Source organism: Carassius carassius, chromosome 20, assembly GCF_963082965.1.
Source record: "Carassius carassius chromosome 20, fCarCar2.1, whole genome shotgun sequence".
In the NCBI taxonomy this organism is placed as follows: domain Eukaryota; kingdom Metazoa; phylum Chordata; class Actinopteri; order Cypriniformes; family Cyprinidae; genus Carassius; species Carassius carassius.
Window position 1 is genome coordinate 4,243,214 of NC_081774.1, and position 72,089 is coordinate 4,315,302.

Here is a 72,089-nt window from a genome sequence, read left to right on the forward strand (position 1 = left end):
GCCTACTGAAGCTCGCAGTGTTTTCAACCTCTGCCGCCTCAATATAGGAGTACACGAGCACATAAACATAATTTCTAGAACTGCTCTGTGTCACTTCATGTGCATTTTACTTATTTTGAGAAAACTATCATCATATACAGAGACAGCAGTTTCAAAAAAACACCAATGTTTCAGGAGTTTATTACACAGAATACGTCACATGCTTATTAGATAACTGTATTTAAGTTGATGTATATGCTTTTATTTATTATTCTTTAATTTTCACAAATTTATAAAAGTAATCAAAAAGTACTCAAAAGTAATTAGTTACTTTACTTTAATAAAGTAATTGAAAAAGTTACACTACTATTACATTTTAAACAGGGTAACTTGTAATCTGTAACCTATTACATTTCCAAAGTAACCTTCCCAACACTGCATACTGACAACACAAATTTCAGTTTGAACAACTTGTAAAAGTGCATATCACAGCCGATGACCCCTTTAAATTTTATTATTGTGGTGCTTAATTGGCAAAGAAGTGCTGAGAACAGATGCATCTCTCAACAGGAAATTCTGGATACATCATAGTAGAGATCAATAAAAGTTGGAGGGATGCTTAGAGCTACTGCAGACAGCATTATACAGACCTGGCCACTATCCAACTCTGAGGAAAATAACCAGATAAATCAAATTCTTTTACCTGGATATTATTACTGGATCGGTCTGTTCCTTGACTCTTGGGAATGGTCCGATAAATGGAGTCTAAAACGGATGCCATTTGGGATGGTTTGCTCCCGAATAGGATCTTCTACGAAAGAGAACAGTTGTTGTCATGGTAGAATCTCTCGCTGTGAATCCACTTGCGGACTACTTTTTCCCAGACCTGAGTGCTTTTGCTGATGGAATCAACAACAAATCCCACTTAAATGGGTCGAGTCAGCAATGGAGGAAGTGAGGGAGAAGAGGTGGGGCACGTGAAAGATCGAGAAAGAGACCTATGTCTTGCATATCGCTTCCATTTATTAGCAAACACTCAGTCCCATGTAATAAGATGTAGGAACTTCAAGCACATGTTCGTTTTCAAACACGCTTGAACTTGGATGAGAATGTGAACAGATACTCCTATTTTTATTCTGGGTAATTTTAATAATTGTGTATTAGAAACATCTGTAAAGAACATGTTTGGGTATGACACATGTCCAACTAGGTATAAAAGGACTTTGGACCAATGCTATGGCTCTATTAAGGGAGCATACAAAGCTTCTCTCCTTCCTCCTTTGAGTTCGTCAGATCATAACTGTATTCATTTACTTCCATGTTATATTACTGAGCTGAAGAGAGGAAATGTCGAAACAAAAACTGTGAAATCTTGGACTGATGATGCTATTAAGAGTATACGAGGATGTTTTGATTGTACTGTGTGAGTTGTTTTTTTTGGATTCATCTGCTGATATTGATGGGCTTAATGATGTGGTCAGTTCCTGGGTAACGCATTGTGTTGCTGACACTAGGGGTGTGACGAAACTTATCCCACGAGACAAGACAAGACACGAGACTTGGTTCACGAGAACGAGACGAGACAAGATTTCTAAACTTTGGGGAATTTTAAACTGAAAAACACACAATGCAAAAACATTAGGTGGATTTTGAAGTCAAATTGTACATATATTTTAATAAATCGTATGTAGCTATAAACAACATGTAAACACTGCAAAAGGTTTTGCCACAAACTCAACTGACAGGCAAGTAATTGCACACAATTATAAATAGTATAAATAAAGTAACACAAATGTCCTACAGAGGAAGTGAAGCAGTCAGTCTAGTTTAATTATTTAGCAAACTTATTTCCAATTTAATAAAATATTAAATATTTATATATATATATATATATATATATATATATATATATATATATATATATATATATATATATATATATATATATATATATATAAACACAATGAATGTATTTATTTAAAAGAATAAAGAAGTGGTTACCAAACTGGAAGATGCGACAAGGCTGAAGGGTAATTAGGGCCCTTTTAAATCCAATCCTTATTAAATCCATTTTATTTTTTCCTAAATTTAGTCTAATTTTTTTTTCCAAATTCAATTTTTTTCCATTTAAATTTTTCCAGATTCCAGGGGCAGACACTGAAATCATCGTGAGCGTCACGTGTTTAGTACAGTGTGTGTACTAAATGAAACCACGTGTCTGTGCCCTTCATTAACAGAGATTTAAGTGTAATGGCCTACTTTGAATTAATTAATTCCAAATGTGTCAAATTCCGTGACATTCCGCCAGTGAATTCTGTGAATTCTGTTTTTATGACTGGATAAAGGCTTCACTGCATAATTTTCCCACTTATCATGCGGCCACTTTCCTGATGTGAATATAATATCTTACATACCACCACTGGTCAAAGGGCCAGCGTCATGCAAATATATCTGAAAGATCTGCATCCTTTGACCACTAGAAAGATATTTTTCTAAAAGTTCAATATAAATTACTATAGTAATTAATCCAGCATATCTTAACTATAAAAAGTAAATAAAATTCATAATACACAACATAACTAAATAATGTAATGTATACCTAATATACACAATATATTTTCTTGTAGGTTAAGTAGGCTACTATTAACAGTGTTACTTTAGGGTTACTTTGGAAATGTAATAGGTTACAGATTCTAAGTAACTCTATTTAAAATGTAAATGTGACTATTTTCATGACTTTATTAAAGTAATGAAACTCATTACATTTTATTACTTTTCTAAATTTCTAATGAATTTTTTCAACTGTTAATCATTTTGAAACATTTAAAGCAGGTAGGGTTAACCTTATAGCAGTACTCAACACTGACTTTCAAAATACTTCACTTGAATTAAGATTATAATAATTACATTTGAAAGCACAGCCACCACAAAATCAGACTTTATCACATCTTTTTACTTTAAGATTGTTCTGAGGTTATATACAGATTTAAAATCATAAGATATAGTTAAATAGTTATGATGTTATTTTTTTAAATCAGATCCTTGTTACAAGAAACTACTTGCTACAAGAAACTACTTGCTACAAAAAAAATCATATGCATAAACCCAAATAGGAAATAAAACAATAACTGAATAAGCATGTCTCATGAAACATTGGTGTTTCATATTTTAAAGCAGTCAATACAGTTTGGGAAAGAAACCATTCATATCTATGTGTGAAAATATTCGCATGTATTCCCTTTTGTAATCGTTTTATATAAAACAAACATACATACATACAAATTTGCCTTATTCTGCTGTGTATGTTATGTGACTCATGGAGTGTTTTGATTCAAGGTCATTTCACACCGAGTCCTACATTTTTGCACGTTAAAAAATAAATACAACCTCACGTTGTGTCAATCACGTTTACACACAGCCTCCAAAACCTTCGTCCATCATTAAAAAATTCTGATCAGGTTCCATTTTTGCATTCATTTTGATAGGTAGGGATGATGAATACGAAAATAAATAAATAAATAAATAAACAAATAAAAACGAATACAAAAATGTCAGACTCAATGTTGTATCTTCCACATGATCCCTTTAGGATAAGATCTTCTGACCAGTGACAACATGCTAAAATGAAATCAAATGAAAATGAGCCCTTTGAATATCAAAGTTGTCTTGTCATCAAAAAAATTTAATAAAATTTTACTTGAAGCATTTCAAATTTTTTCTTTGAGAGAATAGAATATGCTGTGGTGAGTATCCTCATCTCATTCTGAAACTAAACTTTTAAATGTAAGACGTATAATTTGGTGTGCACTGTAAAACCGAACATTGAAAGTTAATTAAAAAATGAAAGTTAATTTCACTCAAATAATAATGAAAGTTCATTGGACTTAATTGAAATAAGTTCTGTAAACTCAAAATGCTGTTGTAGTAAGGTGAACTTAAAATTATTGCGTTTTCTTGTTCCCAGCATGCTTTGCATCAGCCAACAAGGAAAATAAATGTAGAAATTAAGTGTTATTTTGTGTGTGTTTTTTTACACAAGAATAACATGGAGAGACATACAGTAGGTTAGTACGTAAATGTTGTGTTATGTTAGGATTTACATATGTTTCTGTTATATTGGTTTTGTGTTACCGTTGGGGTGGGATCATGGAAGCGAGACTTGGCTTGGCTCCCATGGCCCTCAGCCCCGCCCCTCTTGTAGGCTTTATTAACGTAAAAAAAATACGTCAAATATTTTAAGACAATAAGTTTCCACAAATGTTTTGAGTATTCTTAACTTACCAGGTTTTACAATCTATAGAAATCTGTGAATTTTTATGTAGTGAAATGTGTTAAATGGTAGCTGGAAGCATTAACACATTTGACAAAACGTCTAATATTCAAATCTGCTAGGGGCAGGGGATTTGTTAGACTAAATGGCTAAAGGTCTGGTCCAAGAACTGCCCATTTAGACTGTTTAGAGGCGTGTTTATGTGAAATTACCTGGAGACAGCAGGGAGTGTTAAAATATGGGGTGAGTTATAACATCATCAGTTTAACCAATAAGAAATGAGCTACAGGGGTGAAATCACTCTTAAATGTGTCGACCAACCTCCTCAGGTGTCAGTTGAAGCTGAAAGTCTCAGTGTAAAAATATAAAGGATTTACAGAAAAAAAAAAAAAAAGTTTTTCAGGTAAGAAATTAAAAGATCACTTCTAGGCATAATTTGATTTGTGTTTATGTTAGTGGACCATAAATTACAGATCTAGAAGAATCTGAATCAGCAGGTTTTCTTGCTCTGTGCAAAAGGAAAAAAAATCTATTTCAAATGAAAATAGTGGTTGCTCCTAGGGGTGCCCAATAAATATCAATAATTTGTGTGTGTGTGTGTGTGTGTGTGTGTGTGTGTGTGTGTGTGTGTGTGTTTGTAAATGAAGAAAAAATATATTATAAATCTTTTCCATTTAAAAAAAAACATTAAGTTGCATGGTTGCATGGGTGTACAGTAGTTAGAAATTGGCCTAATATTATATTGAACAATAAATTTGTGCATATCCATATTTTATATTAGTGAAGTCATAGCAACAGTGTTAATTTAGTCAACTAAGAAGAGGACGTTGACAAGCTAAAACTAATATCTGATGATAAAAACTATGATGAAATTTATGCTACGTCTTTGTTAACTTGACAAGACGAGACTATAATGTAATTTGAGGACTAATAACATTATACACAAAGCAGTCCAGATGTCTGTCGTGTGTAGACTATCTCACGTAAATACAGTCGGTCATGGATTAAATGAACGTTCACAGGTGGGTGAACACTGAAAGTGTATCAGTATTACATGCATGCCTTCCGTCTTAAAAGGACAGCATTCCTAATTAAGTACATATCCTTGTCATTAATGTTAACAAAAGATATTAAATAAATGTACAAATGTTAAGTAAACACTGTAATTATTATCTCTTTCGTATTTGTCTTATTGCACTTTTTCAAAATTTATAAATTATTTATAATATCTATATTGTATATGAACAACTATATTTTTTATAAGTTGCTCCCTTTTCACTACTGTTAAAGGGATAGTTTACCCAAAGATGAAAATTGTCATCATTTATTCCAGTTAAATCCTTGATTCAAGTTTCTCTTAAGCTTAACTGATTTGGTCTAAAGAGAGAAGAATTAATGACTACCTTTATTTGAAAACTAGAATAAAATAGCTACCAAAATAAATGTTGCTAATTGCAGTTTGACTAAAAGTAATTACTAAATGTTAACAAAAATACAATGACTTTTCGTGAACTAAAACTATGAAAGACTCAAATAACTAAAATGTGACTAAGACTATTAAGCATTTTCGTCTCAAGATAAAGACTAAGACTAAAGAATAAATCAAAAATGCCTGTCAAAATTAAGACTGCATAGTAACTGCATCCATTACTTGATAATAATTCACGGTGTATTAATATAAAAGTGTTTTTGATTGTGCCCAGCAACTGACTAATGTGAAACATGAAATATTTTGCAACCCTTAAAATGATTTGGTCTTTTAAGTATAAACGTTTCTGTATTTTTTACTAAAATCTCATTCAAATTATCTTCCAGATGAGTCATTTTGTTACTGGTATTGATGTGATGCAATATGTAAAAACATCTTGAGAATAAGCTATTTGAATATCAAAGCTCCTCATGTCTTTCATGTAAATCAACACAAAATCATCTTGTGCAGCATTTACTGCTGCAATGTTACACTTTAGCTTTTAGTGAGTTTAACATTAACATGAAACAGGCAAAAAAATGTAGATAAGGAGAACTTGAATGTTCAGAAATCATTATTTCAATAAATATAAATATTCTTACTGTTGTGTATTTAGCTCCATTTTGCTGAATGTCTGAATGTGTTTATTCATCTCTTTGCCCACATTGTTTTGACATATATAGCTATTTTTTTATTGTAATACAAAATTATATTGATACAAAAAACATTGCATGCATATTTTAATTAGATTAGATAAGATGATACAACAGGGTGAAGATTTCACTTAAAGTTTTTTTTTGGGGGGGGCAAATAAAAAATAAAAACACTGTATTAATGAAACAAGACCACATAGTTGTATCAGACGTGTGAAATTAATGTGAAACAGATAAATACTCTGAACCCCAAGCCAAGTTACACATAACAAAAAACTTTAGGTTGTGCTCCACTTTCCCCTGCAGTACCTGTTCTGTACAGCAGGTAGAAGTATTGTTAGGAGGAAAATTTTAACCATCATCTGTTTAAGTAACAAGAGAACTCTTGCAGAGCTTATGTCTCACTTTTATTTTTAATAGTTAATCACAGCTCTATTATGTACAATATACCTTTGTAAGTTTATAGTATTTTGGAAAGTTAAATCACTCACTTGAGAGCTTTTTGATATCACATTTATTCATATTTTCCGAAGCAACTTACTCTGCGCATTACACTGCGTATTTTATCAGTTAATACATTTCCTGGCTATCAAACCCATGTGTTCCTAGTGCTATGCTATTGTTATCAAGTACCTACTGTCTAAGATGCAGGATCTCATGGCTAAAATCAAGGCTACTGTATGTAGCCAGCTCCTGTTTGCATTGTAAACTTTGATGAAATTCACCTGATCATCTCTTAGAATCTACCAGTGAGGATCTGTGTGTGCAGACATGTACTGGAGTCTGTTTGCGCAGCTTCTGCTGACAGGTTGGTGTGATCATTTGTAATCTGTAGTGATGTGTTTACATATACATGGTTTAACTTTCACTTTCACTTTTAAAATGTTGATTTTAACAGGGCTCTTCTGGAGCAGTTCTGGTCTTTCTCGTCCGTACTTCTATATAAATAAAGCAATGTCATGGCCAGAGGCTCAGAGTTACTGCAGAGAGAGATTCACTGATCTGGCTACTGCAGACAGCATGGATGATGTGAACAGGCTGATAAATACAGTGGATGCTGGATACAATGGATCAGTGTGGATTGGACTGAAGAGTTGGACACAGACACGCTGGGTTTGGTCTGATGGAGAAAACAACACTTCTCAGTACTATAACTGGGATTCAAGACAGCCAGATGGAGAAGGAGATTGTACTGCTACTTATTCCGGGGCTTGGCATGATCTGCCATGTTACTTTAATCTATATTTTGTGTGCTATGGTAAATTTCTCATTATTAAAATGTATTATTGTGCAGTTTAATTGGAAAAGAAGTGCAAAGAAATTATACTATCTTTTCGTTTCTCAAAAGGAAATTCTGGATACATCTTAGTAAAAAGCCTAAAAACATGGAGAGATGCTCAGAGCTACTGCAGACAACATTATACAGACCTGCCCACCATCCGCAACATTTCAGAAAATAACCAGATAAATCAAATTCTTTTATCTGGATATTACATCTGGATCGGTCTGTTCTTTGACTCTTGGGAATGGTCTGATAAATGGAGTCGTGTCTTCAGACACTGGGCAGCAGATCAACCATTCCACGCTTCAGGATCCGGTGACTGTGTTGCGATGGCAAGAGCCAATTCTGGGAAATGGGCTCAATACAGCTGTGATCTAAAGCAGCCTTTTATCTGCTATAGGGGTGAGTTTCACCAACAGAATTAAATTATTAAGGTAAGATTAACTTATTGTCCAGAAGGAAATTTGTCTTGAACACTTACAAAATGATAGTTTAGTCTGAATAACTACATACATATAATACTGTACATAGAGCAACCCATCACTACCGTACCCAACAATATACAGTGAATACATAAACTACAGAAGAAAAATAAACAAAATTTCACACTCCCCCTAATGCAACAGTTACAAACAACAGAAGGGGGGAAAGAAAATGGTTTGTAGATCACTCTTTCAACAGATATCACAAACAACTGAAATAGGTTTCCTTCATTGTTGTATATTTTATGTTGATAACTTTAAGTATTTTCTCTAGATGACAAGAGAAAACAAATTGTGAGACTGAAAGTCACATGTAAGGGAAAATGTGCATTGAATGATCCTTCACTACAGACGGCCATTCTGAATGAGGTTTGTATCTGCCTTAAACTGTGTTTAGTGTCACATTCTGGTGCAACAACACACTTTGCCAAGAACAGTATATGCATTCAAAGAAACGACTGAAGAATAATGTATTAAATTACCTTAAATGCAAAAAGCACCACTGATAGCATCATAATCATCATTATTATTGCTGGGTTTGTTGTTATTTAGTGCTACATATTATATGAGGCATATATATGTGACATGAAATGACAGGTTTATTTGATTCTTTCTCACTGGTCTTCCAGATAAGTGAAAAACTGAAGAACATGATGTTGGAGAGTGACAGCAAAATAAGCTGGAGAAAGGGGGAAGATGGAGAGCTGTTTCATCTGGAGAAAAATCATACAGTTAATTTAGATAATAAATAGGCATCTGTAATGTACTTTTAAAAACGTAAACAGTTTAAAAAATTTTGAGTAATGTTATTGTTTTAAAGAACTGGAAAATAGAAGTACAGTAGTACACTAACAAAATTAATGAATCTAGCTTAACTTTAGCTAGAAATATTTGCATTCTTAAAAGATTAGATGCTACTTTTCTTTCAACAACCTTCACTTAATTTCCTTCAGTTCAAAATAATTATTATAATTTAATCTTTTTAAAATCTTTCAATACTGTATTTTAAATTCACTGTGATTTTTTTTATACTTCAATTCATGCATTTTGAGATTTAGAGATATAGCCTACTGTATGTATATGTGTGCCCTTATTTGATAAGTAAAATATGATATCATTAATAAAATAAACTAACAGGAGATCCAGCTGCAATAATACAGAGCATATTTTCCTATTTTAATATTTCTGTATGTCAGATTTTGAACTGTAAAAACACAGCACTCTTTTATGGTATGTGTTTAATTTAAAACAGTAACTTAAAGGGATTAAAGCCATTCTGTAGTTGATTTACTTGTTGGATTATGGAAAAATATTCAGGACCATTTGTAAAAGTAATTTCTTTTTTTTCAGTTGCGTTTTCCATATGTGGACGCATAAATTGTAACTTAATCCAAACGCAATTGCAATTCTTGCATTACGTTTGCGTTTTTTACTTTCGCGAACGCACAGTGACTGCCAAATTTCAAAGGTGTAAAGCAAAGTTCATTTGCAACTGTATTTCCCGTGTCTTACGAGTTATCAGCATGTCATATATAATAACAATATTAATTACCACGTCTGCTTTTTCAATCTCTCTGTGTTGACCATATAGCCTGCCAAAATTATAAAATACTAAATACTCTGCATATTGATGGCTGCTCCCTGATGCGCGAAAATTCCATGATACAATTCTTTGCATCTTTGAACTTTGATCAAACTGAGTTACAGACAATACACACAGTGTATGAACATACCGTGTATTAAGAAAACTCCTTTCTCACCTAACCTTTCATACACTTCCTTCCTCTCACCCATTTCCCTTTACTCAGCTCACCCAGAAAGGTCAATAGCATTACGGTCAATGCTTAATATCAGACATGGAGTTTTGTTGATCTCATAATTGACATTTATGTAATGTAACAATAGCAGTAGATCTTTTTTGGCAACAAAACTTCAAGTGACCAGCTACTGTGTAGTAATGCAGGGGCGCCCCCAAGGGGTGGCAGTGGCGTAGCCAGGGGAGGGGCCATGGGGGCACTGGCCCCTCCTGAAAACTGATTGGCCCCCCAGTGTGCCCCCACCCTTCTACTTGTCTGTCACTCACAAATTCAAATCATAATCTTTCAGTTTAGTAAATAACTCATGATTGCGTCGCAATGCTTCTCAACGAGGACCTAGACTAGCGAGCTGCTGTTTTCCAACGAAAAAAAGCACACGGTAAGTTGATCTATTTTATATAGCTTATGTTTTTCGATTAGCGAGTTGTTGCAGTGCAACAAGTGTTTGGTACTAACGTTAACGTCTTTCAGTGTTAGACAGACCAGGTTCGATGACGATGTTATCTCCTAGAGCAGACCAAGATGCTAATCATTATATTTACTATGCTCCTCTGATGCTGAATGTAAAAGGGGTTTACTGCGTTACGATTTACTTATTTTTCGGCCGAACGCGCCGATATAGGCAACAACGCAATTTAAAGCAATGGTTTAAAAAATTATAATTGCAATTCTAATAAAGTCATTATTGAATCATGCAGTCGATTAGCGACTTTTTTTGGGGCTGTTTGTCTTCAATAACATGTCTTCTTTCAGACTTGTTGTGAAAAAAAAGTACAAAATACACATATAGGTCTTTATTTTACTACACCTTTAGTCTATTTGCGTCTGTAGATTTCTCATAAATTCAGTTGGCGTTCTAAATCACCATGGTGCTCCGCGATTGCAGTCTGCACCCTGGAAAAAATCGAATTGTACTTTTTTTAAATGAACCAGATACATAAACCCATTATAAGCCACATTTTACATAGAAAATGAACTACATCCACTGTATTTAGTCTGCAGGACAGTGGTTTTGTTGTTGTTTATTTGTTTGGTCAGTATTAACAGTTGTTTGGCTAAAATAAATTGTATGTAATTTCTATAACTTGATGTTTACTTGCTATACAATATATTGTAGTTTTCTTGAATTTTGTGTCAATCAAAGTAAATAAAATGAGTCTCAAATTCGGCGTGTACTGTCTTTTCACAGAAGTTATTGACAAAAAATCATTTGATGACACCCAGAAACATTCTCAAATAAAAAAATCATACATAAATATTTAATGCATGATTAAATAGCAAAATCAATAACTAATACCAAAATAACACTGGACTAATTAAGCTATTCTAAACTGTTTCTATAGGATCCACATATTTTACATGTTAAACTAAAGCTACCTTTTTGAACAAGTAGCTATCTAACAAAGTATGGATATATGATATTTAGTGAAAAGTTAATACAAATTGTATTTGATTGTTTTGATTTAGAGCTGCTATTAAAATATAATAGGGTATCACTGTTTATTACTGATTTTATAGGTTACTGAACTCTTGAAATGATTTGGATATACAGTTCAAACAACACAAGATTGGCCCCTCTGTATTTATCGTGGCCCCTCTTGTGCCCCCCAGTTGAAAAAATCCTAGAATCGCCCCTTGCCAAACTCTGGCCACCCCTGCGGCCACCCCTAGGATTATTTACAGTGGGTCCTATTAATTTAAATGCAGAATGTAAATTCACAATAGTTTAAGAAGTGAAAAAAAAGTGCAGCACCTGCTGCAGCCACAGTTTTGCGTCTCTGAGCAACATTAAAGTGTTTCATTCCTGAATGAATCAACCGTTTAAATGATTCGGTTCAATCGCAATGACTCACTTATTAACAGTGACTCGCTGCCACCTATTGGCGGTTTTAATTTCACATTTAATGGAACCTTTTCATTTTTTAAATAATTTCAAACATCAGTTTTCAATGTTTTATCTTTAAAATATCAAAACATTATTTATTCATTTGTAACTGCAGGTTAAAGTATTCCATGTTCCACGGAGCTGCATTAAACAGTGTGTAAAAACATCTAAATGGCACTTCAGATGCAGCTTCTGTTTTATCTACATTGCAAAGATAAATTTTGTTGATACTGATTGCATTTGCTTGGTAACAGCCCAAATGCAAGTATTTGACCTAAAATATGGTGCACACTTTTAGAAACAATGGTGTAAAGGTAAAAAAAAGAAAAACATCAGCACAATTGTGTCAGCACAATTAAAAATAAGATATCAGCACAATAACACTCAGCAAAATAGTGTAATTATCGTTATCGATAAAATCCTAGAACTCACAGAGATATAACTTTTTGTCTATATTGCAAACCCTTAATTTTTTTTTTCTTTATTTTAATGTGCCACCCCCAAAATTTACTGTGGCCTCATTTGGCCACCCCTGTTAACATTTTCTGGGGGCGCCACTGTAGTAATGTGATACAATATGCAAATGGTAATGACAATATGCAGGTGGAAATGACCTATTTGAATATGAAAAGTATGCACTGCTTGGCATCATGTTAAAAATGTGATCTAATCCTTTGCTAGTGGTAATAGCAGAGTGGTCTTTATCAACAGTGCCTTAAGGCCTATGGATTGTAGCGGTTCAAAGGGGGCCCTCTTTAGGGCTCTCAGTACTGTGGGCAGGTCCCATGAAGGGACAGTGGGAGGGTGAGGCGGATTATGCCTTCTGGCACCTCTCATAAATCAGACAACGAAGTTGTTTCTGCCCACAGACTGGCCTGCTATAGGGACGTGTGACACAGCTATAGTCTCTACGTAGACCTTGTGCATGGAGGGGGACCGTCCCTTCTACAAGAGCTCTTGTAAAAATGACAATATCACTAATACATCACAGAAGGCCGAGTTTTCGCCATGGTCCAGGTACCATGTGGAGAATACCGACCACTTGGAGGCACAGAGTCGTCATGTAGACAGAGCTCTAGTCTCATTTTTTTTTTAACTGTCTGCGGGTGAAGCCTCCACTCTTCTGAGGGGACTCAGCTTCGCGACAGCATATTCGCGCCCTTGTTCAGTTTGCCCGATAGGTGCACTGCTCTCAGGGGCCCCAGGTTGCTCTGGGTCCATTCCAGCAGTCGCGACGTTAGCGTGAAGAGTCGCATTGATGACAGTCTGCCTTGGACTGGAGGAGGCACAAGCAGGCGTGAGCCGTGTACAATGATATAAAGTAAAGGGATAGTTCACTTTGAAATTTAATTTTGGTATGTTTTAGCTTACCTCAATGGCATCCAAGATGTATTTGTCTTTGTTTCCGCAGTAGTTTCAATTTTGATATTTTTAGGTCAAACTGTTCTTGTCTGTGACTCATATAATGGAGGTCAATGGTCACCACCTCAAAGAGTATGCACAGAGAAGTTCAAATTACACAATTCCCCATCATAAGTACACATTGATGGCCTAAGACATGAAACGAGCGGTTTGTGTGAGAAAACGAACAGTATTTATATAGTTTTTACCTCTTATACACAACCACGTCCAAGTGATCTGATGGCACGCGCGCTTCCTGGTGTGTGACGTGCGCTCACGTTCTGGCTTAGTCTGTGCAAGCGCCTGAAAGTACCGGAAGTGATCTCTCACGTGAGTATGTCATTTATTGTTTACACAGAGATTTCGGTATGTTACCTTTCACTGTGAAGATCTAAACATATTTAGACGTCCAGGAAGTTGCAATGGAAGACGATTTCAATATATCAACAGACAACGTAGAATTTTTTTCACAACCATATTTATTTTAACCAGAATACACAGATCAAGAACTCAGAGCGATGGAGGAAGCATGCGCTGCAGCAGCACGACTTCAAGCCTCAGAGAGACAGAAAGCGTTTCTCAATGTCAAGAAAGGATCCTCGGAAGCCAGAATTTCGAGGATGCTACGTCATTGACATCCGTCGAAGGACTGTTCCAATGTCGAGGATCCTCGGAATTTCAACCAAGGACTGAGTCCTTTGTTCATAAAATATCCCATATACAGGAAAGGATGCATATATGTAGCCTTCGCGCTCTTCGCCCTCTCAAATCACCCACAATCCTATGCGCGTAGCTTTGCTATCTTGTTAAAAAAAATTCAAGTGAATTCAATTCCGACCTGTCATTTATCAATTGTTAGCCAAAAAGCTGTTTACCGGGGTGAGAGACACCGCCGCGAACGGATATCGGTGAGAAGCAAATTATTTTAAAAAGCTGACCTTTTCACTGACGTGCACTTGCCATTTACGTGTTCTCCGAATGCTAAAGAGGAGCCTCGCCTAGCCTCTGAAGGAAGTGACTTGGGAGGACCAGTCCTGCCAAGGAAGTATCCTTGACATTGCTCTCTTCAAAATTGGTGTTCTTGTTAGCAAATGTTGTGAGATGCCAACAGAAGTGGAGATATGTTGTCACGAATGGAACATAGCAATGCCACAACTACAAGACGACGATGAGGACATTGACAGTATACCATCACACTCCTGCCTGACTGAAGATCCTGAGTTTTCTCTGCTGTTGAGCCACAGTGTTTTGCACATTGTGTTTAGTTTGCCACGTACAAACTGGAGGCGACGTCCAAGGCCAGAGGGACACAATGCCACTTCTGGTGCCTTCCAGCAATTGCGCAGACTAAGCCAGAACGCGCGCACACGTCACACACTAGGAAGGGTGCAAGCCCTCAGATCACTTGGACGTAAAAATTATATAAAGACTGTTCGTTTTCTCAAATAAAAAGCTTGTTTTGCCATCAATGTGTTCTTACAATGGGGAATTGTTTAAATTTGACTTCTCTGTGCATGCTCTTTGAGGTGGTGACCATAGACCTGCATTATATGAGTGACAGACAAGAACGGTTTGACCTAAAAATATCAAAATTGAAAGTACTGTGGAAACAAAGACACCTACATCTTGGATGCCCTTGAGGTAAGCTAAAACATACCAAACTTTAATTTCAAAGTGAACTATCCCTTTAAGCCCAAACCTGTCGGGTCCCATTGGGTTCCGTAAGTTTCGGGCAAAGATCTTCAGCTCTAATTTACTAGAATGTTTTATAATTACACATTTTGGTATAAGAACAGTGTGGTAGCAGTAAAATTAAGTTGAGAATAAAAAGGTCAGATGGTGGAGTTCGGCATTAATCACGATACGTAAAGATTTCAGTTTCCAGGTAAGACACATACTGAAAAAAAAAAATAAATAAAGGTTTGACAAATGTGTCTGTCAGATGTGTAAAGGTAAATGAAAAGGGGAAATATTTATTCAGGGCAGATTCAGGAGAGACTGTATCTGTTTTTAACTCCGTTCACTTTACCACTAATGAAATCATTTAAAAGCATGAAATAAAGCTGCAATAAGTTAGTGTACTGTCTGAGAAAGTTTTGGCGGTGGCTCCTCATCACGTGTACAGTAGTGTTTTATGTGCATTCCCACCCCATATAAGACATTAGATCTGTAGGTTTCAGTTTGACTAATTTTCCTACTACTTAGAATACAGCAGCAGAAAGAGGTGATAAACAGCAGTGAGGATCTGTGTGAGCAGTCATGGATGGGAGCCTGTTTGTGCTGCTTCTGCTGTCAGGTTGGTGTGCTCAATTGTAATCTGTATTTATGACAATGTGTTCAAATATAAATGTTTAACATAATGATTTAAACAGGGCTCTTCTGGAGCAATTCTGGTCTTTTTCGTCCATACCACTATATAAATGTGAGAATGTCATGGCCAGAGGCTCAGAGTTACTGCAGATCAAAGTACACTGATCTGGCTACTGTAGACAGCATGGATGATGTGAACAGGCTGGTAAATATAGTGGATGCTGGATACAGTGGATCAGTGTGGATTGGACTGAAGAGGGGGACACAGACACGCTGGGTTTGGTCTAATGGAGATGGTACAGTCACACAGTACAGTCCCTGGAGTGCTGGACATCCGATCAGTCAAAACGAATGTGGCTATTTTAACTTTGGAGTTTGGTATAGTTGTCCATGCACATCAAAGTTATTCTCTGTGTGCTACAATGGTAGGTTGAGTTGTTATCTTTGTAAAAGTTCATTAAGTTTAGTTCAGAGTTGTGGACTGATTCTTATTTTATATTTCTCAATAGAAGGTGGGGACATCTGGGTAAAAGGTTGGAAGAACTGGACTGAAGCTCAAGACTACTGCAGACAGAATTACATAGATCTGCCCAGCATCCACAACTCTGAAGAACAATACCAGCTCAATAGTACTGTTCCATCAGTATCATGGGTATGGATTGGTCTTTTCCAGGACTCTTGGAAATGGTCTGATAAATGGAGTCGCTCCTTCAGACACTGGGCAGCAGATCAACCATCCCAGCGTTCAGGATCTGGTGACTGTGTTGGCATGTCAAGAGCCAATTCTGGGAAATGGGCTCAATACAGCTGTGATCTCAAGCAGCCTTTTATCTGCTATGGTGGTGAGTTTTTTTAACAACTGATGATAAAATTGATTGCAAAAAAATTCCATGCCCTGTTTAGGTTTTGTTGTATAGTACATACAACAAGTATGACAAGTAATCAGAGTGACTTGCAGCTTCCTCTACTGGTGAAAATAGTCACAACACTATACTATTTCATAATCAGCAGGATACGCTGGTCAAGCTTTTTTGCAGTGTTTTTCAGGAAAAATCAATCAGCATTGTTTAACAATAATATTATGTGCAATAAAACACATTCAAATTATAATTAATAAATTAATATGACAGCGTGTAGAAAACATGAACTAATTGATTTGTATAAACGCTCTGTTTATTTACATACCTATCAGTCTGAGATGCCATTGCCTTCATGCATTGCTGTTTGTTGTAAATGTACTGACTAAATGAAAAGAAACAGGAGGACCCTAAGAAATGAATCTCACGTTAGCCAGTTTACAGACACCATTGCTTAGTTGGAATAATTTATTTCCATGTCTGTACACTATTCAATGCTGAAAAAACCAATGGTTTTAAGAAACATAAAATGATGGTTATTTTGTGGTACAATGATGGAGAAATGAAATCCATATTTCCCTATCTGTCGGTCACTACGAGTTATGTCGAACGACATATGGGGTCTCACTTGGGAGGCCAATCATCTCTTAGTTTAAGAGAAAACGCCAATGAAAATTGGCTAGTGGATTTAACATACCTGAGCCACTCCCCGTGCCAACGGGTATAAATAGGGCGACAGGTGCATCCACTCATTAGATTTTTGGTCAGCGAGGACGAGGAACAGGTCCTGTTGGTTGCGGCTTACTGGCCCACCCGGACCTGGTTTTCGGAACTCATGCTCCTCGTGACAGCCCCTCCCTGGCGCATCCCCCTGAGGAGGGACCTCCTCTCTCAGGGGCTGGGCACCGTTTGGCACCCGCGTCCGGATCTTTGGAATCTCCACGTGTGGCTTCTGGACGGGATGCGGTAGACCTAAGTGATCTGCCACCGGCGGTGGTGGACACTATCACTCAGGCTAGAGCCCCCTCTACGAGGCAGGCCTATGCTCTGAAGTGGAGTCTGTTCACGAATTGGTGTTCTTCTCACCGAGAAGACCCCCGGAGATGCTCGGTCAGAGTCGTGCTTTCTTCCTGCAAGAAAGGTTGGAGCGTAGGCTGTCACCCTCCACCTTGAAAGTGTATGTGGCTGCCATTGCAGCCCATCACGATGCAGTGGACGGCCGGTCCCTGGGGAGGCATGACCTGATCGTTAGGTTCCTAGGACACCCCTGATTGCCTCCTGGGACCTCTCTATTGTCCTGGCGGGACTTCGGAGGGGTCCCTTTGAGCTGCTGGATTCAGTCGAGCTTAAGTTCCTGTCTCTCAAGACAGCGCTCCTGATCGCGCTCACTTCCATCAAGAGGGTCGGGGACCTCCAAGCATTTTCGGTAAGTGAAGAGTGCCTTGTGTTCGGGCCGGCCTACTCTCCTGTTGTCCTGAGACCCCGGCCTGGATACGTGCCCAAGGTTCCCATCACTCCCTTCCGAGACCAGGTGGTGAACCTGCAAGCGCTGCCCCTGGAAGAGGCAGATCCAGCCTTGGCATCGCTGTGTCCCGTAAGAGCGCTTCGCATATACGTGGACCGCACCCAAAGCTTTAGAAGCTCTGAGCAGCTCCTGGTCTGCTTTGGAGGTCAGCGGAAGGGGAAGGCTGTCTCTAAGCAGAGGTTGGCCCACTGGATAGTGGATGCCATCGCCTTGGCTTACCATTCCCAAGGCGAGCCGTGCCCCCTAGGGGTGAGGGCCCACTCCACACGGAGTGTGGCCTCCTCCTATGCGCTGGCGCACGGCGCCTCTCTGGCAGACATCTGTCGAGCTGCGGGCTGTGCGACACCTAACACTTTTGCGAGGTTTTACAGCCTCCGTGTAGAGCCAGTTTCTTCCCGTGTGTTGGGTAACAGGTAATTGGCGGGAAGGGCTGGCTCGGTGTCAAGCTTGCTGCGCCATTCCCCCTAACACGGGGATGTGAGCGCCTTTCTTCTCCCAGTAGAGTTCCCCGGTTGGCATACCCTGGTCGAGCATCATCCAGCACCCTCGGCAGTCAGACTTGGCGGAGCAGTCTGTCGCCAGGCCCAGTACTGGCGTTAGCATGCCCGGAGTTCCGGTCACCCCCTGTACTGGGCTAGGTGTTCATATGGCTTGGTTCCCTACGGGTAATCCCATATGTGTTTTCTTCCACGGTAAGGTTTCCCTCTTGGCAAACCCGTGTCTTCCCTTGACAGACACATTCTGTCAGTCTCTTCTGGCAACTGTTCCATCCCTACTCCAAGGTAGGACCTGCCTCAGAGACCCCTTCCAAATGTAGTACTGCCCCCTGGGTCAGTCCATATCGGTATATCCACATGTCACCTCCCTACGGGTAGAATGTGGTCTCCGTAGCGACCTTTTCCTAAGGCTCGCTTCCCCATTGTCTTGCCAGCTGAAAGAACAAATAGGGAAGATTTGAAGCAATCTGTCTCTGAAGGTTGAAATCCCTTCCATTAACTTTATGTGGGCGGAACAGCAGCGTGGCCTTCTCCAGCAGCGATGTACTCACCCTTTGGCCCCTTTGGTACCAAGGTCAGTGAATTTGCGCTGGGGCTTTGGTAAGGTTACGACCTTAAGCGTAGCTTTTGTGACACGCCAGGGCTTGTCGACAATTGCAGCGCCACAGGGTTGTGACGATGTTCAGGTTGTGGCGTTTTCCATAGGACCCCATATGTCGTTCGACATAACTCGTGGTGACCGACAGATAGGGAACGTCTCGGTTACGTTCGTAACCCTCGTTCCCTGATGGAGGGAACGGAGACGTTATCTCCCCATGCCACAACCTTGAACCAGTCGCTGTTGCCGGGACACGTTCTTGATGCACGAGTGGATGCACCTGTCGCCCTATTTAAACGCGTTGGCACGGGGAGTGGCTCAGGTATGTTAAATCCACTAGCCAATTTTCATTGGCGTTTTCTCTTAAACTAAGAGATGATTGGCCTCCCAAGTGAGACCCCATATGTTGTTCAACATAACGTCTCCGTTCCCTCCATCAGGGAACGAGGGTTACGTACGTAACCAAGACGATCTTCTTACATATTAATCTGACATTATAGAAAATGCATAAAAATGCTTTGAAATGTTTGAAATTTTAAATGACAAAATATAATCGTGAATGCGCGTGTGTGTAAAGTGCATTACATCTTTGATTTTTCTAATAATCTTTGTCCTTCTGTCAAAGTGGCCAAGTTTCAATCTCAACAGTATCACTACATGAATGAAAGCATGACCTGGCAAGAAGCTCAGAGTTACTGCAAACCGAGATTCATTTATCTGGCCACTGCTGACACCATGAATGATGTGAACAGGCTGGTAAATACAGTGGATCCTGGATACAGTGGTTCAGTATGGATAGGTCTCCATGCTGAGACAGAGTATCGCTGGGTCTGGTCTATGGGGGACAGTGTGATCTCCTGGGACAGTATGTGGCATCCAGGAGAACCAAATGGTGATGGGGAGTGTGTGAGGAGTTTTAATGGAAGCTGGTATGATGAGAGCTGCAGCGCTATTCTCCCATTTGTGTGTTTCAATGGTGAGTCCTCAAAACTGATCTGTTTTTATTTCCTCTTTGAAATGGCTGGTCCTTATCTTCTGTTTATGAACAGACAGCACTTATTATTGCAGACAACACCACACTGATTTGGCAAGTATCAGCAGCCCAGAGCAGCAGAATCTGCTCAGTGATAAATCATCGCTCTGGATTGGTCTGTTTCTGGACTCTTGGGAATGGTCCGATCAGAAGAGTCTCAGTTTTAGACATTGGGAAGCAGATCAACCATCCCAGAGTTCAGGATCTGGTGATTGTGTTGCGATGTCAAGAAAAAAATCTGGAAAATGGGCTCAATACAGCTGTGATCTACAGCAGCCTTTTATTTGCTATGGAGGTGAGTTAGCACAGATAACAAACTGACAAATGACAAGATGACAAATTGATTAGAAAACAGATAGCCAAACTGAAATTTTCCTGCACTGGAAAATGCACATTGAGCGATCCTTAACTACAGGTGGCCATTCTGAATGAGGTATATATCTATTGTATGTATATGTAGCCTGTAAGTAAGATATGTTTTTTTTTTTTTCACTTCCAGTTAAGTGAAAAGCTGAAGAGCATGGGACTGGAAAGTGACAGCAAATTAAGCTGGAGAAAAAAGGAAGGTGGAGATGTGTTTCATCGGGAGAACAAATCCACATCCAGTTCAACTGATTGAAATTTTAGTAACATTTAGCAGAATCCAAAACAGTAGAACATGTTTATTTTATTTCTTTCTTGAGATTTCAGTTACTGTTATTGTAATTTAATTCAGACTTTTATTTTTAACCATATTTTATTTGTAAATTTCAAATACAGTTTCTATGTTTTTAGAATTTAATTGTCTCTTTTTATGTGATCTCCTTAAAATAGGTAACAGAACCAAAGCATTTGATGGAATCATTTATTAAAAAAAAAAAAAAAACTGTCATGGTCACTTACTAGCTTCTCAGATAGCTTTCTATGTTATAGTAATGTTTTGTTCAAGTTTTGTTTAAAATAAAAAATAAAAAGAAGTATATGTAAGTAATGATGTTTCTGCAGTGACTGTGCAAGTTAGCAGTATAAGTGTATCACCTTCAGGCACTTTCCTGTGAAACTTTTTTGGCTGTTGATGTTAAAAAATAAATGTGCAAAATGTAATAAAGCAGAGAAAGGAGCAAAATCTAGCGACCCGGGAACAATTGCCGGGACACATTACCCATGTATTTTCTGGAATCGCAGTGTGAAACGGGCTTGAGAGACTGTTTACTTTAGCCACATTCATCGTGAAACTTGCTAATTAGCACATAATTAGGAGAGGCGATTTGGAAAGATTAATTAAAAACCTTATACTCACTTCCTCTGGAGGTGAAGCTAGATCACAAATGATGCACGCTAACATGAACACATTTATGAAGATCAGGCTGCATTCCCTTCTAAACGCAATCCACTGCATCTTAAGCGGCTCAGATGTCAGGAGTAAATGACGACTGCTATGTTCATTACATCCAACAATAAAACACCTCAATTGCTTAGGAGCCATTCTTGTCTATATCTTCTCCAGCGGTGAAACAATGGTGGACTGATGACAGCTCACTCAGGGCGAGTAAGATACCGGTCCTGTCTGTGCTGAAACACTACTGTCAATCAAGACAGGCGGGCATCTGAGATCAGCAAAATTTGAGAAAGGGGAAATGATTGAATGAGATTAAAAAAATACACTGGGTGGATTTTTATCATTATAGTATGGTTGTGTGTACATACTGACGACACAAATTTCAGTTTAAACAACTTGTAAAAGTGCATGTCACAGCCGATGACCCCTTTAAAGTTTATTATTGTGGTGCTTAATTGGCAAAGAAGTGCTGAGAACAGATGCATCTCTCAACAGGAAATTCTGGATACATCATAGTAGAGATCAATAAAATTTGGAGGGATGCTTAGAGCTACTGCAGACAGCATTATACAGACCTGGCCACTATCCAACTCTGAGGAAAATAACCAGATAAATCAAATTCTTTTACCTGGATATTATTACTGGATCGGTCTGTTTCTTGACTCTTGGGAATGGTCCGATAAATGGAGTCTAAAACGGATGATTTAAATGCCATTTGGGATGGTTTGCACCCGAATAGGATCTTCTACGAAAGAGAACAGTTGTTGTCATGGTAGAATCTCTCGCTGTGAATCCACTTGCGGACTACTTTTTCCCAGACCTGAGTGCTTTTGCTGATGGAATCAACAACAAATCCCACTTAAATGGGTCTAGTCAGCAATGGAGGAAGTGAGGGAGAAGAGGTGGGGCACGTGAAAGATCGAGAAAGAGACCTATGTCTTGCATATCGCTTCCATTTATTAGCAAACACTCAGTCCCATGTAATAAGATGTAGGAACTTCAAGCACATGTTCGTTTTCAAACACGCTTGAACTTGGATGAGAATGTGAACAGATACTCCTATTTTTATTCTGGGTAATTTTAATAATTGTGTATTAGAAACATCTGTAAAGAACATGTTTGGGTATGACACATGTCCAACTAGGTATAAAAGGACTTTGGACCAATGCTATGGCTCTATTAAGGGAGCATACAAAGCTTCTCTCCTTCCTCCTTTGAGTTCGTCAGATCATAACTGTATTCATATACTTCCATGTTATATTACTGAGCTGAAGAGAGGAAATGTCGAAACAAAAGCTGTGAAATCTTGGACTGATGATGCTATTAAGAGTATACGAGGATGTTTTGATTGTACTGTGTGAGTTGTTTTTTTTGGATTCATCTGCTGATATTGATGGGCTTAATGATGTGGTCAGTTCCTGGGTAACGCATTGTGTTGCTGACACTAGGGGTGTGACGAAACTTATCCCACGAGACAAGACAAGACACGAGACTTGGTTCACGAGAACGAGACGAGACAAGATTTGTAAACTTTTTTTCCTCAATGATGAAATGTATAGGGGGGGGGGGTTAAACTGAAAAACACACAATGCAAAAACATTAGGTGGATTTTGAAGTCAAATTGTACATATATTTTAATAAATCGTATGTAGCTATAAACAACATGTAAACACTGCAAAAGGTTTTGCCACAAACTCAACTGACAGGCAAGTAATTGCACACAATTATAAATAGTATAAATAAAGTAACACAAATGTCCTACAGTGGAAGTGAAGCAGTCAGTCAAGTTTAATTATTTAGCAAACTTATTTCAAATTTAATAAAATATTAAATATATATATATATATATATATATAAACACAATGAATGTATTTATTTAAAAGAATAAAGAAGTGGTTACCAAACTGGAAGATGCGACAAGGCTGAAGGGAAGTTAGGGCCCTATTAAATCCATTTTATTTTTTTCCTAAATTTAGTTTAATTTTTTTTTCCAAATTCCATTTTTTTCCATTTAAATTTTTCCAGATTCAAGGGGCAGACACTGAAATCATCATGAGCGTCACGTGCGCTTCAGTGTGTGTACTAAATGAAACCACGTGTCTGTGCCCCTTATTAACAGAGACCGACTAAACATGCAGGATTCATATTTCAATCGACTTTTGCAGCTTTATATTCACAGATACTAGTCCATATCATTATTTGATTTAAGTGTAATGGCCTACTTTGAATTAATTAATTCCAAATGTGTCAAATTCCATGACATTCCGCCAGTGAATTCTGTGAATTCTGTTTTTATGACTGGATAAAGGCTTCACTGCATAATTTTCCCACTTATCATGCGGCCACTTTCCTGATGTGAATATAATATCTTACATACCACCACTGGTCAAAGGGCCAGCGTCATGCAAATATATCTGAAAGATCTGCATCCTTTGACCACTAGAAATTCATAATACACAACATAACGAAATAATGTAATGTATACCTAATATACACAATATATTTTCTTGTAGGTTAAGTAGGCTACTATTAACAGTGTTGGGAGGGTTACTTTGGAAATGTAATAGGTTACAGATTCTAAGTAACTCTATTTAAAATGTAAATGTGACTATTTTCATGACTTTATTAAAGTAATGAAACTCATTACATTTTATTACTTTTCTAAATTTCTAATGAATTTTTTCAACTGTTAATCATTTTGAAACATTTAAAGCAGGTAGGGTTAACCTTATAGCAGTAGGCTACTCAACACTGACTTTCAAAATACTTCACATGAATTAAGATTATAATAATTACATTTTAAAGCACAGCCACCACAAAATCAGACTTTATCACATCTTTTTACTTTAAGACAACCCATTCTCACTCCAAAGGAGTCAAAAACCGAAGCATGGTCAAGCGCCCCTAGCGTCACTTTTATGACGCCAAATGTGCCTCTCGGCGTCGAAATATCGACGCCCTATGACCTTCATTGCTTTCAGTGGGAAACTTTTGGCGTCAGAACTTCGACGCGAGGACATGAGATGTTTATCGCTATGAAATCACGTTCAAGAATTCTCATTCAGCACACATCGCGATACTTGCTGTCAGTTCCACTGTTTGGGTGAGTAGTCGTAAATACGCTCTTTTAATGCCTTTTATAAAATGTAGCCTATTCTGTCTTCTAATAAAGGGAGTTACGAGATTAATTATTTTGCATTACAAGATGGTGCCATGGGCTTTATGGTTACAAACACTTGAGGGATAACTGAGAATGTAGCAGGAATGATCAACGTGGATCTTGTACTGTATTCAAACCAAGAGCATGCACGTAACTGATGTTCAGCATCTGAGGAGCAAGATAAGGGGGTGAGGAGGACATTTTTACACTGATTTTTGCTAATTAGTTTATATATATACATATATATATACACATATACACATATATATATATATATATATATATATTCTTAGCACTGCATGAATTTGTCCTTGTGTAATAGTGAAGTATCACAATGTGTATACATTGTCCTTGATTACTGCTTTACAGTGAGGAATAGATAAAGGCAAGTTGTTGCAGGTTCATCCATTATATTTATTGCCATTTACTTCAAAACTCAAAGAAATAATCTATTATTTTCATTATTAAATAATTTCTTTCTAATTTTTCCATGTTTCATCAAATGGCCTCACAATGTCCTGTCAAAAGCTGTCCTAGTCATGATGTAAGAATAGAAAACAGAGGACTGTGAAAACTGTCAGATATAAATGTGACTCAGCTCAGTTTGTTGTCCATGATGAGGAGAAAATACATATATGTAGGTTTTACTGCCCTTCTACCCCCAGGGGCCTAGTAGCACCCCCCGGAAGAGCCCAAAACTGTACATTTCAAATGGCTGTAAATCAGAGTCCAATAAACATATCAAAGAGAAAATGGGCAGGATTATTACTTATGCTATGCTGATAAAATAATGTTGAACTCAGTTTTCAGAAATAAATGGAAAGCTGGCATAAAGGCATTTTAAATATTGCTCACTTTAAAATAACACATTTCAGCCTGCCTCTCAAATATATCATAGATGTTTGCACAATGAACATATTTAGATATCCAGTTTTCCTTAAAATAAATAATTTATTTTGTTTCGTTAATAAAAAGTTTTAAACTACATTACCCACAACCCTCCATCGTTCTATCTATGGAAAGGCAACACTAGGGGGCTGTTTTTTGTAGTTCATTGAAGTTATGCACAGGGTTAGGGATAGGATCTCGCTAAAGATGTCATTTTTCTCAAGATAGCGACACTTCATTGTTGACTTAATATATTACTAATGTGATGCTAGCAGCAAAACATACTTTTTAACATGATGTGCTGTTTAAAATGGGTTAAAAGATAGTCCAACCACAGACTGTCCTGAAAATTCACAGCCAATGACATCAAAGCTGAGCAGCGGCGTCACACTTCCTTATCCATTTATGAAAGATGTCTTTCGTTTTTCGGCTGAAGGGATAGATTCGGTTAACAATAGATAATATTTGCTACTTATTAGATTCTGTTTTATTAACGTCTACACCTTCCTCCGTTGTTCAGCTTTACAAAAATTGGGCAATATTGATGTGCACATGCCTAGCACTCGCTGTTAGCACCCAACCGATAGATTCCTCTCATTAAATATAAAACAGATTTTTAAGATTTAAATTTTTTTTTGACCAAAGAAAAATATATTTACTAATCAAATGATGTGCTTCTAAAATTTACATTGTATATTACATTGTGTTTTAAAGTTATAATTGTTCACTGTAGTGGCCATTTGTCAACAAACAAAACAAATTAAACTTAAATCAAACCTTCAAACGACATCTTCTAGCACCCTGGGCAGGTGATGTACGCAGGCAAGAAATAAATCTAATTCAAACTGGATTCAGGGTTGTGGCTGGTTTATTTGTTCCAACTGAGCAAACAATAGAGCATCTCTCGCGCTGGTAAAAACCATTTGCCCATCACCCAGGTGCTACAGGACACCTCCTACTTCCTACCTATATTTACCTTTACCTGTGCCCACTACTGCCCTCAGGTGTCTAACTCAAACATTGTAGTTATTAAACTAACCAAAAATAAACTAAACATATAAATAAAACCAATTAACTAAACAAACAAACAAAAGAATAATACCATAATATATATTACTAATATGAGCAAAATCATAATAGTAAACAAATTAATTAACAGAATTACCACTACTGAAAGCAAACTAATGTAGCTCCAACACTCCGGCCCCTAATTGTGCATTATCACAATTACTGACTCTCAAAACGGAGCAACACACTATGTATTCTAACTATATCAGGCACAAATGTCATGCCGCACCTGCAAAGAAAAGAGAAAGAAAGAGAATAATAGAGGCAGAAAAAGAGAAAGAGAGAGAGAGAGAGAGAGAGTTCATGTGATCACACTGCCGCCTCCAGCAGCAGGCACAGCTTCGTCACAGGCCTCTCTAAGATGCTGGTCTTCGTTTGGAGCCGGACAGAGCGCACAACCCCATTCACATCTGATCTGACATCCAAAACTTTCCCCATCATCCAAGATCCTCTTGAAGCTGTAGCATCTGCCACAAGAACAACATCTCCAGGTGTAAGGTTTCTTCTTAGTGCTGTCCATTTTTGTCTCTGTTGCATCAAGGGCAGGTACTCAGAAAACCATCTCTTCCAAAAGAGTTCCGCCATGTACTGTATCTGCTTCCATCTTTTTCTGACATACAGATCATTTCTGTCAAACAATCCTGGTGGCATAATTGGTTTACCTTTCAGCAACAGAATGTGATTCGGCGTCAAAGCTTCCAGGTCATTTGAATCATCTGAGGCCCTTGTAATAGGCCTATCATTCAATATTGCTTCAACTTCGCAAAAAATAGTTTGGAGTGCTTCATCATCCAGGGTCTGCTGTTTAAGGACAGAGGTAAGAACACTCTTCACTGAGCGAATCAAGCGCTCCCAAACGCCACCCTGATGGGAAGCTGATGGAGTGTTAAATCTCCATTCTATACCGTCCTGAAGAAAGGCTCTTTGAATTTTACCATGATTCAGAGCAGTCAGACTTTCCTTGAGCTCGCGGCTGGCTCCAACAAAGTTAGTTCCATTGTCAGACCTGAGAGTTAAAACTGGGCCTCGTCTGCAGATTAACCTTCTCACTGAATTTATACAGGAGTCTGCATCCAATGTGTATGCTACTTCCAAGTGTACAGCACGACTAGTCATGCAGGTGAAGAGCACTCCATATCTTTTGAGAAGACTTCTGCTTCTCTTAACTTCAATGGGCCCAAAATAATCGATGCCAACATGAGTGAAAGGGGCTTCATCAGGCAACACTCTTTCAGTAGGTAAGTCCGCCATTTTTTGTTCAAGGAGTCTTCCTCGGTTGCGTCTGCAAACAACACAATCTGATATGACATTTCTAGCAGCAGAGTTTGCATTTATAATCCAATACTTTCGCATTAAACTGGACAACATATAATTTCTCCCAGCATGACCTATCTGCTGATGAATGTGGCGCAGAATTAGTGTTGATACATGCATATCCTTTGACAGAATAACAGGACTCTTGGATTCCACTGGCAGTGAGGCTTTGCTTAACCGACCACCCACTCTGAGAATCTCACCATCCATCACTGGGTCCAATCTGTACAGTGGACTGTCCTTGGATATAGATTTCACACCACTCCGCAGCGAGGTAATTTCATCCTTAAACCGTTAGTGTTGTACATACCGGATGATTGACAGCTCTGCCCTGGTCACATCTTGAGGTGTCAGACTCTGTCCTTTGAGCGTAGCCTTAAAGCTCTGCATTTGGCTTTCCACTTGTTGATGACAGTCTGTAATGTCCATACTGAGGTCAGCAGAGACATAAAGCTCCTTTCTTCTATGTCCCAATAACACAAGAGCATCCTTGATCTTAAGAAGCCAAGCTACAGCTACCTGCAATCTCTTCCAAGATGAAAAGTAATAAATCAGATGGCTCATAACATTGTCTGTGTCTTTAACAACAGCATTCACTGTCAAATCCCTTTTGATCTCAGGGTCAGGACCAGGAATCACCTGAAGATCTGAAGATAGGCCACCCATCCTTGGACTTATAAAGAAAATCAGGTCCCATCATCCATCTCCTTCTGTTCATGAGATCTTCTGCCCTCATTCCTCTTGATGCTTCATCTGCTGGGTTTTCCTTTGTCCCCACATATCTCCATTGATCAACGTCAGTTGCCTCTCTAATGACTGCAATTCTGTTGGCCACAAAGGTATAGAATCGCTGGCTTTCATTTGATATATATTTAAGGACTGTCGTGCTGTCGGTCCAGAAAACTGACTTCTCCAGCCTAAGTTGCAACTCCTTCTGTAGCATGCGGTCTACTCTAACAGTGAGAACTGCAGCTGTTAGCTCCAAGCGAGGAATTGTGGTTTGCTTCAGTGGAGCAACTCTGGCCTTCCCAATCATAAATGCAACATGCACTTTATTATCCCTTTCCAGTCTTAAGTAAGAGACAGCTCCATACCCAACCTCACTGGCATCAGAAAAGTGGTGAAGCTGTACAGTGATAGGGTTGCCAAAGTCATTAGGCTTAATGCAACGATCAATCTTGAACTTTGCCACCTTATGGAGATCTTCCAACCAGCCAGCCCATTGCTTAGCGAGAACATGGGGAATATCTTCGTCCCATCCAAAGTTTCTTTTAAAGAGTTCCTGCAGTAACAACTTAGCCACCATGCTAAATGGAGCAAGGAAACCCAATGGGTCATAGAGGGAGCTGACCACCGAAAGAATTCCTCTTCTTGTCTGTGGTTGCTCTTGTGCTGAGGCCTTAAATCCAAATTGGTCAGTCTCAACATACCACTGCAGTCCTAATGTGCGTTCAACAGGAAGTTGATCTGTATCCAAATCCAGCTCCATCAAATCTTTTGCTCTGTGACCTTCGCTGACAGAGCGCAACACTGAACGACTATTGCTGACCCACTTTGACAGAGTGAGTCCTCCTTTCTGACAAAGTGCAGTTAAATCCTGGATCATTTTCCTAGCTTCTTCTTCTGAGGACATTGAACGGAGGCAGTCATCAACATAAAAATTGTTTTTCACTGTACTCACAACCTCTGGAGGGAAGTGTTCTGTGTTGTCATCTGCAGTTCTCCTCAAAGCATAATTGGCACCGCTTGGTGATGATGCAGCTCCAAATAGATGTACCTTCATGCGGTATTCCTGAAAAGCCTGTGCAGTGTCACCACCTGGCCACCAGAGAAAGCGGAGAAAGTTAATGTGCTCATTTGAGACATGAACCTGATGAAACATAGATTGAATATCAGCCACTATTGCAATAGGCTCCTGCCTAAATCGGACTAAAACTCCAATGAGGCTGTTGGTGAGATCAGGGCCTTGCAAAAGCTGACTATTGAGCGATGTTCCTTTATATGAGGCTGCACAGTCAAAAACAACTCTTAGCTTGCCCTTCTGAGGATGATACACCCCGTGATGAGGGATATACCACACTTTCCCATTGCTGTGTGTCAGCTGATCAAGAGGAACTAGCTCAGCATGTCGCTGTGTTATTTCATTTAGGAACATAGTATATTCCTCCTTAAAAACACTGTTCCTGTCAAACTTTCTTTTCAGGCTCCATAAGCGCTGCTCTGCTATATAACGATTATCTGGCAAGGTTACATTTTCCTTTCTGAATGGCAAGTCAATACAGTAATGACCTTCAATTAGTTTTGCTGTACTACTGACAATATCCATGAACTTAATGTCTTCTCTGGACATTTCAATCTGCTCTTCTGATGATTTCTCACTAAAGTCATGGTGATACTGCTTAACAAGCATTTCGTGCAGGTGTTCAACAGAGATGCGATTTGCTGTTACAGCTGAATAGCCACTCCTACCTCTACAGCTTCCACCATGAAGAGGACCATTAATGACCCAACCAACCCTGGTTCTGACAGCATATGGGCCCTCATCTTGGCTATTTATTACTTCCCATGGCTCCAAAACTTTAGGGCCGTCGGTTCCAATAAGCAGATCAACATTTGCATGAATGTCATGGAGTATTACATCCTTCAAATACGGCCATGGATCAATATCTGCTTGTCGTGGAATATTAAGTGTAGACACAGGTATAGTTCTTTGAGTCAAAACATCAGGAAGCTCTATGAAATCTGAAGCACCCATACCAGACACTTCGAGACCTGACAAAACATGAGCATTCACAACCTTTCGTTGGCCCATTGTTCTCAACAAGATGTTTGTCTTCTTACCTCGCAAATTTAACCTTTTCGCCATGGTTTCTGTACAGAATGTGCCGGAACTGCCAGGATCCAGGAAAGCATATGCTTGCATGGTCTTATTATTCAGTTTGCTTCTGACCTTTACTGCAACAATAGAGAAAGTAGAATGATCTTCCACACCGGCCCCAATATGGCCACACGTCTGAAAGGTTACGGTTGAATCACTTGGAAAACTCACAGGATGTTTGGCTTGTTCTGCAGATATGCCTTTATCCTGCCTTTCTATATGAAGGACCCCGGGATGTTTCTGATGACATACATAGCAATCCAATCGACTCTTACAGTCCTTGCCTGTATGGCCTACCTTCAGGCAACCAAAACAAATACCCTTGTCCTTAATGAAGTTGATCTTGTCCCGGTGTGCCTTGGCTTTAAACTGTGAGCATTGACCTAGTGTGTGATTTCTCTGCAGGCAAAAAAGACAGCAATGAGTGAAGGGGGTGCTATGTTCTGCAGGCCGTGCCATAGCTTCTTCCCTCACAGGAATGACATTCGTAACGTAACTGCTCCCTTTCCTTCTTTGTCGTAGCTGGCTGCTACAGGAGGCCTTAACGTTGGGATGTTGAGGATCTTGAATGTTTCCAAAAACTGGATCTAAAGCAATTTTCACTTGTTTCTCAATAAAAGATCTTTTAAGAGAATTTACAAGATCAATGAATTAAGCTCTCTGTCCACTTCTTTCTTGCAGATCACATGCAGTATTCCTCCATTTTTCTCTTAGTTTGTAAGGAAGTTTTAAAACGATACTCCGCATGTTAGATGGTAAGTCCAGTTCCCTCATATACATCACTTGTTCTGTTAAGTTTGAACATCCTCAGAGAAACAAAGAGAATGATTGTAATCCTTTTACATCTTCACCTTTAACGGGTGTCCAGTCAAATATTTTTTCCATGTAAGCAGATGCAATTTTATATTCATCTCCAAAATGCTGAGCAAGAAGACTTTTGGCTCTTTGAAAGCCTTGATCTGGAGGTATATGTTGACAACTATGCACAAGATCCTTTGGCTGCCCACTAGTATACTGTTCAAGGAACTGCAAACAGTCGCTGGGATAATTCGTTTTCTTCTCCACCACATTCTCAAAGGCTCTAATAAAGGATTTATATTGAAGAGGATCTCCATCAAAAATTTGCAGATTTCTTGGAGGAAGAACAGAGGATATATTTTGCTGAACCAACAGTGCAGTGATTTCGTTTTGTTTTTGCATAATGCCCACCATGTCATTTTGGTTGTTACCGCTTTGAGTTTGAGAATTTAATATATGTCCCATTTGACGTCCATTTGCAGTCTGTACTTCTTGATATGGAGCTTCTGGCCCAAACGGCCTTCCATAAGTTCGCTCGGCAAATCCTTGTCTTGGTCTAAAAACTGATGCCGGATCAGGTACAGCAAGAACATCATTTTCAGGTGGGACAAAGGCTTTTGTAAGAGGATCTAAACCGACGGATCTTTGAGCTTTGCTCCTCTCCAAATAAGAGTTCATTCCATCAGATAGTCTTGAACCACGCTGTGATGAGTTCACTTCTAAGACCTGAAGCCTTGCAGTTGTAGCTGCCAAATCTGTTTCAAGCGCCAATTGCTCCTTTTCTCTACGAAGCCTTTCCTCCTGCGCTTCTATATGATGTTTCCTTTTTAAAGCTTCGGAGCGTTTAAGAAGAGCTGCTCTCTCGGCCTCCGCATTAATGCGCGCTGCGGATGTTACAGAAGTCTTTGATATACCAGTGGCGCGTGATTTTACAGAACTTGCTCTTACACTTAAGACATTAGAAATACTGTCTTCAGGTTGTATTTCATCATTAACGCATCCTGTGTCGATAGGTTCTTTTGGCTGTGAGTATGGATAACCAGCCTTAGACAGCCACTCCTTCACATCTTCCATAAATGCATGACATGATTTCATCTTCTCCTCAAAGTTTTTAGTTTTAGTGTTAAGTATTTCATCTTCTGGTAGAGGCAATTCCATAAATGTTTCATGTATATCGAGTGCTTCTTCATAACACTTAATGAACAAAGCGAGCTGAGTGTTCACTGTGTCTGCATTTTCATTTAATTCTATTAAGTGATGGATTTTATCCATAAGCTTTTTAGCCTGGTTAGTTTTTGCAGTGCGTTTTTCTTGACAAGTTTGCATATAAAAGCACATTCCTTTAGAAGTCAATTTAATTGACCGCTTTGATTCCGGCCTCTCCACATCTGACATTTTGTTGCAAACCTATAGCCTATTTGTTGATAATATCAGTGAAAGTTCACAATCGGGCAACAAGGCTAGCAAAAGAAGGTAACGTTTATTGAAACAACTTTGTTTTAGAAATCAAATCCTCTTCATCCAAACAAGGGCACACTGGCTTTATTTTTTATGAATATAAACCACCCAATGCCTTGATAATTCAACAAGTGCACAGCCAATTAAAGCAGTCCAAGTTTTAAGTTCATGTAACTTTTCATGAATCCGTTTTCCCATAAGACATTTCTAGCAGTACATACCGACTGGAGATTTCTTAGCTCAGATTAGGCCTCTGTCTCATGCCAAAAGATACTCCATGAATGGTGATTAAAACAATCCATGTTGATTTTCCATCGGGTATCCCAATAATATCCGAAGCTAATTCCAAGGAAAGTTTTTCTTCTTTCTTTAATCAATGGGTAGGTTTTTACTTGATGTAGTGGCCGTTTGTCAACAAACAAAATAAATTAAACTTAAATCAAACCTTCAAACGACAACTTCTAGCACCCTGGGCAGGTGATGTACGCAGGCAAGAAATAAATCTAATTCAAACTGGATTCAGGGTTGTGGCTGGTTTATTTGTTCCAACTGAGCAAACAATAGAGCATCTCTCGCGCTGGTAAAAACCATGTGCCCATCACCCAGGTGCTACAGGACACCTCCTACTTCCTACCTATATTTACCTTTACCTGTGCCCACTACTGCCCTCAGGTGTCTAACTCAAACATTGTAGTTATTAAACTAACCAAAAATAAACTAAACATATAAATAAAACCAATTAACTAAACAAACGAACAAAAGAATATTACCATAATATATATTACTAATATGAGCAAAATCATAATAGTAAACAAATTAATTAACAGAATTACCACTACTGAAAGCAAACTAATGTAGCTCCAACATTCACATTTGTGTTTCTGTGATTTACCATTTCTCTACCATTTGAAGGAATAAAAACAGAAAGAATAAATGAATGAATGAATGAACAAATAAATACATAAAGCATAATGAACATGCATATTTTGTAAAGATCTTCCATTATTTATTGATATGTCAAACTCATTTAAAAACGCACCCAAATTAAGAATAAAAAGGCAGTTATGTTGTAAACGTTAACTATTTTCAGTATGCAAATGAAAATGCTTTTATTAAAAAACAAAACAGGAAATACAGTATGTCTTTCAGAGAACACTGGAAAAAGCTGACCAAAATGTTATACAACACAATGTAAATGTTTCAAACTCACAAAATAACACCATGAAGACATGCATGTCAAGTGTGCAATATCATCTATAAAACTCTATCAGCACAGCATCAAATAAACACTGATTGTTTTGAACAATTGATTGGCTGAACAATGGAAGACAGAGAAAGTGTTCAGGAAAACAAACACCTGCTACCTTTGACAATAACATCATGAATTCACTTCATGACTGGAACTAGGGGATGACTGTGTATGAATATCTCCTTTACTAAAACTCCTGATGAGAACTGATGCTTTTTTTAATGATAAAAGCATTAGGAAGACACCAAGTAAAGTTTACTGTATGAAACACAATGCTTTATCAATACGAAAAATACTATTTTTAACTATTCTTTTCATCACTGGTTCTGTAATGTATTCATTATGAGCTTATAATTAAAACAAAGTTACATCTCCTGCAAAAATCAAACCACTGTAAACTCTAATCACTGATCCAGGGACCATTTCTGTGTGTGGGGGGGATAAAGAGTTAACGAGGTGAGTCCTTGTGGAGTCCATGATGGAGAACTACAGTGTTATCTGCAAACAATCCTGTAAGACAGAAAGGAAGGAAATATTAAATTACATTCAACTTATACATTACACTGGGTTTTGTTTAGAACACAAAAGCAGCCTCTGTAAAGGTGCTCTATAACTAAATGTTAAATGCATGCATTATTAAAAGCAAGTAATAAATAGCAAGCTATAGTCATATGAATTATTTTGATATTGTCAGATGAGACAGTCCTGGGGCTTGTACAATATCATACAAGTGATGTGCAACTGTGTTTAGGGTTCTTTTTTAAGACTTTGACCCTGTCCAGATACCCACACTTGCAGTCGTGGCCACTTGAGAGTGTGTGTACGTGACAGTGTGTGCACAAGACTGTCCCTGGTCTTAATAATGCCAAAGCACAGCGTCCTTAACACACACTAAACCTCTCCAATACTGTTCCGGAGCACTATACAACGCTTAGTGTATCCCATCATACATCATGTTTAGGAATAAATCGTCAGACTTTTTGCCGAGATCTCACAAGAGGTCACGGAAAGCTGTTCAATGTACAGTATGTGAAATATTGATAATTAGATATTACAAATCTCTGTAAACACATAAGTGTCCCATAAGGCAGTGGCTCCCTATCCTGGTTCTGGAGAACCCCAACACTGCACATTTGAGACGTCTCCCTGATCAAACACACCTGATTCAGCGCATCAGCTCATTCTCGAGGTCGGACATCCGGGACTTTTACTCCCATAATGCACTGCGCGCGCATAGCAACCGCAGCGAAGGGTAAAACAAACAAGCGCTCGCCATTAAGCAACACGAAGCGGAAGACAAACGAGCGCAGAGCTGTCGAGAAAACTGCCGAGAATCATGCCTAAAAAATTAGCAATGATTCGGCAAATCAAAGAATAACAAAATAATACCTCTGCAGAGATGGCCACTCAATTTTCTGTTGCTATGTTATGACATTGCTATGCATAATGGTCGGCAGCTCTACACTGATAAGCAACAATGAAATGCACTAGTTGTGTGGGGAATAAGATACGTTTCTGCAGTTAGTCTATTTTTGCTTTTTTGAAAAAACTGTCCCTCACTGACACTGTACAAGCTGTGCCACTGACAGACTGAGCTCATTACAGCCATTGTGTAACAGTGCTTTTGAATAAACATCTTTTTTTTTTCTAAATGAACATAGTTAATGTAATCGATGCTTGATGGGTATTTAAACATGACTGCAAGTGTAGGACACATGGTATGTACACATGGTGTTCATACCAGGGGATTTGATGAGGTAATTGCAAATGTCTGGATACTCGAGCCTGGGCCATGCCTTTGGGTTGTTCTCCCAGGACTCAGCTGGATGTCGATAGGGACAAGATTGTAACGTTAAACCTACAAGCGACAGCTTTCTGTGGTACCTGGTCAATGCAGGCGCAAGTAGACTTTCTATATATTGATAAGACATTCTGTAATAGAAGAAAGAAGATCTGTATTTGTATAGCTGCTAGCGCCTTTCACATACATGTAACGTTAGCTAACGTTAGTCACAAAGCGCTTTACATGAGTGTTTTATTACATTCACTTCACTTCTCACCACCGACATACATTCGCATACACAGATATCATTCATCATTAATACAAAGTAGTCCGTAAGTATCCATAACTGACATAATCCACAACAAAATGTCTGTGAATAGATACCTTTTTGATTTTCCTCGGGCTTTGCCTTGATTGCCTTCGATTTGTTTTACCCTTCATACATGGCGGCGGCTTGTTGCTATGCAGGTCACATGATTTGTGACGTAACGCCGACCAAGAGAATCAGTGAAGTATCCAACACCTCAAAAGTGTGTTTGTCAGATAAGAGACACCAAAACCGTGCAGTGCTGGGGTTCTCCAGGACCAGGATTGGGAACCACAGTCATCAGGTCATGAAAACCTAGGCCAAATACAGGAAAGACGTCAAATAATTAATCAAGTGGTCAAGTGCAAAGATGGCAAGTGTGGGTATTTAGACAGTGCAACAGTTTAAGAAACGACACATGCTGTACAAATGATAACAGCAGGAATGTTTGATAAAAGGGTAAAACTATCACAGACTTACTGCTGCAAATGTCTGCCTCCGCAGCTTTCTGTCGTCTCCATTTCTGAAGGAATACTTCTCCAGAAACACCACTGGGCTGACTGCTTCCTTTACGTCTTTTCAGCTAAAAATAAAAATAATAAAAAAGGGGAGAGAAAATAAAATTGAATTATATACAGATTGTTAATAATGATCTGTGAGCAAAATATTTAGATATAAACTGATATGAATGAACTGCAAGATGGAAAAATACATTTTTTGTATTATTAAGTTTTAATTTGTTTTATTTGATTTTTTTTTTTGGCTTTATATTAAAAGGTATTAAAAGCATGGTACAGAACATATGATAACTGTGATATCTGTCATATAAAAGCACATAAAAACACTAACATTACAGCACATAGCTGGTTTGGTGATTATTGTATTGTTGTATTGATTACTAATATACCATAGTAAAACTACAGTTACTGTGGTAAAAACATGGTAAATGTCCCGTTTACTGTGTTTTAACTTCACATTTCATTTATTACTTTTGTAAGTGTCGTGATAAACACGATTTTACTACAAATACAACATAATTGAACCTGAAATTAAGAAGGTCTATGGCACGTCACGTGACCGATAGAGTTTAATCACACTAATTAGCAGCTGTGTTCATTTAGTTAAACGCAATGAAACTCAAAGACAGCCGCGGATGACCGATATAATACAGCGATTAAACCTATGGCGCTAATCTGAGTAATAAAGAAGACAGAATACATTTTATAAAAGGCATTAAAAGAGCGTATTTACGACTACTCACCCAAACAGTGGAACTGACAGCAAGTATCGCGATGTGTGCTGAATGAGAATTCTTGAACGTGATTTCATAGCGATAAACATCTCATGTCCTCGCGTCGAAGTTCTGACGGCAAAAGTTTCCCACTGAAAGCAATGAAGGTCGTAGGGCGTCGATATTTCGACGCCGAGAGGCACATTTGGCGTCATAAAAGTGACGCTAGGGGCGCTTGACCATGCTTCGGTTTTTGACGCCTTTGGAGTGAGAATGGGTTGTTTAAGAGTGTTCTGAGGTTATATACAGATTTAAAATCATAAGATATAGTTAAATAGTTATGATGTTATTTTTTTTTTTAAATCAGATCCTTGTTACAAGAAACTACTTGCTACAGTTCGACAAGAAACACTGGCATGTAGCAATGCATTATGTGTGTGTGTGTGTGGGGGGGGTAATCTTAAAAAAAAAAATCATATGCATAAACCCAAATAGGAAATAAAACAATAACTGAATAAGCATGTCTCATGAAACATTGGTGTTTCATATTTTAAAGCAGTCAATACAGTTTGGGAAAGAAACCATTCATGTCTATGTATGAAAATATTCGCATGTATTCCCTTTTGTTATCGTTTTATATAAAACAAACATACATACATACAAATTTTCCTTATTCTGCTGTGTATGTTATGTGACTCATGGAGTGTTTTGATTCAAGGTCATTTCACACCGAGTCCTACATTGTTGCACGTTAAAAAATAAATACAACCTCACGTTGTGTCAATCACGTTTACACACAGCCTCCGAAACCTTCGTCTATCATTAAAAAATTCTGATCAGGTTCTATTTTCTGCATTTTTGCATTCATTTTGATAGGAAGGGATGATGAATACGAAAAAAAAATAAATAAATAAACAAATAAAAACGCATACAAAAATGTCAGACTCAATGTTGTATCTTCCACATGATCCCTTTAGGATAAGATCTTCTGACCAGTGACAACATGCTAAAATGAAATCAAATGAAAATGAACCCTTTGAATATCAAAGTTGTCTTGTCATCAAAAAAAATTTAATAAAATTTTACTTGAAGCATTTCACATTTTTTCTTTGAGAGAATATAATATGCTATGGTGAGTGTCCTCATCTCATTCTGAAACTAAACTTTTAAATGTAAGAAGTATAATTTGGTGTGCACTGTAAAACCGAACAGTGAAAGTTAATTAAAAAATGAAAGTTAATTTCACTCAAATTATAATGAAAGTTCATTGGACTTAATTGAAATAAGTTCTGTAAACTCAAAATGCTGTTGTAGTAAGGTGAACTTAAAATTATTGCGTTTTCTTGTTCCCAGCATGCTTTGCATCAGCCAACAAGGAAAATAAATGTAGAAATTAAGTGTTATTTTGTGTGTGTTTTTTTACACAAGAATAACATGGAGAGACATACAGTAGGTTAGTACTTAAATGTTGTGTTATGTTAGGATTTACATATGTTTCTGTTATATTGGTTTTGTGTTACCGTTGGGGTGGGATCATGGAAGCGAGACTTGGCTTGGCTCCCATGGCCCTCAGCCCCGCCCCTCTTTTAGGCTTTATTAACGTAAAAAAAATACGTCCAATATTTTAAGACAATAAGTTTCCACAAATGTTTTGAGTATTCTTAACTTACCAGGTTTTACAGTCTATAGAAATCTGTGAATTTTTATGTAGTGAAATGTGTTAAATGGTAGCTGGAAGCATTAACACATTTGACAAAACGTCTAATATTCAAATCTGCTAGGGGCAGGGGATTTGTTAGACTAAATGGCTAAAGGTCTGGTCCAAGAACTGCCCATTTAGACTGTTTAGAGGCGTGTTTATGTGAAATTACCTGGAGACAGCAGGGAGTGTTAAAATATGGGGTGAGTTATAACATCATCAGTTTAACCAATAAGAAATGAGCTACAGGGGTGAAATCACTCTTAAATGTGTCGACCAACCTCCTCAGGTGTCAGTTGAAGCTGAAAGTCTCAGTGTAAAAATATAAAGGATTTACAGAAGAAAAAAAAAACGTTTTTCAGGTAAGAAATTAAAAGATCACTTCTAGGCATAATTTGATTTATGTTTATGTTAGTGGACCATAAATTACAGATCTAGAAGAATCTGAATCAGCAGGTTTTCTTGCTCTATGCAAAAGGAAAAAAATCTATTTTAAATAAAAATAGTGGTTGCACCTAGGGGTGCCCAATAAATATCAATAATTTGTGTGTGTGTGTGTGTGTGTGTGTGTGTGTGTGTGTGTGTGTGTGTGTGTGTGTGTGTGTGTGTGTGTGTGTGTGTGTGTGTGTGTGTGTGTGTGTGTGTGTGTGTGTGTGTAAATGAAGAAAAAATATATTATAAATCTTTTCCATTTAAAAAAAAAACATTAAGTTGCATGGTTGCGTGGGTGTACAGTAGTTAGGAATTGGCCTAATATTATATTGAACAATAAATTTGTGCATATCCATATTTTCTATTAGTGAAGTCATAGCAACAGTGTTAATTTAGTCAACTAAGAAGAGGACGTTGACATGCTAAAACTAATATCTGATGATAAAAACTATGATGAAATTTATGCCACGTCTTTGTTAACTTGACAAGACGGGACTATAATGTAATTTGAGGACTAATAACATTATACACAAAGCAGTCCAGATGTCTGTCGTGTGTAGAGTATCTCACGTAAATACAGTCGGTCATGGATTAAATGAACGTTCACAGGTGGGTGAACACTGAAAGTGTATCAGTATTACATGCATGCCTTCCATCTTAAAAGGACAGCATTCCTAATTAAGTACATATCCTTGTCATTAATGTTAACAAAAGATATTAAATAAATGTACAAATGTTAAGTAAACACTGTAATTATTATCTCTTTCGTATTTGTCTTATTGCACTTTTTCAAAATGTATTAATTATTTATAATATCTATATTGTATATGAACAGTTATATTTTTTATAAGTTGCTCCCTTTTCACTACTGTTAAAGGGATAGTTTACCCAAAGATGAAAATTGTCATCATTTATTCCAGTTAAATCCTTGATTCAAGTTTCTCTTAAGCTTAACTGATTTGGTCTAAAGAGAGAAGAATTAATGACTACCTTTGTTTGAAAACTAGAATAAAATAGCTACCAAAATAAATGTTGCTAATTGCAGTTTGACTAAAAGTAATTACTAAATGTTAACAAAAATACAATGACTTTTCGTGAACTAAAATTATGAAAGACTCAAATAACTAAAATGTGACTAAGACCATTAAGCATTTTCGTCTCAAGATAAAGACTAAGACTAAAGACTAAATCAAAAATGCCTGTCAAAATTAAGACTGCATAGTAACTGCATCCATTACTTGATAATAATTCACGGTGTATTAATATAAAAGTGTTTTTGATTGTGCCCAGCAACTGACTAATGTGAGACATGAAATATTTTGCAACCTTTAAAATGATTTGGTCTTTTAAGTATAAACGTTTTTGTATTTTTTACTAAAATCTCAGTCAAATTATCTTCCAGATGAGTCATTTTGTTACTGGTATTGATGTGATGCAATATGTAAAAACATCTTGAGAATAAGCTATTTGAATATCAAAGCTCCTCATGTCTTTCATGTAAATCAACACAAAATCATCTTGTGCAGCATTTACTGCTGCAATGTTACACTTTTGCTTTTAGTGAGTTTAACATTAACATGAAACAGGCAAAAAATGTAGATAAGGAAAACTTGAATGTTCAGGAATCATTATTTCAATGAATATAAATATTCTTACTGCTGTTGTGTGTTTAGCTCCATTTTGCTGAATGTCTGAATGTGTTTATTCATCTCTTTGCCCACATTGTTTTGACATATATAGCTATTTTTTTATTTTAATACAAAATTATATTGATACAAAAACATTGCATGCATATTTTAATTAGATTAGATAAGATAATACAACAGGGTGAACATTTCACTTAAAGTTTTTTTTTTTTTTTGGGGGGGGGGGGCAAATAAAAAAAAACACTGTATTAATGAAACAAGACCACATAGTTGTATCAGACGTGTGAAATTAATGTGAAACAGATAAATACTCTGAACCCCAAGCCAAGTTACACATAACAAAAAACTTTAGGTTTTGCTCCACTTTCCCCTGCAGTACCTGTTCTGTACAGCAGGTAGAAGTATTGTTAGGAGGAAAATTTTAACCATCATCTGTTTAAGTAACAAGAGAACTCTTGCAGAGCTTATGTCTCACTTTTATTTTTAATAGTTAATCACAGCTCTATTATGTACAATATACCTTTGTAAGTTTATAGTATTTTGGAAAGTTAAATCACTCACTTGAGAGCTTTTTGATATCACATTTATTCATATTTTCCGAAGCAACTTACTCTGCGCATTACACTGCGTATTTTATCAGTTAATACATTTCCTGGCTATCAAACCCATGTGTTCCTAGTGCTATGCTATTGTTATCAAGTACCTAATGTCTAAGATGCAGGATCTTATGGCTAAAATCAAGGCTACTGTATGTAGCCAGCTCCTGTTTGCATTGTAAACTTTGATGAAATTCACCTGATCATCTCTTAGAATCTACCAGTGAGGATCTGTGTGTGCAGACATGTACTGGAGTCTGTTTGCGCTGCTTCTGCTGACAGGTTGGTGTGATCATTTGTAATCTGTAGTGATGTGTTTACATATACAAGGTTTAACTTTCACTTTCACTTTTAAAATGTTGATTTGTAACAGGGCTCTTCTGGAGCAGTTCTGGTCTTTCTCGCCCGTACTTCTATATAAATAAAGCAATGTCATGGCCAGAGGCTCAGAGTTACTGCAGAGAGAGATTCACTGATCTGGCTACTGCAGACAGCATGGATGATGTGAACAGGCTGGTAAATATAGTGGATGCTGGATACAATGGATCAGTGTGGATTGGACTGAAGGGGGGGACACAGAAACGCTGGGTTTGGTCTGATGGAGAAAACAACACTTCTCAGTACTATAACTGGGATTCAGGACAGCCAGATGGGGATGGAGATTGTATTGCTACTAATTCTGGGGCTTGGCATGATGTGCCATGTTACATTAATCTATATTTTGTGTGCTATGGTAAATTTCTCATTATTAAAAAGTATTATTGTGCAGTTTAATTGGAAAAGAAGTGCAAAGAATTTATACAATATTTGCGTTTCTCAAAAGGAAATTCTGGATACATCTTAGTAAAAAGCCTAAAAACATGGAGAGATGCTCAGAGCTACTGCAGACAACATTATACAGACCTGCCCACCATCCGCAACATTTCAGAAAAAAACCAGATAAATCAAATTCTTTTATCTGGATATTACATCTGGATCGGTCTGTTCTTTGACTCTTGGGAATGGTCTGATAAATGGAGTCGTGTCTTCAGACACTGGGCAGCAGATCAACCATTCCACGCTTCAGGATCCGGTGACTGTGTTGCGATGGCAAGAAACAACTCTGGCAGATGGGCTCAATACAGCTGTGATCTAAAGAAGCCTTTTATCTGCTATGGGGGTGAGTTTCACCAACAGAATTAAATTATTAAGGTAAGATTAACTTATTGTCCAGAAGGAAATTTGTCTTGAACACTTACAAAATGATAGTTTAGTCTGAATAACTACATACATATAATACTGTACATAGAGCAACCCATCACTACCCTACCCAACAATATACAGTGAATACATAAACTACAGAAGAAAAATAAACAAAATTTCACACTCCCCCTAATGCAACATTTACAAACAACAGAAGGGGGGAAAGAAAATGGTTTGTAGATCACTCTTTCAACAGATATCACAAACAACTGAAATAGGTTTCCTTCATTGTTGTATATTTTATGTTGATAACTTTAAGTATTTTCTCTAGATGACAAGAGAAAACAAATTGTGAGACTGAAAGTCACATGTAAGGGAAAATGTGCATTGAATGATCCTTCACTACAGACGGCCATTCTCAATGAGGTTTGTATCTGCCTTAAACTGTGTTTAGTGTCACATTCTGGTGCAACAACACACTTTGCCAAGAACATTATATGCATTCAAAGAAACGACTGAAGAATAATGTATTAAATTACCTTAAATGCAAAAAGCACCACTGATAGCATCATAATCATCATTATTATTGCTGGGTTTGTTGTTATTTAGTGCTACATATTATATGAGGCATATATATGTGACATGAAATGACAGGTTTATTTGATTCTTTCTCACTGGTCTTCCAGATAAGTGAAAAACTGAAGAACATGATTTTGGAGAGTGACAGCAAAATAAGCTGGAGAAAGGGGGAAGATGGAGAGCTGTTTCATCTGGAGAAAAATCATACAGTTAATTTAGATAATAAATAGCCATCTGTAATGTACTTTTGAAAACTAAAACAGTTTAAAAATTTTGAGTAATGTTATTGTTTTAAAGAACTGGAAAATAGAAGTACAGTAGTACACTAACAAAATTAATGAATCTAGCTTAACTTTAGCTAGAAATATTTGCATTCTTAAAAGATTAGATGCTACTTTTCTTTCAACAACCTTCACTTAATTTCCTTCAATTCAAAATAATTATTATAATTTAATCTTTTTAAAATCTTTCAATACTTTATTTTAAATTCACTGTGATTTTTTTTGTACTTCAATTCATGCATTTTGAGATTTAGAGATATAGCCTACTGTATGTATATGTGTGCCCTTATTTGATAAGTAGAATATGATATCATTAATAAAATAAACTTACAGGAGATCCAGCTGCAATAATACAGTGCATATTTTCCTATTTTAATATTTCTGTATGTCAGATTTTGAACTGTAAAAACACAGCACTCTTTTATGGTATGTGTTTAATTTAAAACAGTAACTTAAAGGGATTAAAGCCATTCTGTAGTTGATTTACTTGTTGGATTATGGAAAAATATTCAGGACCATTTGTAAAAGTAATTTCTTTTTTTTCAGTTGCGTTTTCCATATGTGGACGCATAAATTGTAACTTAATCCAAACGCAATTGCAATTCTTGCATTACGTTTGCGTTTTTTTACTTTCGCGAACGCACAGTGACTGCCAAATTTCAAAGGTGTAAAGCAAAGTTCATTTGCAACTGTATTTCCCGTGTCTTACGAGTTATCAGCATGTCATATATAATAACAATATTAATTACCACGTCTGCCTTTTCAATCTCTCTGTGTTGACCATATAACCTGCCAAAATTATAAAATACTAAATACTCTGCATATTGATGGCTGCTCCCTGATGCGCGAAAATACATGATGCAATTCTTGTCTGAGCAGGCAGTAGTTGTATTTATGTAATTATATTCTAATGCCTAGATCTACAAAATCGAGTAGGAGTTTGTTAGGAGCTATTTATACTTTGACCACCAGACGGTACACTTCCTGTTGTGTTTGTTAAAACGGACACAATGATATTTAGAAAAGCCTAATTTATATCGTTTAGAGCATCATGAAGCCCCAACAGTGAACATTTTGCTTGTCTCCCTTTTCAAAACAGATGAGACTGACATATGAAGACTCAAATTGAAGAATTCCGTTTCATGTTTCTAGATTCTATGTTTATCATTGTCATATGCATTTTGCATTCTGCTCTTTTTATGAAGATTTCAAGTATTATTGTTCATACAATAATACATTTATTTCAATCCCTTGCTGAAAAAAATAGAAACCATCACCTAGTTTGTAATGGTTTTACTGTTATAATGATTTATTTGTTGTTGTTTTTTAATGGAAACTGTAAGGGTGTCTGTTGGTCTCTACTGGTAATTGGTCAACTTTTGTTGATGTCTTTTGTTAAAACCACTAAATCCTAATGTAATAGCCTATGTCCCAAAACACACTTCAGGAATGTTTATTCATCTATTTGCCCACATTGCATGTATATTTAAATTATATTAGATAAGATGTTACAACAGTGGGCCATGTTGTCACATTTCACTTACTGTACTTCTTTTTGAGGGGGGGGGGGGGTAAAATAAAAAAAGAATACACTGTATTAATGAAACAAGACCACATAGTTATATCAGACGTGTGAAATTAATGTATATCAATTAAATACTCTGAACCCAAAGCGGAGTTACACAAAACTGCTTTAGGTTTTTAGTAGCTTACATGTTCCGTACAGCAGGTGCAAGTATTGTCGGGCGGAAAGTTCTAAAGGAGTCATAAGATGCGATTTAGATTTTTCCTTTCTCTTTGGAGTGTTACAAACTCTTGGTCCATAAAGAAGCTCTGTAAAGTTGCAAAGACTAGGAGCTTTGACTGATCTCTATCTGCCAGGTCAAGAATAAGGAGAGCTGACTGACAAGACCAGGCTGGAGTATTTGCTACTTAACAGATCTTTAACTCATTGACATATCTTATCTTGTAAGATGTGCTCCCTTTACACGGAGTGCGTGTGATTGCAAAATCGAAAGTGGCCAGCTCATTCAAAATATATTTAAATACTACGCTGAGAGTGCCTTCCTAATGTAAATTATGCACAATAGAATGTTTAAAGGAGTAGACACGAAAATCACGGAGCGAAACACATGTAGAGGGAGCTGGCGACATGGGTCAGAAATTCAGTGGGAGCGAGATAAAGAAAACAGCCGAATCCCAGACATTTTGGACGAGTAAGAAATCCTGGCCGGATTAAGTTTTTTACGTGCAAAAAGAGGACATGCCCGAGCAAAAGAGGACGTACGGTCAACCGTCTTCGCGGTTGCTTGCGCCATCATGTTTAATTTACGTTCCTTCAGAATTAAATGAGTTAATGTCACTGCTAATTTCAAAGGGATTATTTTGCTTCAATTACCACCTGACAACACTATAAACATTACCATTACAGTGTTTTTGCTTATATATTTATAGAGCGTGGAAGTAAATAGCTTATGGCCAGTTGACAATATGAAAAAAGCACGCAAAAGTCTTTTGAAGATGCCCGTGCTCACACGCGTCTGTTGAAGCGCACTTAACAGTCACTTGCCAGCAACCCGCCAAAATAAAAGCCTGCTGATTTTAAGTTTGAAAATGGTGAAAATTCATATGAAAAAATAAGTAAATATTAGCATTTTATTTTTAAGTTTACTATATAATAATTGTATTTGTATATAATACTCCCATTTTTATTTAAAAATATTTCAAATTATATATATATATATATATATATATATATATATATATATATATATATATATATATATATATATATATATATATATATATATATATATATATATATATATTAGTGCTGTCAACGTTAACGCATGCAATTAATTTTTGTCTGGTTTAACGTGTCAAAATATTTAACGCAATTAACGCAGCATCCGTATTTTCTGCCATCCGTTGGCTAGCTTTACATTATATGATCGCGCTCTTATTCATTTAAATGCTTTTAACATTTCAAGCGCGGCAAGACAAAAGAGAATGCGCTGTCTGTGAATGCCCTTATGTGACACATACACACGTACACACACACACACAATGCATAGACAGGGCGCCAGAATTCAGTTCTCTTAAGCGCTTGAACTAACAATAAACATCCCAAAGTGCCAGTTTTGTCGATTATCCTCATAAGAGCAATCTTAAATGATTTATATAAAGTCTAAAATGAACAAAAAGAGTTGTGAGAGAATGAGGCGAGATCCATAGACAGTATATAAACGGTGAGATCCGCGTGTCTGTCTGCTCTTAAAGGGACAGCAGCCAATAAAGCTTCCTGTCAGTAAAGTTAAAGAACAAAGGGAACAGAGAAAATGACTCGCTACTCTTGACTAAATAACTTTTGTAGCTTTAATAAGGATTAACTATTTAATTTATAGTTTATGCAGTGCAGACTGCATATAACTTTGATAACTTTATTAAATGTCTGTATATTTCTTAACTGTTAAGACAGGAAGGGCAGGAGAAAACATGACATTTATTATGGGTTTATGTTAGCATTGTTTTAAGTTTACTTAAATTAAAAACTGTTATATTTTTGAAGCCTAATAATAAATGTAAAAAAAAAAATCAGTAGCTGTATTAATATCAGTAATACTGGCCTTCATTCATAAAAAGATGCCATTTAAACAAGTATTTAAAATATACTGTCTTAATGTTGTTTCTACATTAATTTGATTAACTGTGAAATTATTACATTAAAAAATATATTAAAAACGTACAAAAACATTTCTTTTTTATTGCGATTAATTGCGATTAATCACAGAAAAAATGTGTGATTAATCTAGTTAAAGTTTTTAATCGATTGACAGCACTAATATATATATATATATATATATATATATATATATATATACACACACACACACACACATACAGTATAAGTCCAATAATATTATCTCTATTACTTTATTTATTATTTATAGTTTTATATTTATTTATTTAATGGGTCACACAATGTTTTTTGTGATCTTATGAGAACCAGGCTGAACATCACATGCACAAATGAGCCATATGTTAGACCTTTTCATTGAACACAAAGAAATTGTTCATTGAACTTAATTGCAATGCTTTAAGTGCAATGCTTTAAGTAACAGAAAATAAAATCTCGAACACAGTATTGTCAAGAGAGCAGAAACAAATAAGATGAATGTAAATTTACAGTTTAACAGTTAACAGTGCATAATCTATTACAGTGCAGTTAGGTCCATATATATTTGGACACTGTTTTATTTCAGTTCTTTTCTGGTGGCATACAAAGCCAAAATTATGAAAACTGTGTCAATCAAGATGAAATTGTAGTGTATACTTTAATCTTTAATTCAAGGTCTTGAACAAAAATATAACATAATTACAACCATTTTTATACACAGTCCTCACATTTTCAGGGCCTCAAATGTACAGTAATTGGACAAATAAATATAATCACACATATAATTTTCATTTTTAATATCTTTTTGAATCCCTTTTGCTTTAATTTGCTTTAATTGCTTAATCTGGAACTCATGGACATCACCAAAGACTGGGTTTCCCCATGCATTTACTGCAGCTGAATTCAGTTGTTGTTGTTTTTTGTGGGTCTTTCTGCCTTTAGTTTTGTCTTCAGTAAGTGAAATGCATGCTCAGTTGGGTTGAAATCTGGAAATTGATTTGGCCATTGCAGAATATTTCTCTTTTTACCTTCAAAAATTCCTGGGTTGCTTTTGCAGTATGTTTTGGGTCATTTCCACTTTGAAGCGCCATCCAATCAACTTTGCTGCATTTGACTGAATCTGAGCAAACAGTATATCCCTGTACACTTCAGAATTTATCTGGCTGCTTCTGTCTTTCATATCATCATTAAATGCGCGCGCATGATCATTCCCCACATCCTCGAGCTCGATCTTCTCACCTGCTCGCGCAAACACTTTTATTTTTCTCAGTCGTGGGGCGAGGCTTGCTGTTTTAATTGTTACTTCAAATCTCATTGGTTATTTCCCGTTTCCTGAAGTCAATATTGGACACCTGTTATAAGATGATAAATAATTCACTTGACACATGGCTTCATCAGTGGACCAGATACATGTGAGTTATCATTTCATTTGTTTGTTTTATTTATTTTTGTCTTTATTTAATGTAATTTAATGCATCGTTCATAGAGTAGATCTTTTCCAGATACTTGATTAACAGGAAGTCTACTGATTACTAGTGATTGCAGTCTTGAGATGCTACACATATGAACCCTTTTTACAGGCTATAATAATAATACACATACACAAACACACACACACACACACACAGATACATATATATATATATATATATATATATATATATATATATATATATATATATATATATATATATATATATATATAATAAGCATGTCAACGTCACTGTATGGGAAGATTAGCATGACACCACCCAAATGTTCACGCAAACAAAGGTATAACTTTTATTCTTGCTGTGGAGATGCTGTGTGTTTCATTGTAAAATCAAAACTACTTTGTTTGGCCTTCTATAAGAAATATGTTTTAAGAGATGATTTAAAACATTTAAAGATTGTGCCGATCTGATATAGGCTGGAAGGCTGTTGTCACAGTGTCTGGTCTGTGTTTGCCTGGGTGTCCACTAGTGGTCTCACTTCCCCATAGGAACCCTACTGCATGCACTACATTTCCCACAAAGCCTTGTCCCTTCATCACGGTTAATTGCACACCTGTTAATTGCACTCAGCTGTCTCCACTTTCATCATCTTCACCTATCTATATAACCGGTCTGTTTTCTATCTGTGTCATGGAGTCCTTGTTTTCCGTCACCCGGTTCTCTTACGAGAGTTCTCTCGTACTGCGTCTTAGCTAAGACGCTATGGGAAAAGTCTCTTTTCACGAAATACTGAAGCAAAAAATTATCCCTAATTTTGAATTTTTGTAAAGCGCATTTGCAGCAGTACACAGCCATAGGCGAGACGGTTCGCTCGCTCATTGGCTGCTCTGCGGCAAGTGCACAGCCTATCGAGCGCAGGTTGATGCTTCGCGCCCTTCATGCCACTTCCTGCCGAAACAGGTGTGGCCCAACCCTATAAAAGGAGCTCGAAAAGGCTGACTCACCTGATTTTTCATCTCTTCAGCGAAGCTCACGCATCGCTGGATCACGGAGGAAGCAAGCGTTATCTGATAGGCATCTCAGTGGGACGAGCCACTTCTGAAGCTGCTGGCCTTCGCCGCCTTCCACTGCCGTTCCTGCTGCGCTCTCCGGCGCACATATCCTTTCAATTCTGTTATATCCAACTGTTCTTTATGCATGTGTGTGTGTTCGCCCTGCGACACACACTCGTAAAAGAGCTTGCGTTTTTTTTAAGATGCCTTCCTGCGGCTCGTCAGAGCCCCACTCAGCGAGGGAGACCGGTACGTCATCTGTGTCTCCTGCCTGGGTGAAGATCATGCAGCGCTCGCGCTCGCTGACGGCGGATGCCCTCACTGCGAGCTGTTGCCATGGTGACTCTTAGGACTCGCTTGGCCTTTTTATCTGAGCCTGCATTCTCCGCTGCGCTGAGGCGCCGCACTCTGCTAGCTTCGGGCAGTGAGGGCTGGGTGAGCTCCGAGGATCTCGCGCCTTCTGCTCAGAAGCCCAGCAAACGAGCTGACATCGAGAAGGAGCAGAGGCGAGGGCTCACGCTGGCCGCGACGAGTCTCTGCCTCGAGTGGTCTGCACCAGCGCCCCCCCTCTTGTTCCCGGCTGGATGTTAGTTTCCTTTCGGATGAGCGTACTTCACAAAGCCCGCCTCATTTCTTCCTGAGCTTCACGAAGAGGTGGCAAAGGCTTGGAACGCTCCATATTCAGCGTGAACTTGTTCGTCTGTCTCACTAGCATTCTCCACACTGGATGATGCTAAAAACAGGAACTACCAGTCACTTCCGCCGGTGGAACAGGCGATAGCGACGCACCTTTGTCCGCCCTCTGCTGGACGGCGGACGAAAGCGGTGTTGCCATCTAAAGCCTGCTGCATGACGTCACCACAGCGCACGTTGGCCATTCAGCGCGCGGCGAGTTCTCTCCACTGTGGCGCGACCGTTTCGCTCAGAGAATGTCAGAGGATGCTGGGTCTCATGGCCTCAGCATCTCCGGTTCTGCAGTTGGGCCTGCTCCGCATGCGCCCCCTGCAGTTCTGGCTGAAAGCGCGGGTATCTGGTCGACTGCGTCTCAAGGTCAATCAGGGCTGCGTTACAGCCCTGAAACCCTGGACAGCAAATGACTGGTACCAATCAGGTGTAAACCTGGGGACTTCCTCGAAAGTGAAGATGTTGTCGACGGACGCCTCCACTTCGGGATGGGGAGCGCTGCTCGAAGGCAGACCGTCCTTTGGCCTGTGGTCAGAACGGGAAAAGCTCCAACATATCAACTGTCTGGAAATGCTGGCAGTGTAGAACGCGCTGACGCGCTTTTGTCCCCGAATCAAGGGCCACCACGTCTTAGTCCGTTCGGACAACATGTCTGTGGTGTCCTACATAAATCGCCAGGGCGGTCTCGGGTCCCGAAATCTGTACAGGCTGATGGAACGCCTCCTGGTTTGGGCTCAGCGCAACTTGCGCTCGCTGAGGGCAGTTCATGTGCCTGGGCTACAGAATCTGGGTCCAGTCAGGCTGTCCAGAAACAACATTCCCAAGAGCGAATGGTCTCTACACCCGCAAACAGTCCGGCTGTTGTGGGAGAGATTTGGCAGGGCGGAGGTGGACCTCTTCATGTCCCACGAAAACGCTCACTGCCCCGCGTTCTTTTCCAAGAACGAAAGCGCGATGTCACGGAGATGGCCGTGCTGCCCGCTTTATGCTTTCCCTCCCGTCTCCCTCCTTCCGCAGGTGATAGAACGGGTGAGAGAACGAGATGTTCAATACTGCTTGTAGCACCTTTTTGGAAGAACCAACCATGGTTCCCAGATTTGATGCGGTTAGCAGACATCGCCCCGGACCTCCTTTTGCAGGCCAGGGGCTCGATTTGGCACCCTCAACCGGAGTTGTGGTCCCTCCATGTGTGGGCGCTCAATGGTTACCCGCTGATCTCTCAGTGGGAGTGCTAAATACCATCACTCAGGCTAGAGCTCCGTCGACACGATGGCTGTATGCCTCGAAGTGGTCGGTGTTCTCCAGCTGGTGTACAGCTCGGGGATGTTCACCCCTTAGTTGTGAGGTGACGGAGGTTCTCTCCTTCCTACAAGAGCTGTTGCATAAGGGCAGAGCCCCATCCACGCTCAAAGTTTATGTGGCGGCCATCGCAGCGTTTTCTGAAACAGCGCTCGGTCAGTCAATAGGAAGGAACAATTTGGTCATCCGCTTCCTTAGAGGAGCTAGGAGGCTGAATCCTCCCAGACCTCCGTCAGTCCCTATATGGGACCTCGCGGCGGTTTTGGAGGCCATGAAGGGTCCCCCTTTTGAGCCTATCCAATCAATTAGCCTCCAGCATTTGTCATTCAAGACTGTATTCTTGTTGGCTCTCGCTTCAGTGAAGCGTGTGGGTGACCTGCACGCGCTCTCGTGAGCCAGTCGTGCTTGGAGTTTGGGCCTAATGACTCAAGGGTCATACTCAAACCTAGGCACGGTTATGTGCCAAAGTCCCTCGACACGCCGTTTCGGGCTCAGGTTATTGCCCTGTCTGCCCTGTCGGTGTCAGGAGAGGATGGAGACTCGAGTCTTCTTTGCCCTGTTAGGGTTTTAAGAGCTTATGTGTCTCGCTCTTTCGACAGACTGAGCAGCTGTTTGTCTCGTTCAGTGGATGTTCCAAGGGAATGGCTGTTTCGAGACAGACTCTATCCAGATGGATAGTTGACGCCATAGCGTTGGCTTACGCTTTCAGGGGTCTTCAGTGCCCACTGGGCATCAGAGAACACTCCACGAGGGGCGTCGCCTCGTCATGGGCGTGGTCTACTGGGATCTCCTTGCAGGATATATGTATGGCGGCAGGTTGGGCCTCACCATCTACATTTATCAGGTTCTGTAACCTGGAGGTTCCCGCCTTGCAAGCAAGGCTGCTGTCGGTATAGCCGAATCAGGGCCCTGATGGGAATTCTGAGTTCGTGAGCGTTATGCGCTGCCGACTGTTAATTAGACTGTTGATAATTTTTTGCTTCAGTATTTCGTGAAAAGAGACTTTTCCCGTAGCGTCTTAGCTAAGACGCAGTACTCGTTCCCTCTTCTAGAGGGAACCGAGGTTACGTTAGTAACCGAGTACGTTTTCTCGTGTTCCCTTGTGTTTTCTTGTTTCTTGTGTTTCTTGTTTTTTTGGACTGCTTTCCCCGTTATTGACCTCTAGCCTGTTTTGGATTTTGTTTTTGGATTACCCCATTAAACACACTGCATTTGGATCTCCCATTTCCTGTGATTAATCGTTACAGCTGTTCCACAACATAGCGCCAGCAACCTCCTCTATGCTTTAACAGTGATCTGGGTGCAGGTAGATGTCTTTGATTACCAGACCTCAGATTACTTGCAGGATGGTATGGACAAAGTTGATCAGACAGATAGCTCGGTGCCAGATTATTTATATTTCAAAATTGGAGTAACATGATCAAATTACATTATCCTTTGAGGAATTTAGCAGCGGTGTTTTGTACCAGTTGAAGACGAGCGATGGAAGAGAGTTGCAGTAGTCCATGTGAGATGTAATGAGCGCATGAATATTCTCATAGAGAAAACATTTACTTTTGGGGAATAGACATAACTGAAAAAAACAAGAACTAATAACCACATTAATTTGTTTATCAAATATGAGAATCTGATCCCTGAACAAACCTAGGTTCTTAATATCGTAAGAAGTAAAGGGAGGAAGGTAGACCAGATCGATACTTCTGTTCCCTGAATTTTCACTCGGGGCAAAAGCATATAACCTCGGATTTTGAGTCATTTAAAAATAAGAAATTTTAAGAAAACCACATTTTCACTTCATCAAGGCATGCAAGTTTTTCCTTTCTCTTTGGAGCGTTACAAGCTCTTGGTGCATAAAAAAGATGTGTAAAGTTTCAAAGACTAAATTCTCAAATTAAAAGAGATATTCTTTATAAAATTTAAGACTTGTCCACACTCCCCTAAAACGTCTTGTTCTAACACGCCCCCACATCTCTACTTCATTATGGGGTAAGATTTGCATAACGCCACCCAGATGTTCACGCAAAGAAAGAAGGCATATCTTTTATTCTCGTTGTAGTACTGTTGTTGCCACTGCCATGTCGTATAGTTGCTGTGTGTTTCACTGTGAAAGCAAAACTACTATGTTTGGCCTTCCAAAAGAGGATGATATCCGCATCATCTTCGCACTGTGGATCACCAGATTGGCTTTCACCATGGACAAAGCGGAGTTTAGGCCTTCCAAAAGAGGACACGACTAATAATCATGTTTATATCATGTTTATAATGGCGTTTAATGTTTATGTCTCGTCGCTCCTGCCGGACAGGGGATCACATTAGGCTACTTAATTTACTTAATTTTTCTAATTCAATAGCTCTCAAATGTAACCCTTCGTAGAATCGCTGCTGTCTCTTTATGAATGAATGAATGAATATTCATGCCAGACAATGCAGAGTGATAAATAGCAGTGGACGCTTGGACCTGGGATTTTACTAAAGTGCTATAGACTACATGGTGCGTATAGTGAGATTGGCAGGCAAAGGTAACCTGATGTAACTGTTCACGTTTCTTCCTTTTAGCTTCTCCCAACCGTCTTTTTCTTCACATCTTTTGCTTGCCATCACGAGCCCACTCTCCTTCGCGTCAGTTTGGTTTCGTATAGGCAAAAATAGATTGCATTAGCACCCCTTTTTTTCTCAACAACTAAAAATGCTACCTGTCAAATTATAGTTTATTAACATACACCTACCAAACCCCTAAACCTAGCCTTACTGTACAGTATGTAAATACAGTCATTAAGTGTTATATATTTGCGGTTTAAGATAGAAGGGATACAGCTACAGGAAACCAACAATAAATCTTTATTTTCTACCTATTAGATTGTGTTATTTTATTAAAGTCTACACCTACCTCAACTCTAAATATACTCTTACAGTATGCAGATAGGCTACATTAAATATTGTTGTTTAGCATGAGAAAAAGGACACAATATTGATGTGCGCATGCGCAGTAAACCCTGGTAGGAAATCTGACCGATAGGATAACATGTCAGGACAACGGCAGTTCTGGACTTCTCCAGAACGTACAGATGGTCAGTCTGCCCTTGGGCAAGGCTCAGAAGATTTGTTAAACTAAATGTCTAAAGTTCTGGTCCACGTTGCAGCTTGTTCTGCTGTAGCCAAGAACTGACACGAACATGTAAAGTGGCCATAGATAGTTTGTTTTGTTTTACTTACTATTTAGGGGCAGGGTTACCTGAAATAACTATATAGTATTGCAACATCACTCCTGTAGATGTCTATAACCCCGCTGAGGTGACAGGAGGAGTTGTGAGTCTCTCTGTTATAATATAAAGGATTTAAAAGGAAAAATATCTGAGGTAAGAAATTAGAGTTTCATGTCTGACCATAATTTAATTCAAGATAATTCTAATGGATTTTATATGACAGATCTGGTAGCATCTGCATCAGCATGATGTCTTTTAATTGATTTAAAAGTTTTTTCTTTTATGTTTTTTTTTTTAAATAAGTCTCTTATGCGCACCAAGACTGCATTTACTCAATACAAAATACAATAAAAACAGCAATATTGTGAAATATTAATGCAATTTAAAATAAATATTTTCTATTTTAATACATTTAAAAATTTAATTTATTACTGTGATGCAAAATCTGAATTAAGCAGTCATTACTTCAGTCTTCAGTGTCACCGTCAATAATACTGTCAGTGTCAATAATAATAGTAATATGGGATGCTCCTGCTTTTGCCGAGGAAGGTTATTTTACCTTTATTTAACCAAGAACTTTTAAAATCTCTTTTACAAGAGAGGCCTGTCCAAGGTAGCAGCCATACAATAAGACTATTTTAAAATACAACAACAATATTTAAACATATCCTCTTAACAAAAACAATCACAAGCTTCCAATACCACTCTCTTTATGATGCCTTTAAATTCACCAATAGACACCAATAGACATTAAAAAGCAAACACTTGGAAGAGCGTAGCTGGAAATTGCCAGAACAAAGACAAAGAAGAGTATAAAGATGAGCTGGAAGGTTACTTAACATTGCTTAGATAAAAAAAATGTACCAGTGCTGTTCTCTATGTATAGCTAGTGATGTCCAACTCACCGTCTCATATAAAATGCAATGTTGAGTACAGGATTTTGTATTTGTAATAAAATGTTATGAAGCATGTTATACTAAATCAAGTTTCATTAATATAGAGGAAGCCGCATGCATGTATAAAATATCAGCATTATTAAGCACAGTAGCTTCTACAAGTTTCTTTTTTGCATTAAAAGTCAAATTAGATTTATTTCTAAAATAAAAGCCAAACTTCACTATGAGCTTCTTGATTATATTAGCAATATGTCCATTGAATAAAAGTTTATCATCAATCCAAATGTGCAAGTACATGTAAGAAGGTACTCTTTTAATAATTTTACCATCAGATGTAAAAATACTACATTTACATTTATTCACTTAGCTGACGCTTTTATCCAAAGCGACTTACAATTGCCACATATGTCAGAGGTCGCACACCTCTGGAGCAACTAGGGGTTAAGTGTCTTGCTCAGGGACACATTGGTGTCTCACAGTGGATTCGAACCCGGGTCTCTCACACCAAAGACATGTGTCTTATCCACTGCGCTAGCACCACCTCCATACTAATATTATCATGTACTTGTGACTGATATTAAAAAAAAAAAACCTGGCACGGAGAATGAAATGATTGTTAGAATTGTTATTTTGTATATGTTAGTATTTGTGGTAAGCTGTAGTGTCAAGTTATCTTCAAGATTACCTTTTTTTACCCAAGATGCTTTGACCAGTGATGAATGAGAAATGCAGAAATGAAAATGAGCTATTTGAATATGAAAATCATTCACATCTTATTATTTACATCTTGTCATCAGAAAAGTCACAATGCATGAAGCCAAAAGTCAGTGCAGACTAAACCTCCTCATCTCATTCTGAAGCTCATTCTGAAGTTAATATGTTAATAGAATTATAATTTGGGGTATTCCGGTGAATCAGACTCTAACTCAGAGTTTATATACTGAATTACTTTAGTTACAGGCTAATATGAAGGAATCTGTCTCAATTTCATATGTAATTACAGTACAAAAAAAACAGCAACACTGAAGTAGTACACTGAAAAAAACATGAAATTTTGGAAGAGGAAAAGAAAGAAAATTGTATTTGCTTGTAAAATGTACTCCAGTAAATAAAGAGTTTGCAAATCCTTGTACATCACAAGCAATGTATTATAACAACCACCAATATTAATAGTACAGCAACTTTATATTCCTATAAATCGGTCAGTAGATCATGTCACTAACAACAACAAAGTCATGGGTTTGATTCCCAGGGAAAGCATGAACTGGTCATTCTATGCAAATCTGGGTAGATTACATTCAAGAAAGAAACTTTCAAAGAAACGTTGTGCCAGTTTTAGACTATGATGATTTTTAAAAGACAACCTTCACAAAATCTAATGTCTACAATAATTAAAAGTTGAAGATTTGCAATAAATAATATGATGAAGTTGTTTATAAAGTGGCGTAACTAACACAAATTGAATGGTTTGGTAAGTTTACCATATTTGGGGTGCATTTGTTGACATGAAGTCAGTAACGTGCGGTGAAATCTTGTCATGGGTAGGCTGTGACCTATCAATGTGTGGAATATATGTTCATATATTCATTCAGTTAATTTAGCAACCCAAGTTCATATCAGGCATCATCAGATCGCTGCCTGCATTCAGCAAAGTCAGTCATGTGAGGCTAATGCACAATCAAATATAATAATCAAATTAATGGACACATCTATCTTATGACTTATACAACAAACAAATGTTTTGTGCGGGACACAGAGAAGGAGGCGGCGCGGCAGCCTAGTCACTCCATCAAAATGCGCAAACGCGCACAGACAGCCACGGCGCACACACACACACACACACACACACATTTGGTCTGGTGACTGCGCACCAGGCTAAAGTCAGAAAACATTGCGTCAGCAGTACAGCTTTAAAGTACAAAAACAGCTTATTCGCTCCTACAGACTGCTAGGCGCACACACCGACACGCAAGTATACTAGATGCTAGTATTCGGGAAGCGCGCGGATTGAGTGAGAGCGAGTAGATCACGTGACATGAAGCAAGCTCGGTCTCTGCCTCAATGTTGATAATTCAAGACAGCATGAGAACTGACTGCGCATGCGCAAATCTACATAAACTACGTTCTATGCTCACCTCTGCCTTAAAGGCCATGGCTTTTGAATTTCCTGCATGAAACAACGGTTTTTAGGAGCAAACAATGGCAAAATGAGTATGTTATGTGTATTCCTGAAAATTTTTGTTACAAAAAATAATATTTGGAATAAAATTAATGCAATTAATAATGTGGTGAATTAATAAAGCTCTTGAAATTAATAAATGTAATGTCAACATTTCCTTTGGTGAGGCACTGCCTACCTTGCCTACCCTGACCGCATGTCCCTGCATGAAGTACTGTATTTAAAGTAACGATAAATTTGCAGTCTGCCATGTGTATTACCTTCTTGGAGAACTGTTACAGATGATTTATGTTTGCTCATCTCTTATAAGAATCCTGCCGATAGGATCTGTGTGTGCAGTCATGGACGGGAGTCTGTTTGTGCTGCTTCTGCTGTCAGGTTGGTGTGATCATTTGTATTTGTATTTATGATGAGGTGTTCACATATAGATGGTTTATCATGTTGATTTTAACAGTGCTCTTCCAGAGTAGCTTTGGTCTTTCTCGTCCGTACTTCTATATAAATAAAGCAATGTCATGGCCAGAGGCTCAGAGTTACTGCAGAGAGAGATTCACTGATCTGGCTACTGTAGACAGCATGGATGATGTGAACAGGCTGGTAAATATAGTGGATGCTGGATACAATGGATCAGTGTGGATTGGACTGAAGAGGGGGACACAGACACGCTGGGTTTGGTCTGATGGAGAAAACAACACTTCTCTGTACTATAACTGGGATTCAAGACAGCCAGATGGAGAAGGAGATTGTACTGCTACTTATTCCGGGGCTTGGCATGACGGTCGATGTGACCTTTTGCTATGTTTTACATGCTATATGGGTGAGTTCTTGTAAAATTATGAATGTTTAGTTTAGCTGGGAAACAAGAGCTTCAAACTTTTTTTTCTCAATAGGAAATATTTCATACCTAATAAAAACTGCCAAAAACTGGACTGATGCTCAGAGCTACTGTAGACAGCATTATACAGACCTGCCCACCATCCGCAACTCTGCAGAAAATGACCAGATAAAAAAAAAATATTTTATCTGGATATTACATCTGGATCGGTCTGTTCTTTGACTCTTGGGAATGGTCTGATAAATGGAGTCGCGTCTTCAGACACTGGGCAGCAGATCAACCATTCCTGAGTTCAGGATCCGGTAACTGTATTGCGATGGCAAGAAACAACTCTGGCAGATGGGCTCAATACAGCTGTGATCTCAAGCAGCCTTTTATCTGCTATGGGGGTGAGTTTCACCAACAGAATTAAATTATTAAGGTAAGATTAACTTTATTATCCAGAAGGAAATTTGTCTTGAACACTTACAATACGATATCTGCTGTTTAGTATGAATAACTATATACATATAATATTGTACATACAGCAACCAATCACTACCCTACCCACAATATACAGTGAATACATAAACTAAATAAGAAAAAAAACTAAATTGCACCCTCCCCATCATGCAACACCTACAATTAATCTTATATAGTTACTAACAACCGAAGGGGGGAGAGAAAATGGTTTGTATATCACTCTTACAACAGATATCACAAACAACTGAAATATGTTTCCTTTATTGTTGTATATTCTATGTTGAGCATAACTTCATGTATTTCTCTAGATGACAAGAGAAAACAAATTGTGAGACTGAAAGTCACATGTAAGGGAAAATGTGCATTGAATGATCCTTCACTACAGACGACCATTCTGAATGAGGTTTGTATCTGCCTTAAACTGTGTTTAGTGTCACATTCTGGTGCAACAACACACTTTGCCAAGAACAGTACTGTATATGCACTCGAAAGAAACGACTGAAGAAAAATGTATTAAATTACCTTAAACCCAAAAAGCACCACTCATATAATCATAATCATCATTATTATTGATAGTTGTGTTGTTATTTAGGGCTACAGATGTGATTCATATATATGTGACATGATGTCAGGTTTTATTTGATTCTTTCTTGGTGGTCTTCCAGATAAGTGAAAAGCTGAAGAACATGATGTTGGAGAGTGACAGCATAATAAGCTGGAGAAAGGGGGAAGATGGAGTGCTGTTTCATTAGGACAATAATCATATGGTGAATTACAGTTTTTTTCGATTGCTAAATGACAGTGAGCACAACTGGAGCTACATGTGCAAAACTCTTACTACAGTCTGCACTAGCAACAGTCACCTGAGCTAAACAGTTCACATAACCTGCAAAACTCATTCCAAGCAACACAACTCTTAACACATGGCTCAAAACAGGCTCAGTGCAGCTAAACACTACACACAACCCTCACTGAGATAACACACACTGTCACTCAGAACACACTGAGAGGAAAAACACTAGCATCAAACACCAATACAGAAAATACTCACTTTTCATCTTTACACTTTGAACAATTTCAGTGAGTTCATACAAAGTAATATTTTCTTCAAAAAAAAAAAGTGACATTCTTTCACATGATTTATTTACATTTTTTGAACATAAAAATTATTTAAGGTAAATGAAAATTAGCAGTTTGCTTCAATAGTCTGTAGTAATTTACGGAATTACAGTAATGAGAAAAAAAGGTAGAAACTAAAAGTACATACTGTAATTCGAACAAATAATTGAGGGGCTAATCCTGAAATTGCAATCAGCAGTGTTTGAAATCTATGCTGTTTTGAATGTGTGGTTCACAGTTTTGACAGCAGTGTGTTAGCATTTGAACAAAGTGCTGTAAATCCACAGTGTTGTGCAGGTTGTGGTTAAAGTCATGGGATAAGTGTGTAGAGTTTTGAAAACTGTGTTCAAGCAATGAAAAATGAACTAGAGATTGTTCCACATGAACTGCTGCTGCGCAGACTGTAATTAGAGTTTTGCACGTGACTCCAGTTGTGCCCACTGTCGTTTAGCACTCGAAAAAAACTGTAGGATGATGAATGTAATAGGCAACTGTAATGTATTTTTCTTTTAAACTTAAATCATACAGAATGAGTTTTTTTGAGAAAGTAAAAATGCACGACGTTTCCTGTGAGGGTTAGGGTTAGGTGTAGGGTTGGTGTAGGGCCATAGAATATACAGTTTGTACAGTATAAAAACCATTATGCCTATGGGATGTCCCCACTTTTCACAAAAACAAACGTGTGTGTGTGTGTGTGTTTTCCATATGTGGATGCAAAAATTGTGACAATCCAAACGCAATTGCAATTCTTAATGCCTAGACCTTCCGAAAAAACACTTCCTGTTGTGTTCTATTAAAACATACACAGTGATATTTAGAAAAGCCTGAATTGCATTATTTAGAGCATCATGAAGCCCCCCAACAGTGAACATTTTGCATGTCTCCCTAATCAAAAAATAATTCAACGCACCAGTTCATTAGCTTAAAGGATCCAATAACCTGATAGGTCAGATAAAGCGAAACATCTACAATGTGAACTGTTTATAGAGCCAGGGTTGGACCTATCTATTATTTAAAAAGAAAAAAAATATATTGTATAATTAATTTATAAAAATGTATTGTTATATTAATTTTCTAAATGTTTTAGGCTTAAGGGAAATCTTTGAAATCATGCAGATTTAAATCTAGTAAAATGGTTTAAGTGTTGCAAATAGTAGTGAACTTTTTTGGCAGGTTGAAGCATTAACATATTTACCAAAAGATCTAATAAACACATCTGTGAAGGGCAGAGAATTTGTTGGACTAAATGGCTAAAGGTCTGGTCCACATTGCAGTTTATTCTGTTCAATGATCGCTCACTTAGACTAAATCACATATTGCAATTAGTAATCTCTTATATTTTACTTCTATCAGTGGCAAATCGGAACACTGTAGTTTGTTAGCTGCTCTTCATCCTTTGGCTATGGAGCCCCTTTGGTCCCACTTTGTCAATAGTATCTTGAGGCCAAGAGTTACTTATCTTGAGGCCATGAGTTACTTATCTTGAGGCCATGAGTTACTTATCTTGAGGCCACGAGTTACTTATCTTGAGGCCACGAGACAGTTATAATTTAGTATAGTAATTAGTCCAGCCTATCTTTACTATTAACAGTGTTGGGAGGGTTACTTTGGAAATGTAATAGATTACAGATATAATAAGTAGTGTAACTATTTCCATTTCTTTATTAAAGTAATGAAACTCATTACAATTGATTACTTTTCTAAATTTCCAATGAATGTTTTCAACTGTTTTGAAACATTTAAAGCAGGCAGGGTTAACCTTACAGTAGTATTTAACACTGAATACTGACTTTCAAAATCCTTCAGCACTTGAATTAAAATTATAATAATTTCATTTTAAAGTACAGCCATCACAAAATCAGGCTTTAGCACATCTTTTTACTTTAAGATTGTTCTGAGGTTATATACAGATTTAAAATCATAAGATATAGTTTAATAGTTATGATGTTGTTTTTGAAATCAGATTTATTTATTAGGTACTAGTACTTATTCATTAGATACTAGTACTTCTTTATTAGGTACTAGTAAGTATTTATTAGATAGTAGTACTTATTGATTAAATACTAGTACTTATTTATTAGATACTAGTATTTATTCATTAGATACTAGTACTTAATCCAATAGTGACTAGTAACTTTTATATTGTTACTAGTAACAAATGTAACATTTTTGCTATTGACTTCTATGGGGATCCATCATTGAGATATCAACTATTGAGTTTTAACTAGTATGTATTCCACTAGTGACTAGTACTTAATTTTTATGTATGTATTCATTAGGTACTAGTATGTATGTTTTAGATACTAGTATGTATGTTTTAGATACTAGTACTCATTCATTACATTTATTCATTTAGTTGACACTTTTATTCAAAGCGACTTACAATTGCTAAATATGTCAGAGGTCACACGCCTCTGGAGCATCTAGGGGTTAAGTGTCTTGCTCAGGGACACACTGGTGTCTCACAGTGGATTCGAACCCAGGTCTCTCACACCAAAGGCATGTGTCTTATCCACTGCGCCAGCACCACCCCTAAATAGATAATAATACTTATTCATTAGATACTAGTACACATTTATTAGATAATAGTATTTATTCTAAAAGTTTCTAGTATGATTTTTTATTTTACTAGTTATTTTTTTTGTTGAACTCTACTGTAGCCATTTGGACTAGTCATAACATAAGACGAGTAAAAAACAGATCTGACTAGTAAGATAAGAATAGTTACTAGTAGTGATTAAAAAAGGTACTAGTGTCTAAAGAATAAGAACTGGTACCTAATGAATAACTACTAGTTTCTATTAAATAAGAACTAGTATCTAATGAATAAGTACCAGTATCTAAAAAATAAGTACTAGTATCTAATGAATACTTACTAGTAATATTTAAATAGATACTAGATACTATTGCAATAATTACTTGTCAGAAATTAAAAGATGATATCAAAAACAGAATAACTCAGAGTCCCTGTTTGTTTGGAGATATCTTCAACCTCATTAAGAACTAGTAAGAATGCATTTGGAGATATCTTCATTTAAACAGATCATTACATAAACATGAGTACCTCTCCACCGTCCAATCAGAGTCCACATGGTAATACAACACGCAGAATAAATTTGCATTAGGATTGCATTTTAAACTTTATTCTCATAAAAATATGCGTGATGGTTTGAAGAGCAGAGATAAAAGCATATATTGTCGCAGTCATTGTTTATTTTCATCAAGTTTCATCAGTAAAACATCTATCTGAATGCTATTGAGCTACATCTACAGCGAAAGCTGATTCCCTTTCATAGGTTCACTTCAATGCTGCGATGACGTCATCACTTTGGGAACATCTGTGGTGTGACGAATGTCTGAAGCCCTTATACGATCACGCCAATTTATTGGCCAATAGCGCTTAGCACCGCCCATACGTACGTAGGGGAGAGCAGGGGCGAAAGTACCATTTTTCAGAAAAACATCATTTTAAAAGATAATGTTGTAGACAGAGATATATTTCTGCTGTGGTCAGTAACTCATAAGTGTGGTCTATCAATACCAGGTGGTATTTTGTAGAAATGTAGAAAGGCTTCAGTATAATTTCAATTTGAACATAAGTTGCACATTGTTACTTTTGACCCCATTGGTTGGGACGAAAGTAACACACAGGTGGGTTAAAAGTAACACAACAATATAAGCTAGATTTATTTTCTGTTACTCTTAAGTATACCTGACTATGACCTTGTTAATATGTAACTGCAAACATATTCTGTCTTTTATTTTTGCAAAAAAAAAATATTAAATTACATATTTATATTTATATTTTTATTTTAAATTTAAGTTTCATCAAATGTCTCAAAACCCGACTGTACAAACTTAATTTTTTAATTTTTTATTTTTGTGTATTTTTATAAAACATTTTTTCAACAGAATGAACAATATAATAATTAAATTACATTGGCATAATATAAATTCTAAACAAAATGTAACAGTAGAACTATTCATGTTTCCATCCAGTTGTTTTTATGCATAAATTCAAAATGTGCATTAAAACATCTGGAAACACTGCAAATTCATAGGTGGAGGTGTAAAAGCTAAGGTATGGCTAAAACCTAAATATAACTAAGGTAAATGCGAGGTAGGAGCTGCCCAGATGTTCCTCTATGTCCAGAAACGCTCTCTCATAAACATCTGGATAAAACCAGACCACTGTTTGTCTTTCTGACCCTCACTCAGACATATTCCTTTGGTATAATATGACATAAACATTTTAATAAATGATGCAAGAGACAGAAATTCACAGAATAGCATGTACCGGAACAAAATAAATACTTCTTGTCACTGTAGCGGGACAAAAGTAACAACTGTTACTTTCGTCCCGACAGGAACTCCTGGCATTTAAACCTGATTTACTTTTATACTAAAAAACTTTGATAATGCAAACTTTAGGATGTGTTAAAGCACTAAATAACCTGTAGATTGATCATTACTGTGACATATGAAACAAAAAAAACAACACAACTAATTTAAAAAAAATTACCGCTTCAATAATTTACTTTTTGTACTCGAAAACAGTTTTACCGACCTAACTTCGGGAAATGATGAGGAAATCACGTGATATTTCTCAGCTCCATCAAGGATTGAATGCTGGAAATGCAAATGCAGTAATAGGCTCTGAGAAAATCGCTTTGTTACTTTCGTCCCACGTTACTTTCGACCCCGCTCTCCCCTATGCTATATATGTGTGCTGAGCACCATTTCATCAGATTTTTATTCCTTCAGGAAGCGAATCATCTGTTGCCCATCGGAAAAAGATTCTTGTGTTCTAAGCCATCTATTTATATAGAGCAGTTTACTCCTCTAAGGTGGACACAATGAGTTTTCCAGTATGTATGGATCACGTTACACGGACTCACGAGGAAACAGGTAGGAAGACCGCTTTGCGGCCTTTATCTGTTGTTGTATCCGTGATATCTTTGTTTGAAAATAAGTAAGTTGCACTCTGGGCTCGCTCTCTTTCTGAGGAAGGAGAGATGTTCGTTCAACCCCCGCTGTTCTAGTTCTGCGGTTGCCGAGGCACCACACGAGCTCCATGCTTGGGGTGACGGCGATGAGCCTGAGTGTTCAGTGAGTGAGAGAACGGAATTAATCCCCTTTTCTCTCACTCTATTCCCTGGACCGCGCACGCTCAGTGGAAGAGCGCCTTGTGAATCAGGTGGTTAGTCATATCTGTTTCCCGCTCCGGAAGCTCGTAATCGATTCTGTCGGCTGCGGATTGGATGACGCATACTCTACAGCAGCCCCTGGCTTTTGAACTCGCAGGCGACACAAGCTGTAGATATAAGCCATGGGTTAAGGGGCAAGCTTCCTAATATAATACCCACCGTTGCTGTACTCCCTCCCTGGATAAAGTGTTTTCTCAAATTATAAAAACTATATATATATGAGAGGTACTGATTTGAGTACGTTAAGTCGTGCACTACAGTCTTGGCACTTAGAGCTACCAAGCATTAGTTTTCCCGACTAATTACCATTTATTTCAGCTCCGCTGCTGCATTGAGCTGAAACAAATAAGTGGAAGAACTCATGTGTTTCAGAGTATTTCTTATAGCAAGCTATAACAGTGAGCAGGCGTTTTTCCCCTTTTCTCTCTGTTATCTGCTTAGCTGTACTAATGCAGAAACGTTCATTTGATTTGGCGCTTACGCTTCCAACTCTTGTTCGTGTACTGTTTTTAAAATGCAGACTCTAAGGTAGCAGGCAGCAGTTGTTTGTGCATTATGATTTTGGCGCTTCAAGCTACCAAACAATAATTTACCCAACTACTTACTATTTATTTCAGCTCCGCTGCTGCATTGAGCTGAAACAAATAAGTAAAAAAAAAAAATCAAGTGCTTTAGAATATTCTCTATAACGGTGAGTAGGCAGGTGGTTAAAAATTCCCCTTTCTTCCTAACGTTAACTGCTGCACTGTACTAATGCAGACACGTTCATTTGGTTTGGCGCTTACGCTTCCAAATCTTGTTCGTGTACTGTTTTTACTACTGTTTTAGATGCAGACTCTGAAGAGTCCCACACAGACGTGTTGTGCACTGTGATTTTTGGAGCTTCAAGCTACCAAACATTATTTTGCCCGACTAATTACTATTTATTTCAGCTCTGCTGCTGCATTGAGCTGAAAAAAATAAGTGAAAAAAATTCACGTTCTTCAGAATATTTCTTATAGCAAGCTATAACGGTGAGTAGGGGGCTAAAATTCCCCTTTTTCCCTTACGTTACCTGCTGCTTTGTACTAATGCAGACACGTTCATTTGATTTGGCTCATATGCTTCCAACTCTTGTTCGTGTACTGTTTTTAGACGCAGACTCTGAGGAGTCCTGCACAGATGTTGTTGTGCACTGTGATATTGGTGCTTCTGCTACCAATAATTTGTTGCCTGACTACTTCCTACAGCTCCGCTGCTGCGTCGAGCTGAAACAAGTTGAAGAGCTCACGTGTTATAGCAAGCTATAACAGTGAGCTGGCGGGTTTTGCTCCCTCTCCCTTATCGGCTGCACTGCTGCAGACACGTTTGATTTATTGTGCACCTTGGTCTTGGCGCTTCATGCTACCGTGCTATTTCATGTACTGCTTCTAGGCGCCAATGCTTGTCTAGCATTATGGTCTTGGTGCCTCGTGTTACCAGGCATAAGTCTACCCAGCTATTAATTTGTCTTTCAGCTCCGCTGATGCTTGAGCTGGAACAAATCAGTGGGGGAGCTCACATCTAAGTAGATTCTTATGGCAAGCTGTTTTTACGAAAAACCTAATAACATAGTGACTGGAGCCGCAGAGTGAGCAGGGGTTTCTTGTCTCTATTCCTGCACTGCATGAATGCATGTACATTGATTGGCATTTATGCTTCCAACTCTAGTTACATGTGACCCGTTTTTATCATGGATTCCACAGCTGACATTGCAGTGCACATTGGTTTTTGGCGCTTCATTCTACCAAACACTAGGCTGTCCAGCTAGTAATAATTCTTCAGCTCCACTGCTGTTTGAGCTGGAACAAATAGTAGACTCTGTACTACGAGCTGGATCTGTGGAGTTTTGCAACACACATTGTCATGCAACAGGGTTTTTGGCACTTCAGGCTACCAAAACTATATGCATAACTGGCCTATCATTGATCTCATTCCAACTGAGTTACTCTGAGCTGAGCTACTTTGTGAACAAGTTCACGTGTAAGAGTATCTTTTATGGCAAGCTATTAATGCTCACCATGGTCAGCCTACTTCATGTGATCGATGCGGCGCTTTTTCTACCAACACTCGCTTCACATGAATAGCCACATTATGTAATTACAGCATACAGTACATTATTGTGCACAAGAGATGTTGGGTGCTTCATGCTACCAAGCAGTGGTTTGCATGATTAATTACTCTGTTCTTTTCAGCTCCGCTGTTGCATTGAGTTGGAACTGTGTATAAATGTGGTCAACCTACAAGTTGTTGCCTTTATCAGTTTTTCCGCCACATGTTGCGTTTCGGACTGATTTTTACCGTTCTCCGCGCTTTAGCTTGAAGATGGAGAAGATAGCCCTAAAGCCATTAGTGCAGGGCCTATGTTGACATCCAAGTCCCCACTCTGTGGTTGGTGCTGGCATGCCTTATTTAGTATCCATTCCTGTTTCAGAGGTGTTTCCCTCAACTCAGGTGTCTCGGGCCTCATGAGGGAGGATCAGGCTGTCATATGGTTACACCATTGCGTCCTAACCTTGTGCTTGGAGTAAGCAATGTCAAGGACACAGATGCTCATCCTGTCTCTATCTGAACCAGAGATTGGTTTGTGGCCATCAGTCTAAGGATGCGTACTTCTGCATCCAGATCGTCAAGAGACACAGGAAGTTCCTCAGGTTTGCTTTTTGAATGAAGTTTGCCAATACTTTATTCCATTGAAATGGCCTTGAACGCCAATTGAGTGGCTGTCACATTAGGTCAAGGACTAACAACATGGCTGTGGTCTCATACATTGGTCAGAGATCGCCCCCTGTCAGGTTGGTGAGATGTGTTACTCTTTGGACGTAGACCAGGTTCCTGTCGATCAGAGCAGTTCATGTCCCGGGTCACCTGACCTCAGGAGTGGACTTACTCTTGCACCCTCAGTTGGGTGAGTCTCATATGGCAAAGTTCGGCTGAGCGGAAGGGGATTGTTTGCTTCGAGCATGCGCATTGCCCGCTCTGGTTTCCTTGTCTCCTCCGTCGCCTCTGGGTGGGGACGCTCTAGCCAAGAATGGCCCAGGACCAGTCTTCTGCCTTCCAGTCGACCTGTTTGCTTCCAAACGATTCTGTTCAGAGTAAGATTGTTCTGAGTGAACATCTCCATTGCCCTTAAAGATCTGCCACAGGTTTATGTGGCTGCCATATCTGCTGAGCGTTACCCATAGAGGTGTTTCAGAAGGAGGTCACCCTCTGGTTTTCCATTATGCAGGGACGAGACGGCTTAGGTCTTTCCACCCAGCATAGATCTATTTTGGGACTTATTACGATTAGAAGGCCTGGCAGGTAATCCATTTGAGCCATTTAAGTTTGTCAGATAACTTTGAAGTCATCTATTCTCAATTAGAGGAATAGGATCTGCAGGCTCTGTCAGCTCCTCTTGTATGGACTTTTCCCCAAGGTCGGTTAAGTCTTACTGCTTCATATGCCTAATATATCCTAAGGCTGCTTCAACACTGTTCATTTCAGCAAGTGGTTGGAAGCTTTATCCCTTGCTATGCGGGGTCAGATAGTACCATATCTTTAGCCTATGAGGCGCGTGGTGTGACTTCGCCTACTAAGGTGCGTGCTCGTTTTACAAGAGCAATGGCTTCTTTTCAGGCTCTCTTTTAAGAGGTTTTGTATGAGATGTCTGTGCTGTAGCAGGTTAGTCCTCTCCTAGCACTTTCATCAAGTTCTACTTATCTGGATGTGAGGATGGGTCTTGGCTCCCGGGTCTCTTCCGCTTGAGCAGATTCTTTCCTTGGTCTTCCAGCTATCTTAGGTACGTCAGACGTTATGGTATATTGTATATATACATCGCCCAAAGCGATGACGTCATCGCAGCATTGAAGTGAACCTATGAAAGGGAACATCTCGGTTACGTATGTAACCTTGGTTCCCTGAATACGGAACGAGATGCTGCAATGCTTGGCCGTTCCGTACCTTCGATAGCGCTTCCTTCGTCATAGTGTAAATCTGATGAAATGGCACTCAGCACGCATATATAGAATATGTACGTATGGGCGGTGCTAAGCGCTATTGGCCAATAAATTGGCGTGATGGTATAAGGGCTTCAGACATTCGTCACACCACAGGTGTTCCCAAAGCGATGACGTCATCGCAGCATCTCGTTCCCTATTCAGGGAACCAAGGTTAAATACTGTATGTAACCGAGATGATTTCCAGGAACTTCATCAGTGTCTCACTTGTGGAGTTTCTGCACGAGGGCGCCCACGGGCCACGAGTATGAATTAAAAACAAATTCATTGAGTACTCATTATTGACCCTAATTTGAGTAAAAATAGCTAAAATAATTAAGAACTTTGAGGTAAAAATGGGCAATATGGACACCCTTGGTAAATATGATCAAAGAAGGCTGTGAAAATTAATCTGCATTGTTAATCCTTTTGATCTTTTATTTTAAAAAATTCAAAAAATTCTAACCTTTCATTGAATAATAAGAATTAATAATGGGGGGAAATATCATTATGAAATAAATGTTTTTCTCTAATACACATTGGCCACAATTAAGGACACCCTGCCACAGTGTCCATGTTGTGTTCCCTGGGTTTCCACTAGGTGTCCTCCTTTCTCACGGTGTCTGTCTCCTTATCACTTCCTGTTCCCTTATTTGGTCACCTTCCTCCCGTTTAGTAATTGATTGTTCCCCACCTGTCTCCTGTTCCCTCATTATCCTTCTGTGTCCGATCTGTCTGAGTCTGTGTTACGGAGTCCTTGTTTAATGTTGATCGTTATTCATGTCCGTCGCTTGTTGCCTTGCCTTGCCTTGCCTTGCCTTGCCTTGCCTTGCCTTGTCTTGCCTTGTCTTGTCTTCGTGTCTTGTTTATGTTATGTTTGGATAATCTGGTTTTGACCCTGCCTGGACTGTTTACCCCTTTGGATTACCCCTTAAATAAAGGACTTACCTGCAATTTGTTCCCTCTCCCGTGTTTCCTTGTAACACCGATCGTGACAGAAGGACTCCGTCACAGTAGGAACCAGCGGTATGTCATTTTTCCGTTTCCCAGCCAAGATGGCGGAGCGGCGAACCAAGTACCTGCGGTTGACCGCCCTCTGCCAAGAGGGCAATGAAGTGGGTGCCCTGGCTCAGGTGTTCTGGTCCCTGGCCGAGGGCATGGGCTACAATGATGCGGCCCTCAAGGACTATTTCAATGGCGGACTGGATGATCCAGTGTCTCAGGAGGAGATGGCGCAGTTAGAGACACTGGAATTCTGGGAATTTGTGCGCTACCTGCAGCATCGGCTTCGGTGGGATGCCCCAGCCACTTCTGTCTCTTCCGGCGGGGTGGTCGTCAGCCCAGCACCACTGCCCAGGATGGCAACCAGCCAAGCGCCACAACCCAAGATGGCCGCCAGTCCAGCACCACTGCCCAGGATGGCTACCAGCCAAGCGCCACAGCACAAGATGGCCGCTAACCCAGCGCCAATGCCCAAATTGGCCACCGTTCCAGCGCCACAGCCCAAGATGGCCGCCAACCCAGTGCCAATGCCCAAATTGGCCACCGGTCCAGCGCCACAGTACAAGATGGCCGCCAGCCCAGCGCCAATGCCCACTTTGGCCACCGGTTCAGCGCCACAGCCCAAGATGGCCTCAGCCTAGCGCCACAGCACAAGATGGCCGCTAACCCAGCGCCAATGCCCAAATTGGCCACCGGTCCAGCGCCACAGTACAAGATGGCTGCCAGTCCAGCGCCACAACCCCAGATGGCCGCCAGCCCAGCACCACAGTACAAGATGGCTGCCTGTCCAGAGTCATGGCCCAAGATGGCTGCTTGCCCAGCGCCGCTGCACAGGATGAGAGTCTCAGCTGACCCTCCAGAGTCGAGTCAGGTGCCAGTTGACCCTCCAGAGTCGAGTCAGGTGCCAGTTGACCCTCCAGAGTCGAGTCAGGTGCCAGTGAACTCTCCAGAGTCGAGTCAGGTGCCAGTGGACCCTCCAGAGTCGAGTCAGGTGCGAGTGGACCCTCCAGAGTCGAGTCAGGTGCCAGTGGACCCTCCAGAGTCGAGTCAGGTGCCAGTGGACCCTCCAGAGTCGAGTCAGGTGCCAGTGGACCCTCCAGAGTCGAGTCAGGTGCCAGTGAAC

General features: G+C 38.6%; 2 protein-coding genes across 2 annotated transcripts; both read left to right on the top strand.

Annotated features, from left to right (window-relative positions):
• Nucleotides 1-7,669: 7,669 nt before the first annotated feature.
• Nucleotides 7,670-19,685, top strand: LOC132096953 (C-type mannose receptor 2-like; the record flags this gene model as incomplete). Its single annotated transcript, XM_059502636.1, has 5 exons — nt 7,670-8,058; nt 13,667-13,681; nt 15,644-15,925; nt 16,221-16,389; nt 19,650-19,685. Coding segments are annotated over 5 exons (891 nt in total), but the record flags the coding sequence as incomplete, so codon positions are not given.
• Nucleotides 19,686-19,759: 74 nt separating this feature from the next.
• LOC132096954 (macrophage mannose receptor 1-like) lies at nt 19,760-43,873 on the top strand. The gene is made up of 7 exons (XM_059502637.1): nt 19,760-20,000; nt 20,074-20,352; nt 39,139-39,157; nt 42,272-42,615; nt 42,706-43,041; nt 43,396-43,490; nt 43,751-43,873. The coding sequence occupies exons 1-7, from the start codon at nt 19,760-19,762 to the stop codon at nt 43,871-43,873; spliced, it is 1,437 nt and encodes a 478-aa protein (XP_059358620.1).
• Nucleotides 43,874-72,089: the final 28,216 nt, after the last annotated feature.

Excerpts from the sequence above, each read along its gene's own strand:
- LOC132096954 (XM_059502637.1), top strand. The coding sequence starts at position 19,760 with ATGAATGATGTGAACAGGCTGGTAAATACAGTGGATCCTGGATACAGT. Across the intron at positions 42,616-42,705 it reads TCTATATTTTGTGTGCTATG|GAAATTCTGGATACATCTTA; the intron begins GTAAATTTCTCA and ends GTTTCTCAAAAG. Across the intron at positions 43,042-43,395 it reads GCCTTTTATCTGCTATGGGG|ATGACAAGAGAAAACAAATT; the intron begins GTGAGTTTCACC and ends TATTTTCTCTAG.